The following is a 72089-nucleotide window of genomic DNA, read 5'->3' as shown; positions in this document are numbered from 1 at the left end:
GCATTCATTCAGAAAACAAGAAGCATTGTCACCACATCAATATAATTAAACTAAGCTCAAGGATAAATTCAAAACTCATGTACTTCTTGTTCTTTTGAATTAAAACAGTTTTCATTTAAGAGAGATGATGGATTCATAGGACATTCATAACTTTAAGACAAAGTTACTAACTACTAATGATCATGTAATGAAGACACAAACATAGATAAGCATTTAACTTAGAGAAAACGAAAAACAGAGAAAATAAGAACAAGGAATGAATCCACCTTAGTGATGGTGGCGTTTCCTTCTTGAGGAACCAATGATGTCCTTGAGCTCTTCTATGTCTCTTCCTTGTCTTTGTTGCTCCTCCCTCATTGCTTTTTGATCTTCTCTTATTTCATGAAGGATGATGGAGTGCTCTTGATGTTCCACCCTTAATTGTCCCATGTTGGAACTTAATTCTCCTAGGGAGGTATTGATTTGCTCCCAATAGTTTTGTGGAGGAAAATGCATTTGAGGCATCTCCGGGATCTCATGGTGATGAGATTCATGCGCCTCTTGAGCTCCATGAATGGGCTCTCTTGCTTGCTCTATCTTTTTCTTAGTGATGGGCTTGTCCTCTTTAATGAGGATATCTCCCTCTATGTCAATCCCAGCCGAATTGCATAGGTGGCAAATGAGGTGAGGAAAGGCTAACCTTGCCATAGTGGAGGACTTGTCAGCCACCTTGTAGAGTTCTTGAGGTATAATCTCATGAACTTCCACCTCTTCTCCAATCATGATGCTATGGATCATGATGGCTCGGTCTATAGTAACTTCAGACCGGTTGCTAGTGGGAATGATTGAGCATTGAATGAACTCCAACCATCCTCTAGCTGCAGGCTTAAGGTCCAGTCTTCTTAGTTGAACCGGTTTGCCTTTTGAGTCAATCTTCCATTGAGCTCCTTCTACACATATGTCCATGAGGACTTGGTCCAACCTTTGATCAAAGTTGACTCTCCTTGTGTAGGGGCGTGCGTTCTCTTCCATGTTTGGCAAGTTGAACGCCAACCTCACATTTTCCGAACTAAAATTTAAGTATTTCCCCCGAACCATGGTGAGATAATTCTTTGGGTTCGGGTTCTTACTTTGATCATGGTTCCTAGTGATCCATGCATTAGCATAGAACTCTTGAACCATTAGGATGCCGACTTGTTGGATGGGGTTTGTTAGAACTTCCTAACCTCTTCTTTGAATTTCATGTCGGATCTCCGGATACTCATTTCTTTTGAGTTTGAAAGGGACCTCGGGGATCACCTTCTTCTTGGCCACAACATCATAGAAGTGGTCTTGATGGGCTTTGGAGATGAACCTTTCCATCTCCCATGACTCGGAAGTGGAAGCTTTTGTCTTCCCTTTCCCTTTTCTAGAGGATTCTCCGGTCTTAGGTGCCATCAATGGTAATAGAAAAACAAAAAGCTTATGCTTTTACCACACCAAACTTAGAATTTTGCTCGCCCTCGAGCAATAGAAGAAAGAATAGATGAAGAAGAAGAAGAGATGGAGGAGAGGGAGAAGGGGTTGTGTTGTGTGAAAATGAGGAAAAATGGAAGGCTTTATATAGGGGAAGGAGGGGGGTTAAGTTTCGGCCATATAGGGTGGGAAATTGATTTTGAATTTTGAAGGTAGGTGGAGTTTATAAGGTAGGTTTATGGGAAAGAGTGGATGGATGTGAGTGGTGAAGAGGTGATGGGAAAGAGAGATTGAGGTGATTGGTGAAGGGTTTTGGGGAAGAGTGTTTATGGGATTGTATGAAAGAGGGATGAGAAGAAGTGAGTGGAGGTAGGTGGGGATCCTGTGGGGTCCACAGATCCTGAGGTGATCCTGTGGGGTCCACAGATCCTGAGGTGTTCAAGGATTTACAACCTTGCACCAAATTAGGCATGTAAAATGCCCTTGCACACAACTCTGGGCGTTCAGCGCCAGGTTGGTGCTTGTTCTGGGTGTTCAGCGCCAGCTCTCCTCCAGGGTGCATTTCTGGCGTTCAAACGCCCAGATGCTGCCCATTTCTGGCGTTCAGCACCAGAACCATGCTCTGTTCTAGCGTTGAACGCCCAAAACATGCTTCTTACTGGCGTTTAAACGCCAGTAAGGTCTTTCTCCAGGGTGTGATTTTTCTTCTGCTGTTTTTGATTCCGTTTTCAATTTTTATATTTATTTTGTGACTCCACATGATCATGAACCTAATAAAACATGAAAAACAATGAAAATTAGATAAATAAGCATTGGGTTGCCTCCCAACAAGCGCTTCTTTAATGTCAACAGCTTGATAGTGGGCTCTCATGGAGCCTCACAGATGTGCAGAGCTTTGTTGAAACCTCCCAACACCAAACTTAGAGTTTGGATATGGGGGTTTGACACCAAACTTAGAGTTTGGTTGTGGCCTCCCAACACCAAACTTAGAGTTTGACTGTGGGGGCTTTGGTTGACTCTGCTTTGAGAGAAGCTTTTTCTGCTTCCTCTCCATGGATGCAGAGAGAGATCCTTGAGTTGTAATCACAAGGTTGTCCTTATTTAATTGAAGGATCAATTCTCCTCTGTCCACATCAATCACAGCTCTTGCTGTGGCTAGGAAAGGTCTTCCTAGGATGATGGATTCATCCTCTTCCTTTTCAGTATCCAGGACTATGAAATCAGCAGGGATGTAAAGGCCTTCAACCTTTACTAACACGTCCTCTACTTGTCCATAAGCCTGTTTTCTTGAATTGTCTGCCATCTCTAATGAGATTTTTGCAGCTTGCACTCCATAGATTCCCAGTTTCTCTATTATAGAGAGGGGCATGAGGTTTATTCCTGAACCAAGATCACACAGAGCCTTAAAGATCATGGTGCCTATAGTACAAGGTATTATGAACTTTCCAGGATCCTGTCTCTTCTGAGGCAATGTCAATTGATCCAGATCACTCAGTTCATTGGTGAACAAGGGAGGTTTATCTTCCCAAGTATCAATGCCAAATAATTTGGCATTTAGCTTCATGATTGCACCAAGGAACTTGGCAGCTTGCTCTTCAGTAACATCCTCATTCTCTTCAGAAGAGGAATACTCATCAGAGCTCATGAATGGCATAAGGAGGTTCAATGGAATCTCTATGGTCTCTAGATGAGCCTCAGAATCCTTTGGTTCCTCAGAGGGAAGCTCCTTATTGATCACTGGACGTCCCAGGAGGTCTTCCTCCTTGGGATTCATGTCCTCTCCTTCCTTTATAGGTTCGGCCATGGTGCTTATGTCAATGGCCTTGCACTCTCCTTTTGGATTCTCTTCTGTATTGCTTGGGAGAGCACTAGGAGGGATTTCAGTGATCCTTTTACTCAGCTGGCCCACTTGTGCTTCCAAATTTCTAATGGAAGACCTTGTTTCATTCATGAAACTTACAGTGGCCTTGGATAGATCAGAGACTAAGTTTGCTAAATTAGAGGTATTTTGTTCAGAGTTCTCTGTCTGTTGCTGAGTGGATGATGGAAAAGGTTTATTATTGTTAAACCTGTTTCTTCCACCATTATTAAAGCCTTGTTGAGGCCTTTGATCCTTCCATGAGAGATTTGGATGATTTCTCCATGATGGATTATAGGTGTTTCCATATGGTTCACCCATGTAATTTACCTCTGCTATTGCAGGGTTCTCAGGATCATAAGCTTCTTCTTCATAAGAAGACTCTTGAGTACTGTTGGATGCAGCTTGCATTCCATTCAGACTCTGGGAAATCATATTGACTTGCTGAGTCAATATTTTGTTCTGAGCCAATATGGAATTCAGAGTATCAACTTCAAGAACTCCCTTCTTTTGAGGCGTCCCATTACTCACAGGATTCCTCTCAGAAGTGTACATGAACTGGTTATTAGCAACCATGTCAATGAGTTCTTGAGCTTCTACAGGTGTTTTCTTTAGGTGAATGGATCCACCTGCAGAAGTATCCAATGACATCTTTGATAGCTCAGATAGACCATCATAGAATATATCCAGGATGGTCCATTCTGAAAGCATGTCAGAAGGATACTTTTTGGTCAGCTGCTTCTATCTTTCCCAAGCTTCATAGAGGGATTCACCTTCTTTTTGTCTGAAGGTTTGAACATCAGCTCTAAGCTTGCTCAGCTTTTGAGGAGGAAAGAACTTGGCTAAGAAAGCCGTGACCAGCTTATCCCAAGAGTTCAGGCTGTCTTTGGGTTGAGAGTCCAACCACACTCTAGCTCTGTCTCTTACAGCAAAAGGGAAAAGCATGAGCCTGTAGACTTCAGGATCTACTCCATTAGTCTTAACAGTATCACAGATCTGCAAGAATTCAATTAAGAACTGAAAACGATCTTCAGATGGAAGTCCATGAAACTTGCAGTTCTGCTGCATCCGAGAAACTAGCTGAGGTTTCAGCTCAAAGTTGTTTGCTCCAATGGCAGGAATGGAGATGCTTCTTCCATGTAAATTGGAATTTGGTGCAGTAAAGTCACCAAGCATCCTCCTTGCATTATTGTTGTTGGGTTCGGCTGCCATCTCCTTTACTTGTTCGAAATTTTCAATAAGGTTATCTCTGGATTGTTGTAATTTAGCTTCTCTTAGTTTTCTCTTCAGAGTCCTTTTAGGTTCTGGATTAGCTTTAACAAAAATGCCTTTTTCTCTGTCCCTGCTCATAAGAAAGAGAAGAGAAAAAGAAAAGAAGAGGAATCCTCTTTGTCACAGTAAAGAGGTTCCTTTTTGTTAGTAGAAAAAGAAGAAGAAAAAATTCGAACACAGATAGAAGAGGGGGTTCGAATTTGGTGAGTGATGTGAGGAAGAGGTGTTAGTAGATGAATAAATAAATAGAATAGGATGAGAGAGGGAGAGGGTTTTCGAAAATAGTTTTTGAAAAAGAGTTAGTAATTTTCGAAAAGTAATTTTGAAAAAGGTTAGTAGTTTTTCGAAAATTCAAATAAAAAATAAAATAATTAATTTAATTAAAAAGAAATTTTGAAAAAGAGAGAAGATATTTTCGAAAATTAGAGAGAGAGAGAGAGTTAGTTAGTTAGTTGAAACAAATTTGAAAATCAATTTTGAAAAGATAAGAAGATAGGAAGTTAGAAAAGATATTTTGAAATCACATATTTTTTTTTTTGAAAAAGATAAGATGAGAAGATATTTTTGAAAAGATATGATTGAAATTAGTTTTTGAAAAAAAGATTTGATTTTTAAAATCACAATTAATGACTTGATTCACAAGAAATCACAAGATATGATTCTAGAACTTAAAGTTTGAATCTTTCTTAACAAGCAAGTAACAAACTTGAAATTTTTTAATCAAAAGATTAATTGATGATGTTATTTTCGAAAATATGATGTAAAATTAAGAAAAAAATTTTTGAAAAATATTTTTAAAATTTTCGAAAATAACTAAAAAAATTGAAAAAATATTTGATTTTTGAAAAAGATTTTGAAAAAGATAAGATTTTTAAATTGAAAATTTGATTTGACTCATAAAAACAACTAGATTTTAAAAATTTTTGAAAAAGTCAAATCTAATTTTCGAAATTTTAAGAGAGAAAAAGGGAAAGATATTTTTTTTATTTTTGAATTTTTAATGATGAGAGATAGAAACATGAAAATGATGCAATGCATGAGAATTTTAAATCAAAACATGTGATGCATGCAAGAATGCTATGAATGTCAAGATGAACACCAAGAACACTATGAAGATCATGATGAACATCAAGAACACATTTTTGAAAAAATTTTTTAATGCAAAGAAAACATGCAAGACACCAAACTTAGAATTCTTTAATGCTTAGACACTAAGAATTCAAGAATGCATATGAAAAACAAGAAAAGATACAAAACATGCAAATGCAAAGATCAAACAAGAAGACTTACCAAGAACAACTTGAAGATCATGAAGAACATTATGAATGCATGAAAATTTTCGAAAAATGCAAGATGCACATGCAATTGACACCTAACTTATAACATGACTCAAGACTCAAACAAGAAACATGAAAATATTTTTTATTTTTATGATTTTATGATTTTTTTGTAGTTTCTTTTATATTTTTTTTTTGAAAATTATTATGAAAAATAAGGATTCCAAAATTTTTTAATATGAATTCCAGGAATCTCATGCTTTTTAGTCTAAAGCTCCAATCAAAGGGTCAGGCATGGCTTAATAGCTAGCCAAGCTTTAGAATGGAATTACATCCATTGAGGTGATTAGTTGAAGACCAATCCCAAAGGAGTTTAGATATGGCTTTACAGCCAGCCAGGCTTCAACATTCTTCATGAAACTCTAGAATTCATTCTTAAAAATTCTGAAGAAAAATATATTTTTGAAAACATTTTTATTTTAAAAATTTTTTCGAAAACAAGGGAGAAATTTTTGAAAGATTTTTGAAAAAAATTTTTTGAAAACAAAATAAAAAGAAAATTACCTAATCTGAGCAACAAGATGAACCGTCAGTTGTCCAAACTGGAACAATCCCCGGCAACGGCGCCAAAAATTTGGTATGCAAAATTGTTACTCAGGTTGTGAATTATTGTACGAAATTGATTCCCTGGCGATGGCACCAAAAACGGATGCACAGAACCAAGGTCTAAACATATCTTCACAACTTCGCATAGCTGACCAGCAAGTGCACTGGGTCGTCCAAGTAATACCTTACGTGAGTAAGGGTCGAATCCCACGGAGATTGTTGGTATGAAGCAAGCTATGGTCACCTTGTAAATCTCAGTCAGGCGGATATAAAATAGTAATGGGGTTTTCGAAATTTAATAATAAAAGAAGGATAAAAATACTTATGTAAATCATTGGTGAGAATTTCGGATAAGCATATGGAGATGCATTCGTTCCTCTGAACCTCCACTTTCCTGCTGTCTTCATCCAATCAGTCTTACTCCTTTCTATGGCTGGCTTTATGCAAGGGCATCACCGTTGTCAGGGGCTACATCCCCTCCTCTTGTGAAAATGGTCCAAGATGCCCTGTCACGGCACAGCTAATCATCTGAGGTTCCCAATCATGTTGGAATAGGATTCACCCTCCTTTTGCGTCTGTCACTACGCCCAACACTCGCGAGTTTGAAGCTCGTCACAGTCATTCAATCATTGAATCCTACTCGGAATACCACAGACAAGGTTTAGACTTTTCGGATTCTCTTGAATGCCGCCATCATTCTAGCTTACACCACGAAGATTCTGATTAAGAGATCTAAGAGATACTCATTCAATCTAATGTAGAACGGAAGTGGTTGTCAAGCACGCGTTCATAGGGAATGATGATGATTGTCACGTTCATCACATTCAGGTTGAAGTGCGAATGAATATCTTAGAAGCGAAATAAGATGAATTGAATGGAAAACAGTAGTACTTTGCATTAATCTTTGAGGAACAGCAGAGCTCCACACCTTAATCTATGGAGTGTAGAAACTCTACCGTTAAAAATACATAAGTAAAAGGTTCAGGCATGGCCGAATGGCCAGCCCCCAAAACGTGATCACAGGATCAAAATACAATCCAGGATGTCTAATACAATAGTAAAAAGTTCTATTTATACTAAACTAGTTACTAGGGTTTACAGAAGTAAGTAATTGATGTATAAATCCACTTCCGGGGACCACTTGGTGTGTTCTTGGGCTGAGCTTGAATGTTACACGTGCAGAGGCTCTTTCTGGAGTTGAACGCCAGGTTGTAACGTGTTTCTGGCGTTCAACTCTGGTTTGTGACTTGTTTCTGGCGTTTAACTCCAGACAGCAGCGTAGAACTGGCATTCAACACCCTTTTACGTCGTCTAAACTCGGCCAAAGTATGGACTATTATACATTGCTGGAAAGCCCTGGATGTCTACTTTCCAAATCAATTGGAAGCGTGCCATTTTGAGTTCTGTAGCTCCAGAAAATCCTCTTTGAGTACAGGGAGGTCAGAATCCAACAGCATCAGCAGTCCTTCTTCAACCTTTGAATCTGATTTTTGCTCAAGTCCCTCAATTTCAGCCAGAAAATACCTGAAATCACAGAAAAACACACAAACTCATAGTAAAGTCCAGAAATATGAATTTAACATAAAAACTAATGAAAACATCCCTAAAAGTAACTAGATCCCACTAAAAACATACTAAAAACAATGCCAAAAAGCGTACAAATTATCCGCTCATCAAATACCTTTGCTAATGATGAGCTATTGGGCTGAGAGCTAGCTAAAAAGCTAAGTTTGGTGTGGCCACCAATGTACTTAATCTAGGCTTACCACCTTTGAATAAATCATATCTGAAGGTAAGCCCAGAGATTAAGTTTGGTGTGGCCACCAATTTACTTAATCTAGGCTTACTAACCTTGAACAAATTATGATTAAAGGTAAGCCCAGAGATTAAGTTTGGTGTGGCCACCACCACACTAAATACCATCATCTAGCAAGCCCAATACTACCAAATCTGAAAGCATTTAATATATTGGGGAGAGCATGAACGTGGTTTAAATGTGTTCAAAAGAGGATGAAAGTAAAAGTATATGAAAAGATTGGAACTATTCTACCTTTATGAACACATTAACAACCCAATGATGAACCCAATTTATTATGATGCAATGGGATTAAGTTTAGTGTCCCAAAGGACACCCATCAGTTGCAAATTCAGCCATCCATATCAAAGAGGAATGTGGAAGATTCTTTTGTCATTACTTTCAGTTTAATTTTCAGGAGAGATAATGGGACTCACATGATTGATAGCACATAAAGTAAAGAGGTCAAAGTATACTTCCACTTTGGAACTCAAAACATGCAGGAAGTAAAGTGGGATAAGGATTGGCGCCTCTTCCCATGCTAGGCGCCACTCCCCAAGTGGGAAAACATTGAATTACCTTACTTCCCACCATTCGAACCTCACTTTACACCCCTATAAAAACCCCTATTTTTTCCCACCTCTTCCCACACTTCAAACCTCAACCCACAGACGAAAAGACTCCACAAAGTCTTCCTTCTTTTCATCTTTCTTCTTTTCCCCTTACCTTTTTTTCACTACTTCCCTACCTTTTTCTTGATCGAGACGATCAAGCTCTAAGTTTGGTGTTGGAGAAAAATTTTGTTTTGCTTGCTCTCTTTTGCAACCTTCCCCAATACCTTCTTCAAACCTTTAAACACACTCCTTCAACCCAATGGCACCACCAAAAACCTCAGCTTCATCAAAGAAAAGGAAGACTAAGGAACCAACTTCTGGATCCTGAAGCTCAAGTTTCAACAAGTACAAGTTTCTCTCCTCATTCAACCAAAACCAATTTTATGGTTGGGTGAGTGAGAGGGGGATCATCCCAGAGGTCGATTTCCAACTGGGGAAGAATGAGCACCCTGAGATCAACAGGGAGATAAATAATAGAGGCTGGACACTCTTGTGTAACCCATCAATGAAGGTGATGGAAAGCTTGGTGAGAGAGTTCTATGCTAATGCCGTGCCTCAGCCAGGACAACCCTATGGCTATCTTAGCTATGCAAGGGGGAAGTCCATTGATTACAACCCTACTAACATAGGTAGGATGCTGATGGTGAAGCAGACAACCTCCACCCAAAGCTATGAGGAGAGAATGAAGCAACAAGACCCAGGATTTGATGAAATCCTAAATGAAATCTGTGTGTTGAATGTGCAGTAGATAAATGATAAGGATGGGAGGCCCAACCAAGTGAGAAGAAGAGACTTGAGCCCCCAAGCTAGAGGGTGGCTGGATTTTGTGAGGAAGTCTCTAATCCCTACATCCAACACTTCGGAGGTGACCAAAGAGAGAGCTGTGCTCATATACAACATCATGAAAGGTGAGAATGTCAATGTTGGGGAATTGATTACCAACAACATCAACAAAATTCTGAAAAGCACCAAAGATAGCTCAAGGTTGGCATTTTCCAACATCATCCAAAGGCTGTGTGATGAAGCAGGGATGGAGAGGATAATTGATGAAGTGCTAGTGGAGCAAGAAAAGCCTATAACTGCCAAGAAGATGGCCAAAGTAGTGGCTGTCAACCCACTTCAAAGGGCCAGGGAGCATATGGCTCATGCTCATGAGCCACAAGTGCAACAAGAAGAAGAAGAAGAAGAGGCAGAGGAGCAACCACATTTCCTAGCACTCCAACCACCACCATATCAGCAATACTAACCATTTCCAGAGGGATTCAATTGAGAACAATTGCAAGGAAATGTACACCAAATGAAGGGAGACCTACACCATCTGAAGGAGGATGTCAACCAATTCAAGGATAATCAACAACAACAATGGAACCTAGTGAATCAAAGCATACAACAACTCTAAGAGAGTTGAGAGCACATAAGGAAGGAGCAGCAGGAACAGTTTGATTGAGGAGAGGTGTAAAGTGCACTTGATAAAATTGTAGAGCAAGGCAAATGGCAACAGAGGAACCTCGCTGAGTTCAAACATCTTTATGATGCTAGAACCATTTCAAGGAGGCAATATGATATCAACACACAAGGAAACTGAATCACTTGTATAATGTTGTGGCTGCTCTAAACCCGGGATACCCAACATTCATGTAAGGAATGGAGGAGTTAAGTGCAAGACAAGAAGAAATTCTGGCCAAGCAGAAGGAGGATGAAAGAAACTACATGAGAAGGCTAGGATTTTGGAAGCCTAAGGACAAGAAAGCACAAGAAGGATCCTCCAACAAAGATGAAGATGACTCCTCCCCTTCCAAGAAAGACAAAGGCAAAGGGCCAATGAATTGAAATTGGAACTGCTCAAGGTTGTTAACTCCCATGGTTGACATTCTCTAATTTCTGAATTATGTTTAAATTTTTCTCTTTGTTTTAAATTCTGTTTTTGAATAATTGCAACATTAGGATAGTTTATTTTCACTGCCTAGTTTTTTTTTATATATCATGAAGTCTTTTGTGAGTCCTTTTTAAATTCAAGAAAGAAAATGCAAATGTTATTTCAAGTTTTTACAATATCAATAAAAGCATAGTTTGTCTTCATAAGAATTGTTGTGAGTTGTTATAAGAGCAAGAATAAAAGAGATTAAGATCAAGAGAGATCATTCAACAAAACTAAGAAACAAGGAACTAAGTGTAGAACCTTGAATGAATAAAAAGGGAAAGTAAGTCATAAAAGGCAACTAGTCTTAGAAGGTACGACAAGTAAAGGTTAAGGGGTGTTCCTTGAACATCTATAGAACCAAGAAGTAGTAAGTAATAAAGACCCAAGGCTCTGAGCATCAACTACTAGGATGGAAAGAAACATTAAAAAGCTCCAAAGAGTTAGAGGACCTAGTAGATGCTTGTGGTGAAGATGTGTCAAGAAGAGACCTGGGCAAGTAAATTCTTAGGGGTGTTTCAACACCTAGTACCCTAAAGCCAACTGGTTTGCGAGTGCTAATTGAAAGCCTAATTAAAGGGTTGTCTTGAGATAAAACACTTAGAGTCGTGGTCAATAAATAGAAAAGAAAGAACAACCAAAAAGAAAATGAAATAACTCTTGCTACTTCAAGGTGACAATCAATAAAAAGGACCCCTGAAGCTTATACTTGAAGGAACCCTCAAGGATCTAGGAACCTTTGTGACAATGAAACAAAATTATTCATGCATGTGTTAAGCACTTAGTCCTACTCTTAGTCATGTTGCATCTATTCAAGGTCAAAGTCTCAAGTCATAAAAAGGGCTACTCACACTAATTTGCTTGGGACAAGCAAAGCTTAAGTTTGGTGTTGTGATGACTTGCATAATCTACCCTTTCTTCTTGTATAAAAAGGACCATAAAAGGGCATAATCTCATTAGATCACTGCAATTCATGCATTATTTTATGAACAGTATAGTACATTGCTTTGAAATGAGTTTGTGCTGAATTTCAGGTGAAAAAGACATCAAAAAGGGGAAGAAAACAACAAAACAAGTTGGGCGTGCGAAAGGGGCGTGCCACTTAAAGTAAACGCCACAAAATTGCACTGGCGTGGCACGCCAGTACTAAAGTCCAAAGAGGATCCCCCAAGCATATACATGGGCGTGGCATGCCAGGAGCTGCGCGTGGCATGCCAGTACAACTTTCCAGAGAGCAACAATGAAGGCCACTAAAGGAGGTGTGGCACACCAGGCTGGGCGTGGCACGCCAAACCCATCACTTAAGCCATGGGCGTGCCACTTAGCATCGAAGGCGTGGCACGCCAGCTTTAAAAATCACTTGGGCGTGCCACTTAAGGAACCAGGCGTGGCACGCCAAGCTAAGAAGGACACAAATGAATGGGCGTGCCACTTGAGCAATATGGCGTGGCACGCTTGTACAAAATTCCAGAGAAGAAGTTGAAGGCTAAAAAGGCTGGGCGTGCCACTTGAGCAGTAAGGCGTGGCACGCCAAGCTTCCACCCTTACTTGGGCGTGCCACTTGAGCATCTGGGTGTGGCACGCCGAGGTACAAAGAAGGCCAAAGCAAAGGCTGGGCGTGCCACTTGGTGTCGAAGACGTGGCACGCCAGCTCAAGATTCTCACCTGGGCGTGCCACTTGAATGCTAGGCGTGGCACGCCAGCTACTGGAACCAAGGCAAATGATGGGCGTGGCACGCCAACACCTGAGCATGGCACGCTGGTTATATTTTCCAGAGAGGGAGAAACAAGGCCAACCATATGGGCGTGCCACTTGATATCGAAGGTGTGGCACGCCAGCTTTAAAAATCACTTGGGCGTGCCACTTGAGTCCTAGCCATAGCACGCCACCATCACCAATCACCCAAGAGAAAACCTGGGCGTGCCACTTAAGATCTGGGCGTGGCACGCCAAGCAGAGGAGCCAAGCACATGAAGGGCATGGCACGCCAAACCCTAGGCGAGCCACGTTAGTTCAACTTTCCAGAGAGATAGATTAAGCACATAGCATGGGCGTGGCACGCCAAACCCTGGGTGTGCCACGATAGTTCAAATTTCTAGAATCTAACAAGGAGAGGGAAAAGGCCTGGGCGTGCCACTTGGGCTCGAAGGCGTGGCACGCCAGGCTAACCAAGGCTTTAAAAAGGCATGGACGTGCCACTTGGGCTCGAAGGCGTGGCACGCCAGGCTGTCCAAGGCTTTAAAGAACCCTGGGCATGCCACTTGGGCTCAAAGGCGTGGCACACAAGGGTGGTCAGTGAAAGGAGGCGTGCCACTTGAGGATTGGGCGTGGCACGCCAAGGCAGAATCAGAGCAAGGCATGGCACGCCACTAAAGCGCCAATCACACGCCAGCTGTGAGATCACGTTTATTGAGTTTCTTTTTCCCTCCAAAATGTAATTTTACTTTCACTTTTGTATTTTTCTTTATTTGCTATTGTTAGGAGTGGTATATATACCCCTTGGAAGTACTGAAGAAGGGGTTAAGCAGTTGAGCTATTAGTTGAAGCATAGTTAGATTCATTTTTTCATCTTTTACTTTTTCTTGAGCTATGAGTAGCTAAATTCCCTCTCATTGAGAGAGGGAGCTATGTTGTACTTGATGGATTAATGATAGTGAATTTCTTCTTCTCTTCATCTTCTCTTTGATTTGCTAGAAGGAATTTCGTTCTTCATGCTAGTGTTCAATCACCTTAGAAAAGGGGTTGAATACAAAATGGGTTTCATGGGAACTTTGGAAAAGGAAACATGAAACCATGCTAGAAATCCCTTCTCACACTTGAGTAGGATCTGGATTTTGGTGTTTGGATATGGTGACATACTTCCTCTACTTGGACATATGATGATGTGTGGTATAATCAGGGACCAAGCATATCTCTCTTCATGAGCAATTAGACCAAGGAATTGGCTATTGATCAAGATCTGAGAGATTGAGTCACCAAGGGATTGGGGCTCAATCAATCATGATTGCCAAGAGGTCAATGAGTTGCATGATTGAAAAGGATATGAGCTAGATTTAATCCAAAGAGGCAACATCTCCTGATCTCAATGAATTTCCCTATTCTTATCTTCCACTTTCTTTATAGCTTTCTTTACATTCTGCAATTTCCCATTCCAATTTACAATTGAGTCATTTAAGCTTCTGCTTTTTATTTTCTTGTCATTTTCAATTTTGCTATTTACTGCTTTCCTTTACTTTTTGAGTCATTTATATTCCTGCACATTTACAATTCTGTACTCACAATTTATTTTGCTTAGCTTGACTAATTCACCAATTAATTGAAATTGCTCAAATCTATCAATCTCTGTGGATACAATCCCACTCTACTGTGGTTATTACTTGACGATAATTTTGATGCGCTTGCCAAAAGAACGGATTCACAAATTTTATAATGGGATGTGAATTCAGCTCATCAATATCAAAAACTTATTTAGTACAGTCTTATGCTTAAACTTTTAAGAATTATATTTTAACTTCGAGCTTTTAAATATTTTTACTTTTAACCCAGCCTATTTTACAAATTAATAAAATAACTTTACATATTTTATTAATACCAAAAATATGTTTAAACTTTTATAAAATATCTGTTTTATTCTTAACTTCTTTGTTAATACTCAAAATACTCCTAAACTTGTTTAATTACTAATTAAATCTCAATTTTTATTTAAATTACCATTTTATCCTTAAAATAATTTATGTGTTGGTGATAGTCTCTTCCTCAAGAAAACCGAATTCCTTCTTGATTTTCTTTCAAATTTTTTTGTTTGATTTTTAATCAATTTTTTTAATTTTTCGGTTATTGATTACTTTCAGCTTTCACTTTAATCTTTCAACCACTAAATCTCATTAATTTTTTCAATATTAAAGTTTAACAACAGCCATCAAATCAGGTCACAATAGATCATTTTTGGCAGCCTTATCAAAACCAAAATATAAAGCATTAAATCAATAATATTTCATTAAAATTCAAACACAAAATCATTCTATTTCAAGCCACAAACTTCCAATCAACAATCACACATTAAAAACACATTTAATTATTATAAAATTACCAAGTCCTATTTTCATACGAAAATCACAACAGCCAAAATTTCATAAAAGGTTTCAGACCGAATAATTGAAAAAGAAAACATTGAAAATCGGCTACTCCACATTCTCCTCACTTTGGCCAAACCATACAAACTAAAAAAAATTCTACCATTGGTTTTTTTCGAACAAAAATAACGTCAACTTGAAGAAAAAAAAAATACAAACACTTTAATCGAATTAAATTTTTTATTATAATTACAGTCTTACATAACTTAAAAAATTCGAGCTTGAAGGTTTACAGTTCCATGGCTTCTCACCCTTGATCTCTCTCCCTTTCTTAAGCTTCGGTGATCAAGAGAAGAAGGAAGATTAATGATTAATGAGGGTGATGAGGTGTTTAGCTAAGTGGGCACGCAAGTGTCACTTAATGTAATTGTGTTAAGGTTTTAAACTTCTGAGTTAGCAGTTCAAGTTATAAATATCTTAAACGAATAACTATAAAAGTTGGATATATTAAAACAGAAGTAATAATATATAGAGATGGATATATATAAATTACTAATATAAATGACATTAATAACATAATGATTATAAGAATAGAACATATATGATAAAACATTAGCAAAATTAAGTTCACCGAAAAATACCAATATTTACTCATACCGACAGATTTTGAATTCGATAATAATATAATTAAACAAATCTTTATTTTAATTAAAACAAATAAAAATAAGATATCAATATAATAATAATAATAATAATAATAATAATAATAATAATAATAATAATAATAATAATAATAATAATATTATTATTATTATTATTATTATTATTATTATTATTATTATTATTATCTTTTCTCGAAATATCTCATTATAATAAAAATTATATAAAATTTTAATTAATTTAAACTTTAGTTATCATAAAATTAATTTAATTATTTTTAATAAATTAGTTTTTAAAAATAAAAAATTTTAATTAATAAAATAAATTATAATTTTTTTATATTTAAATTTTTTAAAAAATGGATGTCGTTACATCACTACTGCTTGAAAGGAGAAGACGGATAAATGAAGCAAAAAAACATCAATTTTTTTTTTTAATTTCAAGAACTCGATGGTTAACGAGTTCATTAGATTTTTTCCGATTTTTTTCGATCTAATACTAGTTTATATTTTCAATAGTTCTAATAGATAATTGAATTTGATTGGACATTAATTTTTAATTTTGTTAATTAAATTGGTCGATCTGATTTAATTTTCAACCATGTTAATATAAGAATCGGAGACCAACACCATTATCATTTTTCAGCTAATAATTATGGTGTACCGTTTAACCGTTTAAGCATGCATTTAATTAGTGAAAAAACATGAAAAATCTACTCTCTTCAACCAACAAAGTAATCACCAATTGACTATTAACAAAAATTCTAAACTTAAAAACAACAAAAATATCTAAAACTCAACTAAGATATTTAAAAGTGAATAGAAGTAAAACCAATTTAGTTAAACCACTATAATTTTTGCAATTCAAATGATTTTGTAAATATAAAATAAAATAGAGGGTTCAAAAACAAAGTATTTTTTCAAAATATTTAACGAACCCACACCATAAATCGTCCTTTTATCCACCACAAACCATCATTTTACCCACCACTATCATAAAGCCCATCGCCAGCAACAACAATGAATGGGAGGAAAGAAGATCCTAATAGTGGCAGAGACAATTACAGCGATAGCAGAACTTGGAGTGTAGGAATACGCCAGCAACACCAAGACGAACAATTACAGCGATAGCGGTGATCACACTTAAAACAACAGAGACAAGATTTAGCAATAAGGCAAAACATGCAGCAAGGCCTCCTCCTCTCCTTCTCGGTGTTCATTTCTCCCTTCTCTATTGCTTCCTTGGTGACGGCTCAGGGTGGAAGAGCAGAGAAAAAAAAAAAGTAAACAAATAGTTTCAAATTTTTTATATTAATATTGTTCTTATTAATAGTTAAAAAAAATATAGTTATTGGATTGTTTGTATTAAATGGTCTTAAACAGCTTTTGAAAGTAAATGGTACAACCAGTGTTCTGAAAATCGAACCGAACCGGCCGATTCGACCGGGTTAACCGGAAATCGGTCCTTTAGCCAATTCAGTTGACATGAAAAATTGGCTAGCAAAAAATCGATAAAAAAACCGGTCAAATCGATGATAAACCGACGAATCGGTGAAATCGGACGATTTTTTAACGGGTTTTAAAATTTTAATTAAAAAAAACAAAGAAATTCATCATATAAAAGGCTGCCTCCTCAAATTCCCTCCCTCAGACAAACCCTAACGGCTTAACCCACAACCTCCCTCTTGCTCTCTCAGCCACCACAAGCAGCAGCCATCGCCTCTACCGCCACCGAACTCTTCTCGTCAGCTAAAAGGTGCTATCGCCGCGTGGCAGTGGCAGACAGAGTGTCAGATCGAAGCCCTTGTCCGTCGATCCTCTTCTCCTCCACGCCGTCGCCTCTGGACTTGCATGTCAAAGCTCGTGGCCGTCTTCTACTCTTCTCTACGTCGTCGTGGTGGTTGTGGACTTGCAGATCGAGGATCTGTCAGTTTGAATCCTATCTTCGTCTCTGTCTCGCCGTTCTACCCTCTTCGGCAGTTGAGTTTCATTCCTCCCTCGTCTTGGTCTCTGTCTCACCATTCCTCCACCGTCTCTGTCTCTGTCTCGCTGTTCCTCCTTCGCCGACAGTTGGGTTTTGTTACAACCTCATCTGTCTCTGTTTCGCCTGTCTCTGAGTTTTATGATTCTGAATTTCTGTTTTGTATGATTCTGGAACCGAAAATGTTTAGGATTATGAGTATGCACTGCTGAAATCTATGTTTGCTTCAGTTTATGTTTGTTCATTTTGTTTATTTTATTGATTCAGTTATTGTGATTATTGAGTTGCTATTTTCTGATGATTGGGTTGCAATTTTTTTCTGTTTTTTTTCTTAGTTAGGGTTATTGGTGGTGTGATTTGCTGAATTTGGATTCAGCATATGTGGATTGTGAGTGCATCTAAATTTCAATTTTTTGTGATTGAGTGGCTGAATTTTCTGATGCTTTGGAATTCTCTGGAATGTCTGTTTGGATTGTGAGGATTTATTTTGGGTATTTATGCTGATTATTTTATTAGAATTTGAAAGTTAATTAGAAATTTGTAATATTTAAAATTATTTATGCTGATTATTATTTATGTTATTAATTTATTTGAATATCTAAAATTATATATTAAATTTTTAATAATTTTATTATATATTTAACTAAATCGGTCTAACTACGGTTCGATCTCGGTTGGCTATTGAACCATTAAACTAGTTACTTGACCGATTTAATGACCGGTTTGGTTTTCGCAACCTTGGTACAACCTATTGAAAATTGATAAAAAAAAAAAAAATTCAAAGATACAACTATAAAATATAGGTGACTTTTAACTTTGTTTCGTTCTTATATTTTGGTTGCTCTGTGAATATATATATATATATAGTTGCCCAATATTTTAAGGATATAAAAAATCATATAAACTTTGAAAAATTAATTATTAATTAAAAAATTAATTTTCATAATTTAAAAGAATAAAAATAATTGAAATACGAATTTTAACATTAATTTTTAAAAATTTTGGTCTAAAATTTGACCAATAGACTGAATCGATTGAACCAAATCCAAACCAGGACTAAGACCCATCATTAAATGAGAGAGCTTAGCCTTTTTTTTCCTAAAATTAAAGGGAAGCACACCGAAGCTTGGGGGAAGAGAAGGGAAGAAGAACTCTAACCCCATCCAATATTCAATCCATCATATCTCTCAATTCGGAGCTCCGATTGTCGCACCATTTGCGGCCACGTGACCACTGTATCAAGTTCTTCAAAACCATCCGAATGAAGTGGTAAGGAATTAGCAATTTCTCATTCAGTCTCTCCTCCTCTCAATTTTGAAATTTTGGGTTATGGGTATTGAAGATTTTGATGTTTTGATGTTTTAGAATCAAGTTAGCTTGCGGAGATTGTTGTGTTTTATCCAAAGCAACTGTGGGTAAGGTGAGGAAACTATTAAACCTTTGTGAATTATTTAAATTGGTAACCTTATGTTGATTATGGTGAATGGTGCACGAAATTGTGATGTCCAGGCTCAAACAAATCCTGGTAATGGCTCCAAAGCTTGGTGCTCTGATCTTAATTCATAATTGTCACAACTTCGATACAACTAACCAGCAAGTGCACTGGGTCGTCCAAGTAATACCTTACGTGAGTAAGGGTCGAATCCCACGGAGATTGTTGGTATGAAGCAAGCTATGGTCACCTTGTAAATCTCAGTCAGGCAGATATAAAGTGATAACGGTGTTTTCGAATATTAATTAATAAAATAGGGATAGAGACACTTATGTAATTCATTGATAGGAATTTCAGATAAGTGAATGGAGATGCTTTCGTTCCTCTGAACCTCTGCTTTCCTGCTATCTTCATCCAGTCAGTCTTACTCCTTTCCATGGCTGGCTTTATGTGATACATCACCACTGTCAATGGCTACTTCCGGTCATCTCTCGGGAAAATGATCCAATGCCCTGTCACGGCATGGCTAATCGTCTGGAGGCATCACCCTTGTCAATGGCTTCATCTTATCCTCTCAGTGAATAATATGCTCACGCACCCTGTCACGGCACGGCTATTCATCTGTCGGTTCTCGATCATGCTGGAATAGGATTTACTATCCTTTTGCGTCTGTCACTAACGCCCTGCAATCGCGAGTTAGGAGCTCGTCACAGTCATTCAATCATTGAATCCTACTCGGAATACCACAGACAAGGTTTAGACTTTCCGGATTCTCTTGAATGCCGCCATCATTCTAGCTTACGCCACGAAGATTCTGGTTAGGAGATCTAAGAGATACTCATTCTAGCTTATTTCATGTAGAACGGAAGTGTTTGTCAGGCACGCGTTCATAAGGGAGAAGGATGATGAGCGTCACACATAATCATCACCTTCATCACGTTCTTGGGTGCGAATGGATATCTTAGAAGAGAAATAAGAAGAATTGAATAGAAAACAGTAGTACTTTGCATTAATCTTTGAGGAACAGCAGAGCTCCACACCTTAATCTGTGGAGTGTAGAAACTCTACCGTATGAAAATACATAAGTGAAGGTCCAGGCATGGCCGAGATGGCCAGCCCCCTAAAACGTGATCAAAGGATCATAAGGTAATCCAAAGATGGTCTAAAAGACTAGTAAAAGGTCCTATTTATAATAAACTAGTCACTAGGGTTTACATGAGTAAGTAATTGATGCATAAATCCACTTCCTGGGCCCACTTGGTGTGTGTTTGGACTGAGCCTGAGTGTTGCACGTGCAGAGGCCATTTGTGGAGTTGAACGCCAGTTTCTGTGCCAGTTTAGGCGTTCAACTCTGGTTTTGGATCCTTTTCTGGCGCTGGACGCCAGATTTGGGTAGAAAGCTGGCGTTGAACGCCAGTTTACGTCGTCTATTCTTGGCCAAAGTATAGACTATTATACATTGCTGGAAAGCCCTGGATGTCTACTTTCCAACGCAATTGGAAGCGCGCCATTTCGAGTTCTGTAGCTCCAGAAAATCAACTTTGAGTGCAGGAAGGTCAGAATCTAACAGCATCAGCAGTCCTTTTTCAACCTCTGAATCTGATTTCTGCTCAAGTCCCTCAATTTCAGCCACAAAATACCTGAAATCACAGAAAAACACACAAACTCATAGTAAAGTCCAGAAATGTGAATTTAACACAAAATCTATTAAAAACATCCCTAAAATTAACTAGATCCTACTAAAAACATACTAAAAACAATGTCAAAAAGCGTATAAATTATCCGCTCATCACAACACCAAACTTAAATTGTTGCTTGTCCCCAAGCAACTGAAAATCAAAATAGGATAAAAAGAATAGAATATACTATAAATTCCAAACTATCAATGAAACATAGCTTCAATCATATGAGCGGGACTTATAGCTTTTTGCCTCTTAAATAGTTTTGGCATCTCACTTTATCCATTGAGGTTCAGAATGATTGGCATCTATAGGAACTCAGAGTTCGAATAGTGTCATTGACTCTCCTAGTTCAGTATGATGATTCTTGAACACAGCTTCTTTATGAGTCTTGGCCGTGGCCCTAAGCACTTTGTTTTCCAGTATTACCACTGGATACATAAATGCCACAGATACATAATTGGGTGAACCTTTTCAGATTGTGACTCAGCTTTGCTAAAGTCCCCAATTAGAGGTGTCCAGGGTTCTTAAGCACACTCTTCTTTTGCTTTGGACCTTGACTTTAACCGCTCAGTCTCAAGTTTTCACTTGACACCTACACGCCACAAGCACATGGTTAGGGACAGCTTGGTTTAGCCGCTTAGACCGGAATTTTATTCCTTTAGGCCCTCCTATCCACTGATGCTCAAAGCCTTGGGATCCTTTTTATTGCCCTTGCCTTTTGGTTTTAAGGGTTATTGGCTTTTTGCTCTTGCCTCTTGGTTTTAAGAGCTTTTGGCTTTTTATGCTTGCTTTTTCTTTTTCTTTCTATTTTTTTTTCGCCTATTTTTTTTTTTTTTTTTGCAAGCTTTGTTCTTTGCTGCTTTTTCTTGCTTCAAGAATCATTTTTATGATTTTTCAGATTATCAAATAACATGTCTCCTAGTCATCATTCTTTCAAGAGCCAACATATTTAACATTCTTAAACAACAACTTCAAAAGACATATGCACTGTTCAAGCATACATTCAGAAAACAAGAAGCATTGTCACCACATCAATATAATTAAACTAAGTTCAAGGATAAATTCGAAACTCACGTACTTCTTGTTTTTTTGAATTAAAACAGTTTTTATTTAAGAGAGGTGATGGATTCATAGGACATTCATAACTTTAAGACAAAGTTACTAACTACTAATGATCATGTAATGAAGACACAAACATGGATAAGCACATAACATATAAAATGAAAAAAAAAACAGAGAAAGTAAGAACAAGGAATGAGTCCACCTTAGTGATGTCCTTGAGCTCTTCTATGTCTCTTCCTTGTCTTTGCTGCTCCTCCTTCATTGCTTTTAGATCTTCTCTGATTTCATGAAGGATGATGGAGTGCTCCTGATGTTCCACCCTTAGTTGCTTCCAATAATTGTGTGGAAGAAAATGAATCCCCTGAGGTATCTCAGGGATCTCTTGATTTGCAGTCAAATGTTCTACCACTGAGCTATAGACCCTTGATGGAAGCTTTTGTCTTCCCTTTCCTCTTTCTAGAGGTTTCTCTGGCCTTAGGTGCCATCAATGGTTATGGAAAAAACAAAAAAGCTATGCTTTTGCCACACCAAACTTAGAATGTTGCTCGCCCTCGAGCAAAAGAAGAAAAAATAGAAGAATAAGAAGAAGATATGGAGGAGATGGATGGGAGTGTGTATTCGGCCATATGGGTGGGATTGGGTGGGTGAGAGATGTTGAATTTTTGAAGGTAGTGGGTGTATGGATGTGAGTGGTAAATGGAAAAAAAAAAGGAAGGGATGATCATGAATGGAAAGAGAGATGATGAGGTAGGTGGGGATCCTGTGGGGTCCACAGATCCTGAGGTGTCAAGGCATTTACATCCCTGCACCAATTTAGGCATGTAAAATGCCCTTGCACACAACTCTGGGCGTTCAGCGCCAGGTTGGTGCCCATTTTGGGCGTTCAACACCTCTTTGCTGCCATTTCTGGCGTTGAACGCCAGAACCATGCTTGTTCGGGGCGTTCAGCGCCAGGATGCTCCCATTCTGGGCGCCAGAACTATGCTCTGTTCTGGCGTTTGAACGCCAGACAGATGCTCCTCCAGGGTGTGATTTTTCTTCTGCTGTTTTTGATTCCGTTTTCAATTTTTCTATTTATTTTGTGACTCCACATGATCATGAACCTAAGAAAACATGAAAAACAATGAAAATAAAAGTTAGATAAACATTGGGTTGCCTCCCAACAAGCGCTTCTTTAATGTCAATAGCTTGACAGTGGGCTCTCATGGAGCCTTACAGATGTGCAGAGCTTTGTTGAGACTCTCCAACACCAAACTTAGAGTTTGGATATGGGAGTTCAACACCAAACTTAGAGTTTGGTTGTGGCCTCCCAACACCAAACTTAGAGTTTGACTGTGGGGGCTCTGGTTGACTCTGCTTTGAGAGAAGCTTTTCAAGCTTCCTCTCCATGGTTGCAGAGGGAGATCCTTGAGTTTTGAATACAAGGGAGTTCTCATTCCATTGAAGAACTATTTCACCTCTGTCAACATCAATCACAGCTCTTGCTGTGGCCAGGAAAGGTCTTCCTAGGATGATGGATTCATCCTCTTCCTTTCCAGTATCCAGGACTATGAAATCAGTAGGTATGTAAAGGCCCTCAACCTTTACTAATACATCTTCTACTTGTCCATAAGCCTGTCTTCTTGAGCTGTTTGCCATCTCTAGTGAGATTTTAGCAGCTTGCACCCCATAGATTCCCAGTTTCTCTATTACAGAGAGGGGCATGAGGTTTATTCCTGAACCAAGGTCACACAGAGCCTTAAAGATCATGGTGCCTATGGTACAGGGTATTATGAACTTTCCAGGATCCTGTCTCTTCTGAGGCAATGTCAGTTGATCCAGATCACTTAGTTCATTGATGAACAAGGGAGGTTCAACTTCCCAAGTATCAATGCCAAATAATTTGGCATTTAGCTTCATGATTGCACCAAGAAACTTGGCAGTTTGCTCTTCAGTAACATCCTCATTCTCTTCAGAAGAGGAATACTCATCAGAGCTCATGAAGGGCATAAGAAGGTTCAATGGGATCTCTATGGTCTCTAGATGGGCCCCAGAGTCCTTTGGTTCCTCAGAGGGAAGCTCCTTATTGACCACTGGACGTCCCAGGAGGTCTTCCTCCTTGGGATTCACGTCCTCTCCTCTCCTCACAGGTTCGGCCATGGCGCTTATGTCAATGGCCTTGCACTCTCCTTTTGGATTCTCTTCTGTATTGCTTGGGAGAGTACTAGGAGGGATTTCAGTGATCCTTTTACTCAGCTGGCCCACTTGTGCTTCCAGATTTCTAATGAAAGACCTTGTTTCATTCATGAAACTTACAGTGGCTTTAGATAGATCAGAGACTAGATTTGCTAAATTAGAAGCATTTTGTTCAGAGTTCTCTGTCTGTTGCTGAGTTGATGATGGAAAAGACTTGCTATTGTTAAACCTGTTTCTTCCACCATTGTTAAAGCCTTGTTGAGGCTTTTGATCCTTCCATGAGAAATTTGGATGATTTCTCCATGATGAGTTATAGGTGTTTCCATAAGGTTCACCTAAGTAGTTCACCTCTGCTATTGCAGGGTTCTCAGGATCATAAGCTTCTTCTTCAGGAGAAGCCTCTTGAGTACTGTTGGATGCAGCTTGCATTCCATTCAGACTCTGAGAAATCATATTGACTTGCTGAGTCAATATTTTATTCTGAGCCAATATGGCATTCAGAGTATCAACTTCAAGAACTCCCTTCTTCATAGGCGTCCCATTACTCACAGGATTCCTTTCAGAAGTGTACATGAACTGGTTATTAGCAACCATGTCAATGAGTTCTTGAGCTTCTGCAGGCGTTTTCTTTAGGTGAATGGATCCACCTGCAGAAGTGTCCAGTGACATCTTTGATAGCTCAGATAAACCATCATAGAATATATCCAGGATGGTCCATTCTGAAAGCATGTCAGAAGGACACTTTTTGGTCAACTGTTTGTATCTTTCCCAAGCTTCATAGAGGGATTCACCTTCTTTCTGTCTGAAGGTTTGAACATCAGCTCTAAGCTTGCTCAGCTTTTGAGGAGGAAAGTACTTGGCTAAGAAAGCCGTGACCAGCTTATCCCAAGAGTTCAGGCTGTCTTTGAGTTGAGAATCCAACCATAATCTAGCTCTGTCTCTTACAGCAAAAGGGAAAAGCATGAGCCTGTAGACTTCAGGATCTACTCCATTAGTCTTAACAGTATCACATATCTGCAAGAATTCAGTTAAGAACTGAAAAGGATCTTCAGATGGAAGTCCATGAAACTTGCAGTTCTGCTGCATCAGAGAAACTAGTTGAGGTTTCAGCTCAAAGTTGTTTGCTCCAATGGCAGGAATGGAGATGCTTCTTCCATGCAAATTGGAATTAGGTGCAGTAAAGTCACCAAGCATCTTCCTTACATTATTATTATTTTCGGCTGCCATCTCCTCTTCCTGTTCGAAAATTTCTGAAAGGTTTTCTCTAGATTGTTGTAATTTAGCTTCTCTTAATTTTCTCTTCAGAGTCCTTTCAGGTTCTGGATCTGCTTCCACAAGAATGTTCTTATCCTTGCTCCTGCTCATATGACAAAGAAGAAGGCACAGAAAAATAATAATAATAATGGAGATCCTTTATACCACAGTATAGGGATCCCTGTGTGAGTGGAAGAAGAGGGAGAGACAAAGAATGTAATATAATGGAAGAAACACAACTGTGAGGATGGAAGAGAGGTGAGATGAGATGTTAGGATATGAATGAATAAATAGAATGAGATGGGGGAGGGATAATTTTCGAAAATTATTTTGAAAAAGAGTTAGTGATTTTCGAAAATGGTTTTTGAAAAATGTTAGTACTTTTTTTTTTTCGAAAAAATTTTTAAAATCAAAAATAAAAATAATTAGTTAATAAAAAAGAAATTTTTGAAAAAGATGGAAGATATTTTCGAAAATTAGAGAGAGAGAGTTATTTAGGTAGTTTTGAAAAAGTTAAGAAACAAACAAAAAGTTAGTTAGTTAGTTGAAACAAATTTTGAAAAGATAAGAGGTTAGGAAGTTAGAGAAGATATTTTTAAAAGATATTTTTGAAAAAGATAAGATAAGAAGATATTTTAGAAAGTAGTTTTGAAAAAGATTTGATTTTTAAAATCACAATTAATGACTTGATTCACAAGAAATCACAAGATATGATTTTAGAACTTAAAGTTTGAATCTTTCTTAACAAGCAAGTAACAAACTTCAAATTTTTGAATCAAAACATTAATTGATTATGTTATTTTCGAAAATTTGGTATAAAAATAAGAAAAAGATTTTTGAAAAATATTTTTGGAATTTTCGAAAATAACTAAGAATTTTGAAAAAGATTTGATTTTTGAAAAAGATTTTGAAAAAGATAAGATTTTCAAATTGAAAATTTGATTTGACTGATAAGAAACAATTTGATTTTAAAAATTTTTTGAAAAAGTCAATCCAAATTTAGAATTTGATGAGAGAAAAAGGGAAAGATAATTTTTTTGATTTTTGAAGTTTTTATGAAAAACATGAAAATTATGCAATGCATGAAATTTTTGGATCAAAACAATGAATGCATGCAAGAATGCTATGAATGTCAAGATGAACACCAAGAACACTATGAATGTCAAGATGAACATCATAGACACATATTTTGAAAAAAAAAAATTTTTATGCAAAGAAAACATGCAAGACACCAAACTTAGAATTCTTTAATGCTTAGACACTAAGAATTCAAGAATGCATATGATAAACATGAAAAGACACAAAACAAAAAATCATCAAGATCAAACAAGAAGACTTACCAAGAACAACTTGAAGATCATGAAGAACACTATGAATGCATGATATTTTCGAAAAATGCTAGATGCATATGCAAGTGACACCAAACTTATGATATGACTCAAGACTCAAACAAGAAACACAAAAATATTTTTGATTTTTATGATTTTCTAATTTTTTTTTCGAAAATTATATGAAAAAAGAAAAATAAGGATTCCAAAATTTTTAATATGAATTCCAAGAATCTTGCATTTTTAGTCTAAAGCTTCAGTCTAGGAATTAGACATGGCTCACTAGCCAGCCAAGCTTTCAATGAAAGCTCCAGTCCAAAACACTAGACATGGCCAATGGCCAGCCAAGCTTCAGCAAACATATGAATGTAATTCATTCAATTTTAATCCAAAACCTCAGTCCAAAAGAATTTAGACATGGCTTTACAGCCAGCCAGGCTTTAGCATGCTTCATGAAACTCTAGAATTCATTCTTAAAAATCTTGAATAAAATTTTTGAAAACATTTTTATTTTATTTTATTTTATTTTATTTTATTTTTTTTCGAAAACAGATGAGAAAATTTTAGAAAAATTTTGAAAAATTTTTGAAAAGAAAATAAAAAGAAAAGTACCTAATCTGAGCAACAAGATGAACCGTCAGATGTCCAAACTCAAACAATCCCCGGCAACGTGAGCAACTTGGTGCTCTGATCTCAATACATAATTGTCACAACTTCGATACAACTAACCAGCAAGTGCACTGGGTCGTCCAAGTAATACCTTACGTGAGTAAGGGTCGAATCCCACGGAGATTGTTGGTATGAAGCAAGCTATGGTCACCTTGTAAATCTCAGTCAGGCGGATATAAAATAATCATGGAGTTTTCGAATATTAATTAATAGAATAGGGATAGAGATACTTATGTAAATCATTGGTGAGAATTTCAGATAAGCGAATGGAGATGCTTGTCGTTCCTCTGAACCTCTGCTTTCCTGCTATCTTCATCCAATCAGTCTTACTCCTTTCCATGGCTAGCTTTATGCAAGGGCATCACCGTTGTCAGTGGCTACATCCCCTCCTCTCAGTGAATAATATGCTCACGCACCCTGTCACGGCACGACTATTCATCTGTCGGTTCCCGATCATGCTGGAATAGGATTCACCCTCCTATTGCGTCTGTCACTAATGCCCAGCACTCGCGAGTTTGAAGCTCGTCACAGTCATTCAATCATTGAATCCTACTCGAAATACCACAGACAAGGTTTAGACCTTCCGGATTCTCTTGAATGTCGCCATCATTCTAGCTTACGCCACGAAGATTCTGGTTAGGAGATCTAAGAGATACTCATTCTAGCTTATTTCATGTAGAACAGAAGTGTTTGTCAGGCACGCGTTCATAAGGGAGAAGGATGATGAGCGTCACACATAATCATCACCTTCATCACGTTCTTGGGTGCGAATGGATATCTTAGAAAAGAAATAAGAAGAATTGAATAGAAAACAGTAGTACTTTGCATTAATCTTTGAGGAACAGCAGAGCTCCACACCTTAATCTATGGAGTGTAGAAACTCTACCGTATGAAAATACATAAGTGAAGCTCCAGGCATGGCCGAGATGGCCAGCCCCCTTGATCTAAGAACAATGCGTTCAAAGATGATCCTAAGATCCTAAGATGGTCAAAAGATGGTCAAAAAGACTAGTAAAAGGTCCTATTTATAATAAACTAGTCACTAGGGTTTACATGAGTAAGTAATTGATGCATAAATCCACTTCCTGGGCCCACTTGGTGTGTGTTTGGGCTGAGCATGAGTGTTGCACGTGCAGAGGCCATTTGTGTAGTTGAACGCCAGTTTCTGTGCCAGTTTGGGCGTTCAACTCTGGTTTTGGATCCTTTTCTGGCGCTGGACGCCAGATTTGGGTAGAAAGCTGGCGTTGAACGCCAGTTTACGTCTTCTATTCTTGGCCAAAGTATGGACTATTATATATTGCTGGAAAGCCCTGGATGTCTACTTTCCAACGCAATTGGAAGCGCGCCATTTCGAGTTCTGTAGCTCCAGAAAATCCACTTTGAGTGCAGGGAGGTCAGAATCCAACAGCATCAGCAGTCCTTTTTCAACCTCTGAATCTGATTTCTGCTCAAGTCCCTCAATTTCAGCCAGAAAATACCTAAAATCACAAAAAAACACACAAACTCATAGTAAAGTCCAGAAATGTGAATTTAACACAAAATCTATTAAAAACATCCCTAAAAGTAACTAGATCCTACTAAAAACATACTAAAAACAATGTCAAAAAGCGTATAAATTATCTGCTCATCACACAATGCCCTGTCACGGCATGGCTAATCGTCTGGAGGCATCACCCTTGTCAATGGCTTCATCTTATCCTCTCAGTGAATAATATGCTCACGCACCCTGTCACGGCACGGCTATTCATCTGTCGGTTCTCGATCATGCTGGAATAGGATTTACTATCCTTTTGCGTTTGTCACTAACGCCCTGCAATCGCGAGTTAGGAGCTCGTCACAGTCATTCAATCATTGAATCCTACTCGGAATACCATAGACAAGGTTTAGACTTTCCGGATTCTCTTGAATGCCGCCATCATTCTAGCTTACGCCACGAAGATTCTGGTTAGGAGATCTAAGAGATATTCATTCTAGCTTATTTCATGTAGAACAGAAGTGTTTGTCAGGCACGCGTTCATAAGGGAGAAGGATGATGAGCGTCACACATAATCATCACCTTCATCACGTTCTTGGGTGCGAATGGATATCTTAGAAGCGAAATAAGAAGAATTGAATAGAAAACAGTAGTACTTTGCATTAATCTTTGAGGAACAGCAGAGCTCCACACCTTAATCTGTGGAGTGTAGAAACTCTACCGTTAAAAATACATAAGTGAAGGTCCAGGCATGGCCGAGATGGCCAGCCCCCTAAAACGTGATCAAAGGATCATAAGGTAATCCAAAGATGCCTAATACAATAGTAAGAGGTCCTATTTATAATAAACTAGCTACTAGGGTTTACATGAGTAAGTATTTGATGTATAAATCCACTTCCGGGGCCCACTTGGTGTGTGTTTGGGCTGAGCTTAAGTGTTGCACGTGCAGAGGCCATTTGTGGAGTTGAACGCCAGTTTTTGTGCCAGTTTGGGCGTTCAACTCTGGTTTTGGATCCTTTTCTGGCGCTAGACGCCAGATTTGGGTAGAAAGCAGGCGTTGAACGCCAGTTTACGTCGTCAATTCTTGGCCAAAGTATGGACTATTATATATTTCTGGAAAGCCCTGGATGTCTACTTTCCAACGCAATTGGAAACAACACCAAGTTAATACTAACACAATTTCCAAAAAGCTTCTCTCAAAGCAGAGTCAACCAGAGCCCCCACAGTCAAACTCTAAGTTTGGTGTTGGGAGGCAACCCAATGTTTATCTAACTTTTATTTTTATTGTTTTTCATGTTTTCTTAGGTTCATGATCATGTGGAGTCACAAAATAAAAATAAAATCCAAAAATGGAATCAAAAACAGCAGAAGAAAAATCACACCCTGGAGGAGCATCTGTCTGGCGTTCAAACGCCAGAACAGAGCATAGTTCTGGCGCTGAACGCCCAGAATGGGAGCATCCTGGCGCTGAACGCCCAGAACAGGCATGGTTCTGGCGTTGAACGCCAGAAATGGCAGCAAAGGGGCGTTGAACGCCCAAAAAGGGCACCAACCTGGCGCTGAACGCCCAGAGTTGTGTGCAAGGGCATTTTACATGCCTAAATTGGTGCAGGGATGTAAATGCCTTGACACCTCAGGATCTGTGGACCCCACAGAATCATCTCAGGATCTGTGAACCCCACAGGATCCCCACCTACCTCATCATCTCTCTTTCCATTCATGATCATCCCTTCTTTTTTTCCATTTACCACTCACATCCATACACCCACTACCTTCAAAAATTCAACATCTCTCTCCCACCCAATCCCACCCATATGGCCGAATACACACTCCCATCCATCTCCTCCATATCTTCTTCTTATTCTTCTATTCTTTCTTCTTTTGCTCGAGGGCGAGCAACATTCTAAGTTTGGTGTGGTAAAAGCAAAGCTTTTTTGTTTTTTTCCATAACCATTGATGGCACCTAAGGCCAGAGAAACCTCTAGAAAGAGGAAAGGGAAGACAAAAGCTTCCATCAAGGGTCTATAGCTCAGTGGTAGAACATTTGACTGCAATTCAAGAGATCCCTGAGATACCTCAGGGGATACATTTTCTTCCACACAATTATTGGAAGCAACTAAGGGTGGAACATCAAGAGCACTCCATCATCCTTCATGAAATCAGAGAAGATCTAAAAGCAATGAAGGAGGAGCAGCAAAGACAAGGAAGAGACATAGAAGAGCTCAAGGACATCACTAAGGTGGACTCATTCCTTGTTCTTACTTTCTCTGTTTTTCGTTTTCTATGTTATGTGCTTATCTAGGTTTGTGTCTTCATTACATGATCATTAGTAGTTAGTAACTTTGTCTTAAAGTTATGAATGTCCTATGAATCCATCACCTCTCTTAAATGAAAAATGTTTTAATTCAAAAGAACAAGAAGTACATGAGTTTCGAATTTATCCTTGAACTTAGTTTAATTATATTGATGTGGTGACAATGCTTCTTGTTTTCTGAATGTATGCTTGAACAGTGCATATATCTTTTGAAGTTGTTGTTTAAGAATGTTAAATATGTTGGCTCTTGAAAGAATGATGACTAGGAGACATGTTATTTGATAATCTGAAAAATCATAAAAATAATTCTTGAAGCAAGAAAAAGCAGCAAAGAACAAAGCTTGTAGAAAAAAAAAATAGGCGAAAAAAAAATAGAAAGAAAAAGAAAAAGCAAGCAGAAAAAGCCAAAAGCTCTTAAAACCAAGAGGCAAGAGCAAAAAGCCAATAACCCTTAAAACCAAAAGGCAAGGGCAATAAAAAGGATCCCAAGGCTTTGAGCATCAGTGGATAGGAGGGCCTAAAGGAATAAAATCCCGGTCTAAGCGGCTAAACCAAGCTGTCCCTAACCATGTGCTTGTGGCGTGTAGGTGTCAAGTGAAAACTTGAGACTGAGCGGTTAAAGTCAAGGTCCAAAGCAAAAGAAGAGTGTGCTTAAGAACCTTGGACACCTCTAATTGGGGACTTTAGCAAAGCTGAGTCACAATCTGAAAAGGTTCACCCAATTATGTGTCTGTGGCATTTATGTATCCGGTGGTAATACTGGAAAACAAAGTGCTTAGGGCCACGGCCAAGACTCATAAAGAAGCTGTGTTCAAGAATCATCATACTGAACTAGGAGAGTCAATAACACTATTCGAAATCTGAAGTTCCTATAGATGCCAATCATTCTGAACCTCAATGGATAAAGTGAGATGCCAAAACTATTCAAGAGGCAAAAAGCTATAAGTCCCGCTCATATGATTGGAGCTATGTTTCATTGATAGTTTGGAATTTATAGTATATTCTCTTCTTTTTATCCTATTTGATTTTCAGTTGCTTGGGGACAAGCAACAATTTAAGTTTGGTGTTGTGATGAGCGGATAATTTATACGCTTTTTGGCATTGTTTTTAGTATGTTTTTAGTAGGATCTAATCACTTTTAGGGATGTTTTCATTAGTTTTTATATTAAATTCACATTTCTGGACTTTACTATGAGTTTGTGTGTTTTTCTGTGATTTCAGGTATTTTCTGGCTGAAATTGAGGGACTTGAGCAGAAATCAGATTCAGAGGTTGAAAAAGGACTGCTGATGCTGTTGGATTCTGACCTCCCTGCACTCAAAGTGGATTTTCTGGAGCTACAGAACTCGAAATGGCGCGCTTTCAATTGCGTTGGAAAGTAGACTTCCAGGGCTTTCCAGAAATGTATAATAGTCCATACTTTGGCCAAGAATAGACGAGATAAACTGGCGTTCAACGCCAGCTTTCTACCCAAATCTGGCGTCCAGCGCCAGAAAAGGATCCAAAACCAGAGTTGAACGCCCAAACTGGCACAGAAACTGGCGTTCAACTCCACAAATGGCCTCTGCACGTGCAACACTCAGGCTCAGCCCAAACACACACCAAGTGGGCCCAGGAAGTGGATTTATGCATCAATTACTTACTCATGTAAACCCTAGTGACTAGTTTATTATAAATAGGACCTTTTACTAGTCTTTTTGACCATCTTTTGATCATCTTAGGATCTTAGGATCATCTTTGAACGCATTGTTCTTAGATCAAGGGGGCTGGCCATCTCGGCCATGCCTGGACCTTCACTTATGTATTTTCATACGGTAGAGTTTCTACACTCCATAGATTAAGGTGTGGAGCTCTGCTGTTCCTCAAAGATTAATGCAAAGTACTACTGTTTTCTATTCAATTCTTCTTATTTCTCTTCTAAGATATCCATTCGCACCCAAGAAGGTGATGATTATGTGTGACGCTCATCATCCTTCTCCCTTATGAACGCGTGCCTGACAAACACTTCTGTTCTACATGAAATAAGCTAGAATGAGTATCTCTTAGATCTCCTAACCAGAATCTTCGTGGCGTAAGCTAGAATGATGGCGGCATTCAAGAGAATCCGGAAGGTCTAAACCTTGTCTGTGGTATTCTGAGTAGGATTCAATGATTGAATGACTGTGACGAGCTTCAAACTCGCGAGTGCTGGGCGCCAGGTTGGTGTGCAAGGGCATTTTACATGCCTAAATTGGTGTAGGGATGTAAATGCCTTGACACCTCAGGATCTGTGGACCCCACAGGATCCCCACCTACCTCCACTCACTTCTTCTCACCACTCTCTTTCACACAACCCCATAAACACTCTTCCCTAGAAACCCCTCACCAATCACCTCAAGCTCTCTTCCCCACTAAACCTTCACCACTCACATCCACCCATAAACACTCCTCCCCATAAACCTACCTCATAAACTCCACCTACCTTCAAAAATTCAAAACCAATTTCCCACCCAAACCCACCCATATGGCCGAACCTTAACCCCCCTCCCTTTCCTATATAAAGCCCTCCATTCTTCTTCAAATTCACACAGCACACCCCTCTACACTCTTCTTGGCCGAAACCACATCTCCCTCTCCCTCTCCATATTTCTTCTTCTTCTTCTTCTATTATTTTGTTTATTGCTCGAGGGCGAGCAATATTCTAAGTTTGGTGTGGTAAAAGCATAGCTTTTTTGTTTTTCCATTACCATTGATGGCACCTAAGACCGGAGAATCCTCTAGAAAGGGGAAAGGGAAGACAAAAGCTTCCACATCCGAGTCATGGGAGATGGAAAGGTTCATCTCCAAAGCCCATCAAGACCACTTCTATGATGTTGTGGCCAAGAAGAAGGTGATCCCCGAGGTCCCTTTCAAACTCAAAAGAAATGAGTATCCGGAGATCCGACATGAAATACAAAGAAGAGGTTGGGAAGTTCTAACAAATCCCATCCAACAAGTCGGCATCCTAATGGTTCAAGAGTTCTATGCTAATGCATGGATCACCAAGAACCATGATCAAAGTAAGAACCTGGATCCAAAGAACTATATTACAATGGTTGGGGGGAAATACTTAGATTTTAGTCCGAAAAATGTGAGGTTGGCGTTCAACTTGCCAAACATGGAAGAGAACGCACGCCCCTACCCAAGGAGAGTCAACTTTGATCAAAGGTTGGACCAAGTCCTTATGGACATATGTGTAGAAGGAGCTCAATGGAAGATTGACTCCAAAGGCAAGCCGGTTCAACTAAGAAGATTGGACCTCAAGCCTATAGCTAGAGGATGGTTGGAGTTTATTCAATGCTCAATCATTCCCACTAGCAACCGGTCTGAAGTTACTATAGACCGGGCCATCATGATCCATAGCATCATGATTGGAGAAGAGGTAGAAGTTCATGAGATTATACCTCAAGAACTCTACAAGGTGGCTGACAAGACCTCCACCATGGCAAGGTTAGCCTTTCCTCACCTCATTTGCCACCTATGCAATTCGGCTGGGATTGACATAGAGGGAGATATCCTCATTAAAGAGGAAAAGCCCATCACTAAGAAAAAGATGGAGCAAGCAAGAGAGCCCACTCATGGAGCTCAAGAGGCGTATGAAGCTCATCACCATGAGATTCCGGAAATGCCTCAAATGCACTTTCCTCCATAAAACTATTGGGAGCAAATCAACACCTCCCTAGGAGAATTGAGTTCCAATATGGGACAACTAAGGGTGGAACATCAAGAGCACTCCATCATGCTCCATGAAATAAGAGAAGATCAAAAAGCAATGAGGGAGGAGTAACAAAGACAAGGAAGAGACATAGAAGAGCTCAAGGACATCATTGGTTCCTCAAGAAGGAAACGCCACCATCACTAAGGTGGATTCATTCCTTGTTCTTATTTCTTCTATTTTTTGTTTTCTATGTTATGTGCTTATCTGTGTTTGTGTCTTCATTACATGATCATTAGTAGTTAGTAACTATGTCTTAAAGTTATGAATGTCCTATGAATCCATCACCTCTCTTAAATGAAAAATGTTTTAATTCAAAAGAACAAGAAATACATGAGTTTCGAATTTATCCTTGAACTTAGCTTAATTACATTGATGTGGTGACAATGCTTCTTGTTTTCTGAATGTATGCTTGAACAGTGCATAAGTCTTTTGAAGTTGTTGTTTAAGAATGTTAAATATGTTGGCTCTTGAAAGAATGATGACTAGGAGACATGTTATTTGATAATCTGAAAAATCATAAAAATGATTCTTGAAGCAAGAAAAAGCAGCAAAGAACAAAGCTTGCAGAAAAAAAAATAGGCGAAAAAAAATAGAAAAAAAATAGAAAGAAAAAGAAAAAGCAAGCAGAAAAAGCCAATAACCCTTAAAACCAAAAGGCAAGGGCAAATAAAAAGGATCCCAAGACTTTGAGCATCAGTGGATAGGAGGGCCTAAAGGAATAAAATCCTGGTCTAAGCGGCTAAACCAAGCTGTCCCTAACCATGTGCTTGTGGCGTGTAGGTGTCAAGTGAAAACTTGAGACTGAGCGGTTAAAGTCAAGGTCCAAAGCAAAAACAAAGAGTGTGCTTAAGAACCCTGGACACCTCTAATTGGGGACTTTAGCAAAGCTGAGTCACAATCTGAAAAGGTTCACCCAATTATGTGTCTGTGGCATTTATGTATCCGGTGGTAATACTGGAAAACAAAGTGCTTAGGGCCACAGCCAAGACTCATAAAGAAGCTGTGTTCAAGAATCATCATACTGAACTAGGAGAGTCAATAACACTACTCGAAATCTGAAGTTCCTATAGATGCCAATCATTCTGAACCTCAATGGATAAAGTGAGATGCCAAAACTATTCAAGAGGCAAAAAGCTATAAGTCCCGCTCATATGATTGAAGCTATGTTTCATTGATAGTTTGGAATTTATAGTATATTCTCTTCTTTTTATCCTATTTGATTTTCAGTTGCTTGGGGACAAGCAACAATTTAAGTTTGGTGTTGTGATGAGCGGATAATTTATACGCTTTTTGGCATTGTTTTTAGTATGTTTTTAGTAGGATCTAATCACTTTTAGGGATGTTTTCATTAGTTTTTATGTTAAATTCACATTTCTAGACTTTACTATGAGTTTGTGTGTTTTTCTGTGATTTCAGGTATTTTCTGGCTGAAATTGAGGGACTTGAGCAGAAATCAGATTCAGAGGTTGAAAAAGGACTGCTGATGCTGTTGGATTCTGACCTCCCTGCACTCAAAGTGGATTTTCTGGAGCTACAGAACTCGAAATGGCGCGCTTCTAATTGCGTTGGAAAGTAGACATCCAGGGCTTTCCAGAAATGTATAATAGTCCATACTTTGGCCAAGAATAGACGATGTAAACTGGCGTTCAACGCCAGCTTTCTACCCAAATCTGGCGTCCAGCGCCAGAAAAGGATCCAAAACCAGAGTTGAACGCCTAAACTGGCACAGAAACTGGCGTTCAACTCCACAAATGGCCTCTGCACGTGCAACACTCAGGCTCAGTCTAAACACACACCAAGTGGGCCCAGGAAGTGGATTTATGCATCAATTACTTACTCATGTAAACCCTAGTGACTAGTTTATTATAAATAGGACCTTTTACTAGTCTTTTTGACCATCTTTTGATCATCTTAGGATCTTAGGATCATCTTTGAACGCATTGTTCTTAGATCAAGGGGGCTGGCCATCTCGGCCATGCCTGGACCTTCACTTATGTATTTTCATACGGTAGAGTTTCTACACTCCATAGATTAAGGTGTGGAGCTCTGCTGTTCCTCAAAGATTAATGCAAAGTACTACTGTTTTCTATTCAATTCTTCTTATTTCTCTTCTAAGATATCTATTCGCACCCAAGAACGTGATGAAGGTGATGATTATGTGTGACGCTCATCATCCTTCTCCCTTATGAACGCGTGCCTGACAAACACTTCTGTTCTACATGAAATAAGCTAGAATGAGTATCTCTTAGATCTCCTAACCAGAATCTTCGTGGCGTAAGCTAGAATGATGGCGGCATTCAAGAGAATCCGGAAGGTCTAAACCTTGTCTGTGGTATTCTGAGTAGGATTCAATGATTGAATGACTGTGACGAGCTTCAAACTCGCGAGTGCTGGGCGCCAGGTTGGTGTGCAAGGGCATTTTACATGCCTAAATTGGTGCAGGGATGTAAATGCCTTGACACCTCAGGATCTGTGGACCCCACAGGATCCCCACCTACCTCCACTCACTTCTTCTCACCACTCTCTTTCACACAACCCCATAAACACTCTTCCCTAGAAACCCCTCACCAATCACCTCAAGCTCTCTTCCCCACTAAACCTTCACCACTCACATCCACCCATAAACACTCCTCCCCATAAACCTACCTCATAAACTCCACCTACCTTCAAAAATTCAAAACCAATTTCCCACCCAAACCCACCCATATGGCCGAACCTTAACCCCCCCCTCCCTTTCCTATATAAAGCCCTCCATTGTTCTTCAAATTCACACAACACACCCCTCTACACTCTTCTTGGCCGAAACCACATCTCCCTCTCCCTCTCCATATTTCTTCTTCTTCTTCTTCTATTATTTTGTTTATTGCTCGAGGGCGAGCAATATTCTAAGTTTGGTGTGGTAAAAGCATAGCTTTTTTGTTTTTCCATTACCATTGATGGCACCTAAGACCGGAGAATCCTCTAGAAAGGGGAAAGGGAAGACAAAAGCTTCCACATCCGAGTCATGGGAGATGGAAAGGTTCATCTCCAAAGCCCATCAAGACCACTTCTATGATGTTGTGGCCAAGAAGAAGGTGATCCCCGAGGTCCCTTTCAAACTCAAAAGAAATGAGTATCCGGAGATCCGACATGAAATACAAAGAAGAGGTTGGGAAGTTCTAACAAATCCCATCCAACAAGTCGGCATCCTAATGGTTCAAGAGTTCTATGCTAATGCATGGATCACCAAGAACCATGATCAAAGTAAGAACCCGGATCCAAAGAACTATATTACAATGGTTCGGGGGAAATACTTAGATTTTAGTCCGGAAAATGTGAGGTTGGCGTTCAACTTGCCAAACATGGAAGAGAACGCACGCCCCTACACAAGGAGAGTCAACTTTGATCAAAGGTTGGACCAAGTCCTTATGGACATATGTGTAGAAGGAGCTCAATGGAAGATTGACTCCAAAGGCAAGCCGGTTCAACTAAGAAGATTGGACCTCAAGCCTATAGCTAGAGGATGGTTGGAGTTTATTCAATGCTCAATCATTCCCACTAGCAACCGGTCTGAAGTTACTATAGACCGGGCCATCATGATCCATAGCATCATGATTGGAGAAGAGGTGGAAGTTCATGAGATTATACCTCAAGAACTCTACAAGGTGGCTGACAAGTCCTCCACCATGGCAAGGTTAGCCTTTCCTCACCTCATTTGCCACCTATGCAATTCGGCTGGGATTGACATAGAGGGAGATATCCTCATTAAAGAGGAAAAGCCCATCACTAAGAAAAAGATGGAGCAAGCAAGAGAGCCCACTCATGGAGCTCAAGAGGCGTATGAAGCTCATCACCATGAGATTCCGGAAATGCCTCAAATGCACTTTCCTCCACAAAACTATTGGGAGCAAATCAACACCTCCCTAGGAGAATTGAGTTCCAATATGGGACAACTAAGGGTGGAACATCAAGAGCACTCCATCATGCTCCATGAAATAAGAGAAGATCAAAAAGCAATGAGGGAGGAGCAACAAAGACAAGGAAGAGACATAGAAGAGCTCAAGGACATCATTGGTTCCTCAAGAAGGAAACGCCACCATCACTAAGGTGGATTCATTCCTTGTTCTTATTTCTTCTATTTTTTGTTTTCTATGTTATGTGCTTATCTGTGTTTGTGTCTTCATTACATGATCATTAGTAGTTAGTAACTATGTCTTAAAGTTATGAATGTCCTATGAATCCATCACCTCTCTTAAATGAAAAATGTTTTAATTCAAAAGAACAAGAAATACATGAGTTTCGAATTTATCCTTGAACTTAGCTTAATTACATTGATGTGGTGACAATGCTTCTTGTTTTCTGAATGTATGCTTGAACAGTGCATAAGTCTTTTGAAGTTGTTGTTTAAGAATGTTAAATATGTTGGCTCTTGAAAGAATGATGACTAGGAGACATGTTATTTGATAATCTGAAAAATCATAAAAATGATTCTTGAAGCAAGAAAAAGCAGCAAAGAACAAAGCTTGCAGAAAAAAAAATAGAAAGAAAAAGAAAAAGCAAGCAGAAAAAGCCAATAACCCTTAAAACCAAAAGGCAAGGGCAAATAAAAAGGATCCCAAGACTTTGAGCATCAGTGGATAGGAGGGCCTAAAGGAATAAAATCCTGGTCTAAGCGGCTAAACCAAGCTGTCCCTAACCATGTGCTTGTGGCATGTAGGTGTCAAGTGAAAACTTGAGACTGAGCGGTTAAAGTCAAGGTCCAAAGCAAAAACAAAGAGTGTGCTTAAGAACCCTGGACACCTCTAATTGGGGACTTTAGCAAAGCTGAGTCACAATCTGAAAAGGTTCACCCAATTATGTGTCTGTGGCATTTATGTATCCGGTGGTAATACTGGAAAACAAAGTGCTTAGGGCCACAGCCAAGACTCATAAAGAAGCTGTGTTCAAGAATCATCATACTGAACTAGGAGAGTCAATAACACTACTCGAAATCTGAAGTTCCTATAGATGCCAATCATTCTGAACCTCAATGGATAAAGTGAGATGCCAAAACTATTCAAGAGGCAAAAAGCTATAAGTCCCGCTCATATGATTGAAGCTATGTTTCATTGATAGTTTGGAATTTATAATATATTCTCTTCTTTTTATCCTATTTGATTTTCAGTTGCTTGGGGACAAGCAACAATTTAAGTTTGGTGTTGTGATGAGCGGATAATTTATACGCTTTTTGGCATTGTTTTTAGTATGTTTTTAGTAGGATCTAATCACTTTTAGGGATGTTTTCATTAGTTTTTATGTTAAATTCACATTTCTGGACTTTACTATGAGTTTGTGTGTTTTTCTGTGATTTCAGGTATTTTCTGGCTGAAATTGAGGGACTTGAGCAGAAATCAGATTCAGAGGTTGAAAAAGGACTGCTGATGCTGTTGGATTCTGACCTCCCTGCACTCAAAGTGGATTTTCTGGAGCTACAGAACTCGAAATGGCGCGCTTCTAATTGCGTTGGAAAGTAGACATCCAGGGCTTTCTAGAAATGTATAATAGTCCATACTTTGGCCAATAATTGATGACGTAAACTGGTGTTCAACGCCAACCTTCTGCCCAAATCTGGCGTCCAGCGCCAGAAAAGGATCCAAAACCAGAGTTGAACGCCCAAACTGGCACAGAAACTGGCGTTCAACTCCACAATTGGCCTCTGCACGTGCAACACTCAGGCTCAGCCCAAACACACACCAAGTGGGCCCCGGAAGTAGATTTATGCATCAATTACTTACTCATGTAAACCCTAGTGACTAGTTTATTATAAATAGGACCTCTTACTATTGTATTAGGCGTCTTTTTGACCATCTTTTGATCATCTTAGGATCTTAGGATCATCTTTGAACGCATTGTTCTTAGATCAAGGGGGCTGGCCATCTCGGCCATGCCTGGACCTTCACTTATGTATTTTCATACGGTAGAGTTTCTACACTCCATAGATTAAGGTGTGGAGCTCTGCTGTTCCTCAAAGATTAATGCAAAGTACTACTGTTTTCTATTCAATTCTTCTTATTTCTCTTCTAAGATATCCATTCGCACCCAAGAACGTGATGAAGGTGATGATTATGTGTGACGCTCATCATCCTTCTCCCTTATGAACGCGTGCCTGACAAACACTTCTGTTCTACATGAAATAAGCTAGAATGAGTATCTCTTAGATCTCCTAACCAGAATCTTCGTGGCGTAAGCTAGAATGATGGCGGAATTCAAGAGAATCCAGAAGGTCTAAACCTTGTCTGTGGTATTCTGAGTAGGATTCAATGATTGAATGACTGTGACGAGCTTCAAACTCGCGAGTGCTGGGCGTTAGTGACAGACGCAAAAGGAGGGTGAATCCTATTCCAGCATGATCGGGAACCGACAGATGAATAGCCGTGCCGTGACAGGGTGCGTGAGCATATTATTCACTGAGAGGAGGGGATGTAGCCACTGACAACGGTGATGCCCTTGCATAAAGCCAGCCATGGAAAGGAGTAAGACTGATTGGATGAAGATAGCAGGAAAGCAGAGGTTCAGAGGAATGAAAAGCATCTCCATTCACTTATCTGAAATTCCTACCAATGATTTACATAAGTATCTCTATCCCTATTCTATTATTTATTATTCGAAAACTCCATGATTATTTTATATCCGCCTGACTGAGATTTGCAAGGTGACCATAGCTTGCTTCATACCAACAATCTCCGTGGGATTCGACCCTTACTCACGTAAGGTATTACTTGGACGACCCAGTGCACTTGCTGGTTAGTTGTATCGAAGTTGTGACAATTATGTATTGAGATCAGAGCACCAAGTTGCTCACGTTGCCGGGGATTGTTTGAGCCTGGACATCACAATTTCGTGCACCAAGTTTTTGTCAAAAACTTGGTGCACGAAATTGTGATCTCCAGGCTCGAACAAATCCTGGTAATGGCTCCAGAGCTTGGTGCTCTGATCTTAATTCATAATTGTCACAACTTCGATACAACTAACCAGCAAGTGCACTGGGTCGTCCAAGTAATACCTTACGTGAGTAAGGGTCGAATCCCACGGAGATTGTTGGTATGAAGCAAGCTATGGTCACCTTGTAGATCTCAGTCAGGCGGATATAAAATAATTATGGAGTTTTCGAATTTAATATAATAAATAGAATAGGGATAGAGATACTTATGTAATTCATTGGTAGGAATTTCAGATAAGCGAATGGAGATGCTTTTCATTCCTCTGAACCTCTGCTTTCCTGCTGTCTTCATCCAATCAGTCTTACTCCTTTCCATGGCTGGCTTTATGTGATACATCACCACTGTCAATGGCTACTTTCGGTCATCTCACGGGAAAATGATCCAATGCCCTGTCACGGCACGGCTAATCGTCTGGAGGCATCACCCTTGTCAATGGCTTCATCTTATTCTCTCAGTGAATAATATGCTCACGCACCCTGTCACGGCACGGCTATTCATCTGTCGGTTCTCGATCATGCTGGAATAGGATTTACTATCCTTTTGCGTCTGTCACTAACGCCCTGCAATCGCGAGTTAGGAGCTCGTCACAGTCATTCAATCATTGAATCCTACTCGGAATACCACAGACAAGGTTTAGACCTTCCGAATTCTCTTGAATGCCGCCATCATTCTAGCTTACGCCACGAAGATTCCGGTTAGGAGATCTAAGAGATATTCATTCTAGCTTAATTCATGTAGAACAGAAGTGTTTGTCAGGAACGCGTTCATAAGGGAGAAGGATGATGAGCGTCACACATAATCATCACCTTCATCACGTTCTTGGGTGCGAATGGATATCTTAGAAGAGAAATAAGAAGAATTGAATAGAAAACAGTAGTACTTTGCATTAATCTTTGAGGAACAGCAGAGCTCCACACCTTAATCTATGGAGTGTAGAAACTCTATCGTATGAAAATACATAAGTGAAGGTCCAGGCATGGCCGAGATGGCCAGCCACCAAAACATGATCAAAGGATCATAAGGTAATCCAAAGATGCCTAATACAATAGTAAGAGGTCCTATTTATAATAAACTAGCTACTAGGGTTTACATGAGTATGTATTTGATGTATAAATCCACTTCCGGGGCCCACTTGGTGTGTGTTTGGGCTGAGCTTAAGTGTTGCACGTGCAGAGGCCATTTGTGGAGTTGAACGCCAGCTTTTGTGCCAGTTTGGGCGTTCAACTCTGGTTTTGGATCCTTTTCTGGCGCTGGACGCCAGATTTGGGTAGAAAGCTGGCATTGAACGCCAGTTTATGTCCTCAATTCTTGGCTAAAGTATGGACTATTATATATTTCTGGAAAGCCCTGGATGTCTACTTTCCAAAACAATTGGAAGCGCGCCATTTCGAGTTCTGTAGCTCCAGAAAATCCACTTTGAGTGCAGGGAGGTCAGAATCCAACAGCATCAGCAGTCCTTTTTCAACCTCTGAATCTGATTTCTGCTCAAGTCCCTCAATTTCAGCCAGAAAATACCTGAAATCACAGAAAAACACACAAACTCATAGTAAAGCCCAGAAATGTGAATTTAACACAAAATCTATTAAAAACATCCCTAAAAGTAACTAGATCCTACTAAAAACATACTAAAAATAATGTCAAAAAGCGTATAAATTATCCGCTCATCACAACACCAAACTTAAATTGTTGCTTGTCCCCAAGCAACTGAAAATCAAAATAGGATAAAAAGAATATAATATACTATAAATTCCAAACTATCAATGAAACATAGCTTCAATCATATGAGCGGGACTTATAGCTTTTTGCCTCTTGAATAGTTTTGGCATCTCACTTTATCCATTGAGGTTTAGAATGATTGGCATCTATAGGAACTCAGAGTTCGAATAGTGTCATTGACTCTCCTAGTTCAGTATGATAATTCTTGAACACAGCTTCTTTATGAGTCTTGGCCGTGGCCCTAAGCACTTTGTTTTCCAGTATTACCACCGGATACATAAATGCCACAGATACATAATTGGGTGAACCTTTTCAGATTGTGACTCAGCTTTGCTAAAGTCCCCAATTAGAGGTGTCCAGGGTTCTTAAGCACACTCTTCTTTTGCTTTGGACCTTGACTTTAACCGCTCAGTCTCAAGTTTTCACTTGACACCTACACGCCACAAGCACATGGTTAGGGACAACTTGGTTTAGCCGCTTAGACCTGGATTTTATTCCTTTAGGCCCTCCTATCCACTGATGCCCAAAGCCTTGGGATCCTTTTTATTGCCCTTGCCTTTTGGTTTTAAGGGTTATTGGCTTTTTGCTCTTGCCTCTTGGTTTTAAGAGCTTTTGGCTTTTTCTGCTTGCTTTTTCTTTTTCTTTCTATTTTTTTTTCGCCTATTTTTTTTTTCTGCAAGCTTTGTTCTTTGCTGCTTTTTCTTGCTTCAAGAATCATTTTTATGATTTTTCAGATTATCATATAACATGTCTCCTAGTCATCATTCTTTCAAGAGCCAACATATTTAACATTCTTAAACATCAACTTCAAAAGACATATGCACTGTTCAAGCATACATTCAGAAAACAAGAAGCATTGTCACCACATCAATATAATTAAACTAAGTTCAAGGATAAATTCGAAACTCATGTACTTCTTGTTCTTTTGAATTAAAACAGTTTTTTTTTTAAGAGAGGTGATGGATTCATAGGACATTCATAACTTTAAGACAAAGTTACTAACTACTAATGATCATGTAATGAAGACACAAACATGGATAAGCACATAACATATAAAACGAAAAAAAACAGAGAAAGTAAGAACAAGGAATGAGTCCACCTTAGTGATGTCCTTGAGCTCTTCTATGTCTCTTCCTTGTCTTTGCTGCTCCTCCTTCATTGCTTTTAGATCTTCTCTGATTTCATGAAGGATGATGGAGTGCTCCTGATGTTCCACCCTTAGTTGCTTCCAATAATTGTGTGGAAGAAAATGAATCCCCTGAGGTATCTCAGGGATCTCTTGATTTGCAGTCAAATGTTCTACCACTGAGCTATAGACCCTTGATGGAAGCTTTTGTCTTCCCTTTCCTCTTTCTAGAGGTTTCTCTGGCCTTAGGTGCCATCAATGGTTATGGAAAAAACAAAAAAGCTATGCTTTTGCCACACCAAACTTAGAATGTTGCTCGCCCTCGAGCAAAAGAAGAAAGAATAGAAGAATAAGAAGAAGATATGGAGGAGATGGATGGGAGTGTGTATTCGGCCATATGGGTGGGATTGGGTGGGTGAGAGATGTTGAATTTTTGAAGGTAGTGGGTGTATGGATGTGAGTGGTAAATGGAAAAAAAAAAGGAAGGGATGATCATGAATGGAAAGAGAGATGATGAGGTAGGTGGGGATCCTGTGGGGTCCACAGATCCTGAGGTGTCAAGGCATTTACATCCCTGCACCAATTTAGGCATGTAAAATGCCCTTGCACACAACTCTGGGCGTTCAGCGCCAGGTTGGTGCCCATTTTGGGCGTTCAACGCCTCTTTGCTGCCATTTCTGGCGTTGAACGCCAGAACCATGCTTGTTCTGGGCGTTAAGCGCCAGGATGCTCCTATTCTGGGCGTTCAGCGCCAGAACTATGCTCTGTTCTGGCGTTTGAACGCCAGACAGATGCTCCTCCAGGGTGTGATTTTTCTTCTGCTGTTTTTGATTCCGTTTTCAATTTTTGTATTTATTTTGTGACTCCACATGATCATGAACCTAAGAAAACATGAAAAACAATGAAAATAAAAGTTAGATAAACATTGGGTTGCCTCCCAACAAGTGCTTCTTTAATGTCAATAGCTTGACAGTGGGCTCTCATGGAGCCTTACAGATGTGCAGAGCTTTGTTGAGACTCTCCAACACCAAACTTAGAGTTTGGATATGGGAGTTCAACACCAAACTTAGAGTTTGGTTGTGGCCTCCCAACACCAAACTTAGAGTTTGACTGTGGGGGCTCTGGTTGACTCTGCTTTGAGAGAAGCTTTTCAAGCTTCCTCTCCATGGTTGCAGAGGGAGATCGTTGAGTTTTGAATACAAGGGAGTTCTCATTCCATTGAAGGACTATTTCACCTCTGTCAACATCAATCACAGCTCTTGCTGTGGCCAGGAAAGGTCTTCCTAGGATGATGGATTCATCCTCTTCCTTTCCAGTATCCAGGACTATGAAATCAGTAGGTATGTAAAGGCCCTCAACCTTTACTAATACATCTTCTACTTGTCCATAAGCCTGTCTTCTTGAGCTGTCTGCCATCTCTAGTGAGATTTTAGCAGCTTGCACCCCATAGATTCCCAGTTTCTCTATTACAGAGAGGGGCATGAGGTTTATTCCTGAACCAAGGTCACACAGAGCCTTAAAAATCATGGTGCCTATGGTACAGGGTATTATGAACTTTCCAGGATCCTGTCTCTTCTGAGGCAATGTCAGTTGATCCAGATCACTTAGTTCATTGATGAACAAGGGAGGTTCAACTTCCCAAGTATCAATGCCAAATAATTTGGCATTTAGCTTTATGATTGCACCAAGAAACTTGGCAGTTTGCTCTTCAGTAACATCCTCATTCTCTTCAGAAGAGGAATACTCATCAGAGCTCATGAAGGGCATAAGGAGGTTCAATGGGATCTCTATGGTCTCTAGATGGGCCCCAGAGTCCTTTGGTTTCTCAGAGGGAAGCTCCTTATTGACCACTGGACGTCCCAGGAGGTCTTCCTCCTTGGGATTCACGTCCTCTCCTCTCCTCACAGGTTCGGCCATGGCGCTTATGTCAATGGCCTTGCACTCTCCTTTTGGATTCTCTTCTGTATTGCTTGGGAGAGTACTAGGAGGGATTTCAGTGATCCTTTTACTCAGCTGGCCCACTTGTGCTTCCAGATTTCTAATGGAAGACCTTGTTTCATTCATGAAACTTACAGTGGCTTTAGATAGATCAGAGACTAGATTTGCTAAATTAGAAGCATTTTGTTCAGAGTTCTCTGTCTGTTGCTGAGTTGATGATGGAAAAGGCTTGCTATTGTTAAACCTGTTTCTTCCACCATTGTTAAAGCCTTGTTGAGGCTTTTGATCCTTCCATGAGAAATTTGGATGATTTCTCCATGATGAGTTATAGGTGTTTCCATAAGGTTCACCTAAGTAGTTCACCTCTGCTATTGCAGGGTTCTCAGGATCATAAGCTTCTTCTTCAGGAGAAGCCTCTTGAGTACTGTTGGATGCAGCTTGCATTCCATTCAGACTCTGAGAAATCATATTGACTTGCTGAGTCAATATTTTATTCTGAGCCAATATGGCATTCAGAGTATCAACTTCAAGAACTCCCTTCTTCATAGGCGTCCCATTACTCACAGGATTCCTTTCAGAAGTGTACATGAACTGGTTATTAGCAACCATGTCAATGAGTTCTTGAGCTTCTGCAGGCGTTTTCTTTAGGTGAATGGATCCACCTGCAGAAGTGTCCAGTGACATCTTTGATAGCTCAGATAAACCATCATAGAATATATCCAGGATGGTCCATTCTGAAAGCATGTCAGAAGGACACTTTTTGGTCAACTATTTGTATCTTTCCCAAGCTTCATAGAGGGATTCACCTTCTTTCTGTCTGAAGGTTTGAACATCAGCTCTAAGCTTGCTCAGCTTTTGAGGAGGAAAGTACTTGGCTAAGAAAGCCGTGACCAGCTTATCCCAAGAGTTCAGGCTGTCTTTGGGTTGAGAATCCAACCATAATCTAGCTCTGTCTCTTACAGCAAAAGGGAAAAGCATGAGCCTGTAGACTTCAGGATCTACTCCATTAGTCTTAACAGTATCACATGGTTTATTTGAAAATTGTGATAAGATATCCCCGGCAACGGCGCCAAAAACTTGGTGCACGAATTGTGAATCACACTTTTCACAACGCGTACCACTAACCAGCAAGTGCACTGGGTCGTCCAAGTAATACCTCACGTGAGTAAGGGTCGAATCCCACGGAGATTGTTGGTTTGAAGCAATCTATGGTTATCTTGTAAATCTTAGTCAGGAAGTCAATTATGTTTATCAGTTGAATTGCGAATAAACAATAGAGCATGGATTAAAGGTTACTTGTTATGCAGTAATGGAGAATATGTTGGAGTTTTTGGAGATGCTTTGTCTTCTGAATCTCTGCTTTCCTCTGTCTTCTTGTTCACACACGCACGTCCTCCTATGGCAAGCTATGTGTTGGTGGATCACCGTTGTCAATGGCTACCTTCCATCCTTCCAGTGAAAACTACGCTCACGCGCTCTGTCACAGCACGGCTAATCACCGGTTGGTTCTCGATCCGGTTGGAATAGGATTTACTATCCTTTTGCGTCTATCACTAACGCCCAGCCTTCAGGAGTTTGAAGCTCGTCACAGTCATTCAATCCTTGAATCCTACTCGGAATACCACAGACAAGGTTTAGACTTTCCGGATTCTCATGAATGCCGCCATCAGTTCTAACTTATACCACGGAGATTCTGATTAAGGAATCTAAGAGATACTCATTCAATCATATATAGAACGGAGGTGATTGTCAGGCACACGTTCATGATTTGAGGAAGGTGATGAATGTCACTGATCATCACCTTCATCACAGTTAAGCGCGAATGAACATCTTAGATAGGAACAAGCGTGTTTGAATAGAAAACAGAAATACTTGCATTAATTCATCGAGACACAGCAGAGCTCCTCACCCCCAACAATGGGGTTTAGAGACTCATGCCGTCAGAGAATACAAAGTTTAGACCTAAAATGTCATGAGATACAAAATAATTCTCTAAAAGTTGTTTAAATACTAAACTAGTAGCCTAGGTTTACAAAAATTGGATAAACTATGATGGATGATGCAGAGATCCACTTCTGGGGCCCACTTGGTGTGTGCTGGGGCCCACTTGGTGTGTGCTGGGGCTGAGACTTAAGCAATTCACGTGCAGAAGCCATTTGTGGAGTTGAACGCCAGTTTTTATGCCAGTTTGGGCGTTCAACTCCAGCTTTTGATCCTTTTCTGGCGCTGGACGCCAGAATTGGACAGAGGACTGGCGTTGAACGCCAGTTTACGTCGTCTATCCTTGTGCAAAGTATAGACTATTATATATTGCTGGAAAGCCCTGGATGTCTACTTTCCAACGCAATTGGAAGCACGCCATTTCGAGTTCTGTAGCTCCAGAAAATCCACTTTGAGTGCAAGGAGGTCAGAATCCAACAGCATCAGCAGTCCTTTTTCAACCTCTGAATCTGATTTCTGCTCAAGTCCCTCAATTTCAGCCAGAAAATACCTGAAATCACAGAAAAACACACAAACTCATAGTAAAGCCCAGAAATGTGAATTTAACACAAAATCTATTAAAAACATCCCTAAAAGTAACTAGATCCTACTAAAAACATACTAAAAATAATGTCAAAAAGCGTATAAATTATCCGCTCATCACAACACCAAACTTAAATTGTTGCTTGTCCCCAAGCAACTGAAAATCAAAATAGGATAAAAAGAATAGAATATACTATAAATTCCAAACTATCAATGAAACATAGCTTCAATCATATGAGCGGGACTTATAGCTTTTTGCCTCTTGAATAGTTTTGGCATCTCACTTTATCCATTGAGGTTTAGAATGATTGGCATCTATAGGAACTCAGAGTTCGAATAGTGTCATTGACTCTCCTAGTTCAGTATGATGATTCTTGAACACATCTTCTTTATGAGTCTTGGCCGTGGCCCTAAGCACTTTGTTTTCCAGTATTACCACCGGATACATAAATGCCACAGATACATAATTGGGTGAACCTTTTCAGATTGTGACTCAGCTTTGCTAAAGTCCCCAATTAGAGGTGTCCAGGGTTCTTAAGCACACTCTTCTTTTGCTTTGGACCTTGACTTTAACCGCTCAGTCTCAAGTTTTCACTTGACACCTACACGCCACAAGCACATGGTTAGGGACAGCTTGGTTTAGCCGCTTAGACCGGAATTTTATTCCTTTAGGCCCTCCTATCCACTGATGCTCAAAGCCTTGGGATCCTTTTTATTGCCCTTGCCTTTTGGTTTTAAGGGTTATTGGCTTTTTGCTCTTGCCTCTTGGTTTTAAGAGCTTTTGGCTTTTTCTGCTTGCTTTTTCTTTTTCTTTCTATTTTTTTTTTCGCCTATTTTTTTTTTTCTGCAAGCTTTGTTCTTTGCTGCTTTTTCTTGCTTCAAGAATCATTTTTATGATTTTTCAGATTATCATATAACATGTCTCCTAGTCATCATTCTTTCAAGAGCCAACATATTTAACATTCTTAAACAACAACTTCAAAAGACATATGCACTGTTCAAGCATACATTCAGAAAACAAGAAGCATTGTCACCACATCAATATAATTAAACTAAGTTCAAGGATAAATTCGAAACTCATGTACTTCTTGTTCTTTTGAATTAAAACAGTTTTTTTTTAAGAGAGGTGATGGATTCATAGGACATTCATAACTTTAAGACAAAGTTACTAACTACTAATGATCATGTAATGAAGACACAAACATGGATAAGCACATAACATATAAAACGAAAAAAAAACAGAGAAAGTAAGAACAAGGAATGAGTCCACCTTAGTGATGTCCTTGAGCTCTTCTATGTCTCTTCCTTGTCTTTGCTGCTCCTCCTTCATTGCTTTTAGATCTTCTCTGATTTCATGAAGGATGATGGAGTGCTCCTGATGTTCCACCCTTAGTTGCTTCCAATAATTGTGTGGAAGAAAATGAATCCCCTGAGGTATCTCAGGGATCTCTTGATTTGCAGTCAAATGTTCTACCACTGAGCTATAGACCCTTGATGGAAGCTTTTGTCTTCCCTTTCCTCTTTCTAGAGGTTTCTCTGGCCTTAGGTGCCATCAATGGTTATGGAAAAAACAAAAAAGCTATGCTTTTGCCACACCAAACTTAGAATGTTGCTCGCCCTCGAGCAAAAGAAGAAAGAATAGAAGAATAAGAAGAAGATATGGAGGAGATGGATGGGAGTGTGTATTCGGCCATATGGGTGGGATTGGGTGGGTGAGAGATGTTGAATTTTTGAAGGTAGTGGGTGTATGGATGTGAGTGGTAAATGGAAAAAAAAAAGGAAGGGATGATCATGAATGGAAAGAGAGATGATGAGGTAGGTGGGGATCCTGTGGGGTCCACAGATCCTGAGGTGTCAAGGCATTTACATCCCTGCACCAATTTAGGCATGTAAAATGCCCTTGCACACAACTCTGGGCGTTCAGCGCCAGGTTGGTGCCCATTTTGGGCGTTCAACGCCTCTTTGCTGCCATTTCTGGCGTTGAACGCCAGAACCATGCTTGTTCTGGGCGTTAAGCGCCAGGATGCTCCCATTCTGGGCGTTCAGCGCCAGAACTATGCTCTGTTCTGGCGTTTGAACGCCAGACAGATGCTCCTCCAGGGTGTGATTTTTCTTCTGCTGTTTTTGATTCCGTTTTCAATTTTTGTATTTATTTTGTGACTCCACATGATCATGAACCTAAGAAAACATGAAAAACAATGAAAATAAAAGTTAGATAAACATTGGGTTGCCTCCCAACAAGTGCTTCTTTAATGTCAATAGCTTGACAGTGGGCTCTCATGGAGCCTTACAGATGTGCAGAGCTTTGTTGAGACTCTCCAACACCAAACTTAGAGTTTGGATATGGGAGTTCAACACCAAACTTAGAGTTTGGTTGTGGCCTCCCAACACCAAACTTAGAGTTTGACTGTGGGGGCTCTGGTTGACTCTGCTTTGAGAGAAGCTTTTCAAGCTTCCTCTCCATGGTTGCAGAGGGAGATCGTTGAGTTTTGAATACAAGGGAGTTCTCATTCCATTGAAGGACTATTTCACCTCTGTCAACATCAATCACAGCTCTTGCTGTGGCCAGGAAAGGTCTTCCTAGGATGATGGATTCATCCTCTTCCTTTCCAGTATCCAGGACTATGAAATCAGTAGGTATGTAAAGGCCCTCAACCTTTACTAATACATCTTCTACTTGTCCATAAGCCTGTCTTCTTGAGCTGTCTGCCATCTCTAGTGAGATTTTAGCAGCTTGCACCCCATAGATTCCCAGTTTCTCTATTACAGAGAGGGGCATGAGGTTTATTCCTGAACCAAGGTCACACAGAGCCTTAAAGATCATGGTGCCTATGGTACAGGGTATTATGAACTTTCCAGGATCCTGTCTCTTCTGAGGCAATGTCAGTTGATCCAGATCACTTAGTTCATTGATGAACAAGGGAGGTTCAACTTCCCAAGTATCAATGCCAAATAATTTGGCATTTAGCTTTATGATTGCACCAAGAAACTTGGCAGTTTGCTCTTCAGTAACATCCTCATTCTCTTCAGAAGAGGAATACTCATCAGAGCTCATGAAGGGCATAAGGAGGTTCAATGGGATCTCTATGGTCTCTAGATGGGCCCCAGAGTCCTTTGGTTCCTCAGAGGGAAGCTCCTTATTGACCACTGGACGTCCCAGGAGGTCTTCCTCCTTGGGATTCACGTCCTCTCCTCTCCTCACAGGTTCGGCCATGGCGCTTATGTCAATGGCCTTGCACTCTCCTTTTGGATTCTCTTCTGTATTGCTCGGGAGAGTACTAGGAGGGATTTCAGTGATCCTTTTACTCAGCTGGCCCACTTATGCTTCCAGATTTCTAATGGAAGACCTTGTTTCATTCATGAAACTTACAGTGGCTTTAGATAGATCAGAGACTAGATTTGCTAAATTAGAAGCATTTTGTTCAGAGTTCTCTGTCTGTTGCTGAGTTGATGATGGAAAAGGCTTGCTATTGTTAAACCTGTTTCTTCCACCATTGTTAAAGCCTTGTTGAGGCTTTTGATCCTTCCATGAGAAATTTGGATGATTTCTCCATGATGAGTTATAGGTGTTTCCATAAGGTTCACCTAAGTAGTTCACCTCTACTATTGCAGGGTTCTCAGGATCATAAGCTTCTTCTTCAGGAGAAGCCTCTTGAGTACTGTTGGATGCAGCTTGCATTCCATTCAGACTCTGAGAAATCATATTGACTTGCTGAGTCAATATTTTATTCTGAGCCAATATGGCATTCAGAGTATCAACTTCAAGAACTCCCTTCTTCATAGGCGTCCCATTACTCACAGGATTCCTTTCAGAAGTGTACATGAACTGGTTATTAGCAACCATGTCAATGAGTTCTTGAGCTTCTGCAGGCGTTTTCTTTAGGTGAATGGATCCACCTGCAGAAGTGTCCAGTGACATCTTTGATAGCTCAGATAAACCATCATAGAATATATCCAGGATGGTCCATTCTGAAAGCATGTCAGAAGGACACTTTTTGGTCAACTGTTTGTATCTTTCCCAAGCTTCATAGAGGGATTCACCTTCTTTCTGTCTGAAGGTTTGAACATCAGCTCTAAGCTTGCTCAGCTTTTGAGGAGGAAAGTACTTGGCTATGAAAGCCGTGACCAGCTTATCCCAAGAGTTCAGGCTGTCTTTGGGTTGAGAATCCAACCATAATCTAGCTCTGTCTCTTACAGCAAAAGGGAAAAGCATGAGCCTGTAGACTTTAGGATCTACTCCATTAGTCTTAACAGTATCACATGGTTTATTTGAAAATTGTGATAAGATATCCCCGCCAACGGCGCCAAAAACTTGGTGCACGAATTGTGAATCACACTTTTCACAACGCGTACCACTAACCAGCAAGTGCACTGGGTCGTCCAAGTAATACCTCACGTGAGTAAGGGTCGAATCCCACGGAGATTGTTGGTTTGAAGCAATCTATGGTTATCTTGTAAATCTTAGTCAGGAAGTCAATTATGTTTATCAGTTGAATTGCGAATAAACAATAGAGCATGGATTAAAGGTTACTTGTTATGCAGTAATGGAGAATATGTTGGAGTTTTTGGAGATGCTTTGTCTTCTGAATCTCTGCTTTCCTCTGTCTTCTTGTTCACGCACGCACGTCCTCCTATGGCAAGCTATGTGTTGGTGGATCACCGTTGTCAATGGCTACCTTCCATCCTTCTAGTGAAAACTACGCTCACGCGCTCTGTCACAGCACGGCTAATCACCGGTTGGTTCTCGATCCGGTTGGAATAGGATTTACTATCCTTTTGCGTCTGTCACTAACGCCCAGCCTTCAGGAGTTTGAAGCTCGTCACAGTCATTCAATCCTTGAATCCTACTCGGAATACCACAGACAAGGTTTAGACTTTCCGGATTCTCATGAATGCCGCCATCAGTTCTAACTTATACCACGGAGATTCTGATTAAGGAATCTAAGAGATACTCATTCAATCATATATAGAACGGAGGTGATTGTCAGGCACACATTCATGATTTGAGGAAGGTGATGAATGTCACTGATCATCACCTTCATCACAGTTAAGCGCGAATGAACATCTTAGATAGGAACAAGCGTGTTTGAATAGAAAACAGAAATACTTGCATTAATTCATCGAGACACAGCAGAGCTCCTCACCCCCAACAATGGGGTTTAGAGACTCATGCCGTCAGAGAATACAAAGTTTAGATCTAAAATGTCATGAGATACAAAATAATTCTCTAAAAGTTGTTTAAATACTAAACTAGTAGCCTAGGTTTACAAAAATTGGATAAACTATGATGGATGATGCAGAGATCCACTTCTGGGGCCCACTTGGTGTGTGCTGGGGCCCACTTGGTGTGTGCTGGGGCTGAGACTTAAGCAATTCACGTGCAGAAGCCATTTGTGGAGTTGAACGCCAGTTTTTATGCCAGTTTGGGCGTTCAACTCCAGCTTTTGATCCTTTTCTGGCGCTGGACGCCAGAATTGGGCAGAGGACTGGCGTTGAACGCCAGTTTACGTCGTCTATCCTTGTGCAAAGTATGGACTATTATATATTGCTGGAAAGCCCTGGATGTCTACTTTCCAACGCAATTGAAAGCACGCCATTTCGAGTTCTGTAGCTCCAGAAAATCCACTTTGAGTGCAGGGAGGTCAGAATCCAACAGCATCAGCAGTCCTTTTTCAGCCTGAATCAGATTTTTGCTCAGCTCCTTCAATTTCAGCCAGAAAAATACCTGAAATTACAGAAAAACACAAAACTCATAGTAAAGTCCAGAAATATGAATTTTTCCTAAAAACTAATAAAAATAGACTAAAAACTAACTAAAACATACTCAAAACTATATGAAATTAACCCCAAAAAGCGTATAAAATATCCGCTCATCACAACACCAAACTTAAACTGTTGCTTGTTCTCAAGCAACTAGACAAATAAAATAGAAGACTAATAGGTTGAGAAGCAATAATATCTCAGAGTTTTTTGATTGAAGCTCAGATCCTAATTAGATGAGCGGGACTAGTAGCTTTTTGCTTCTGAACAGTTTTGGCATCTCACTTTATCCATTGAAGCTCGGAGTGATTGGCATCTTATAGGAACTCAGAATTCAGATAGTGTTATCGATTCTCTTAGTTCAGTGTCATGATTCTTGAACACAGCTTCTTTATGAGTCTTGGCCGTGGCCCTAAGCACTTTGTTTTCCAGTATTACTACCGGATACATAAATGCCACAGACACATAACTGGGTGAACCTTTTCAGATTGTGACTCAGCTTTGCTAAAGTCCCCAATTATAGGTGTCCAGAGTTCTTAAGCACACTCTTCTTTTTGCTTTGGACCTTGACTTTAACCGCTCAGTCTCAAGTTTTCACTTGACACCTGCACGCCACAAGCACATGGTTAGGGACAGCTTGGTTTAGCCGCTTAGACCAGGATTTTAGTCCTTTAGGTCCTCCTATCCACTGATGCTCAAAGCCTTGGGATCCTTTTTATTTGCCCTTGCCTTTTGGTTTTAAGAGCTTTTGGCTTTTTCTGCTTGCTTCTTTTTTTTTTTTTTGCAAGCTTTGTTCTTTGCTGCTTTTTCTTGCTTCAAGAATCATTTTTATGATTTTTCAGATTATCAATAACATGTCTCATGTTCATCATTCTTTCAAGAGCCAACATATTTAACAGTCTTAAACAACAAATTCAAAAGACATATGCACTGTTCAAGCATTCATTCAGAAGACAGAAAGCATTGCCACCACATTTAACCAATTAGAATTTCTTTTATTAAACTCGAAATTTTATTGCTTCTTATTCAAAAGATCTACTATTTTATTCATGTTTAATGATGATGAGAAAAATAAACTATAGCTTAATTGGAGATAAAATCAAATAGATACTAATTACTATTATATGACTTCTAAGGTAAACTTTTTATAAGGACACTGTCACAGAGTTAAGGCAGAAATTGGAAATTAACAACCTTTATTCTGGGGGTATGGGGGTTCCTCTGATCCTTGGGATGCTTGGTATTACAGAAGACTTTTGGTGCTTCAGTTCCCTTAAGTCATGTCCCTGCTCCTCTTGTTCTTTAAACATATGGGTCAGCATTTGACTGTGTTCCTTCTGTTGTTTTATTATTTGCTCCATAGCTTCCTGTATCTTGGTGACAGACGTCTCGAGATATTCCCAATATTCCGCTTGAGGAATCTCTGGGAGGAATTCCTGTACTCTCTTCTTGATAAGATCCTCCTATGCTTGTTGTCTCTCCATTGATGCTTTGGTGATTGACTTTTCAATTAGGATATATTCAGTTATTCCCATCTTGACTCCAGCGTCCTTGCAGAGCAGAGAAATCACGCTTGGATAAGCCAACCTGCCCTCTTTTGAATTTTTGCTAGCAATCTTATAGAGTTCAGTGGAAATCAGCTGATGAACCTCCACTTCCTTCCCCGTCATGATGCAATGAATCATCACTGCTCTTTTAACTGTGACTTCAGAACGGTTGCTAGTGGGCAACAAAAAACGCCCAATGAAGTCCAGCCATCCTCTGGCAACTGGTTTGAGATCCTCTCTCTTGAGTTGATTTGGGACGCCCTTTGTGTTGGTGGTCCACTGGCTCCAGGGATACATATGTCCTCTAGAATCTTATCCAGGCCAATGTCTGCTCTCATCATCCTCCTGTTGAAGGAGTCTGGATCATCCTTTAGCTGAGGTAGCTTTAATATCTCTCTGATCTTGTCAGGGGTGGTATGAACAATCTTTCCCCTGACCATGGTCCGAAACTCGTAGCAGGCAGTTCCAGATAGTCTTTGCTTGTCAGTCTGCCACATATTAGCATAGAACTCCTAGACCATGTTCCTTCCTACTTTCGTTTCAGGATTAGCTAGGACTTCCCAGTTCCTGATTCGAATTTGCTCCTGGATCTCCGGATATTCATCTTCTTTCAGATCGAATCTAACTTCCGGGATCACTGACCTCAGACCCATTACTTTAAGATGATGGTCTAAATGTTCTTTAGATAAGAACTTCCCTTGATTCCAAAGTGGTTTTGGAACGCTCTCTTTCTTGCCTCTTGGAGTGGATTGTTTTCCTTTGGGAGCCATGATCTTAGTGATTTCGGATAAACACACCAAACTTAGAGGTTTGCTTGTCCTCAAGCAAAAGAAAAGAAAGGAGACGGATAGAAGGAGATCGAGGTGCACTTGGTGATGGAGGAGGGGGGAGGCCGAACCCAATTTTAAAGGGGTGGGGGGGTGGGTTTTCGAAAGATTGGAAAAGATAAGATAAAAAGATTGAGTTGAAAAAGATAGGATAGAAGATATAGTTTAATTTTGAAAAGATATGATATATTTTTGAAAAAGATAACTCTGAATTTTGAAAAAGATTATATGGATATTTGAAAAGGATATGGATTAGTTGAAAAGATTTTTGAGTGAAAAAGATAGATTTGTTTTCAGAAAAGATTTTGAAAAGAGTTGGATTGAATTTGGAAAGATGGATTTTTAGAAATTAAGGATTTTAGAAATCAGGGTTCTTGAAATGTTCATGTAAAAATCATGCATTGAAGCATAAAATTTGAAATTAAAATGGAAATACGTGTGGGATAAATGGATTTGGCTCCTCCCTGTCTTCCTGGCGTTTGAACGCCCAAACACTGCTTGTTTTGGGCGTTCAACACCCAAATGCTGATCTCCTGGGCGTTCAGCGCCCAGTTGCTGCTATTACTGGTGTTCAACGCCCATTGGGTGCCTGTTTCTGGCGTTGAACGCCCAGTTGCTGTCATTACTGGCGTTCAGCGCCCAGTGGATGCCCATTTTGGGCGCTGAACGCCCAAAATGCCCCTTTACTGGCGTTTTCTTGCCATTGAGCTCCCTATCTCTGTTTTGTGTGCGGATTCCTTCTGTAACCCTGTAAACTTATACAAATGATTCTGTACCTTAGTGTCAGTGAACTTTATATAAACAAATAAAAATAAAAATAGGGCAAAAATGCTTAGAGGATTGATGCCCCATGGCTGGGTTGCCTCCCAGCAAGCGCTTCTTTATTGTCTTTAGCTGGACCTTGCTGAGCTTTTAATCTAGCTTTAGCCTTGAGCATTCTTGCTCAATGTTGCCTTCAAGATAATGCTTGATTCTCTGTCCATTGACAATGAACTTCTTATCAGAATCAGTATCTTGAAGCTCCACATAACCATATGGTGACACACTTGTAATCACGTATGGTCCCCTCCACTGGGATTTCAGTTTCCCGGGGAATAGCCTGAGTCTAGAGTTAAACAACAGGACCTTCTGTCCTGGTTCAAAGATTCTAGATGACAGCTTTCTGTCATGCCATTTTTTTTATTTTTCTTTATAAAGCTTGGCATTTTCGAAAGCTGTGAGTCTGAATTCCTCTACCTCATTTAGCTGGAGTAATCATTTTTCTCCTGCTAATTTGGCATCAAAGTTTAGGAATCTGGTTGCCCAGTAGGCCTTATGTTCCAGTTCCACGGGCAAGTGGCATGCCTTACCATACACGAGTTGGTATGGAGAGGTCCCTATAGGGGTCTTGAATGCTGTTCTGTAAGCCCACAGAGCATCATCCAAGCTCCTTGCCCAATCCTTTCTACGGGTATTTACTGTCCGTTCCAGGATTCTCTTTAATTCTCTGTTAGAGACTTCAGCTTGCCCATTGGTTTGTGGATGATATGGAGTGGCTATCTTGTGGCGAATTCCATACCGAACCATGGCAGAGTAAAGCTGTTTATTGCAGAAGTGAGTGCCCCCATCACTGATTAGTACTCTAGGGACACCAAACCTGCTAAAGATATGTTTCTGGAGGAACTTCAGCACTGTTTTAATATTATTGTTGGGTGTGGCAATAGCCTCAACCCATTTTGATACATAGTCAACTGCCACCAGAATATAAGTGTTTGAGTATGATGGTGGGAAAGGTCCCATGAAGTCAATTCCCCATACGTCAAACAACTCAATTTCCAAGATTCCTTGTTGAGGCATGGCGTAACCATGAGGCAGATTACCAGCTCTTTGGCAACTGTCACAATTACGTACAAACTCTCGGGAATCTTTATAGAGTATGGGCCAATAGAAGCCACATTGGAGGACCTTGGTGGCTGTTCGCTCACCTCCGAAATGGCCTCCATATTGAGATCCGCGGCAATGCCATAGGATTCTCTGTGCTTCCTCTCTGGGGACACACCTACGGATAATTTCGTCTGCACATCTCTTAAAGAGATAGGGTTCATCCCACAAGTAGTACTTTGCATCAGTAACTAATTTCTTCTTTTGTATTCTATTGTACTCCTTGGGTATGAACCTTGCAGCTTTATAGTTTCCAATATCGGCAAACCATGGTGCTTCCTGAATGGCAAATAGATGCTCATCAGGGAACGTCTCAGAGATTTCAAGAAAGGGGAGGGACGTCCCTTCCACTGGCTCTATCCGGGACAGATGATCAGCCACTTGGTTCTCTGTCCCTTTTCTGTCTCTTATTTCTATATCAAACTCTTGCAGAAGCAATACCCATCTGATGAGCCTAGGTTTTGAATCCTGCTTTGTGAGTAGATACTTAAGAGCAGCATGGTCAGTGTACACAATCACCTTTGATCCTACTAAGTAGGATCTGAACTTGTCAATGGCGTAAACCACTGCAAGTAATTCCTTTTCTGTGGTTGTGTAATTTTTCTGGGCATCATTTAAAACGCGACTGGCATAATAAATGACATGCAGAAGCTTGTCATGCCTCTGTCCCAATACTGCACCAATGGCATGATCACTGGCATCACACATTAGCTCAAATGGTAATGTCCAGTCTGGTGCAGAAATAACTGGTGCTGTGACCAGCTTAGCTTTCAGCGTTTCAAACGCCTGTAGGCATGCTGTGTCAAACACAAATGGCATGTCAGCAGCTAGCAGATTGCTTAGAGGTTTTGCGATTTTTGAAAAATCCTTTATAAACCTCCTATAGAATCCTGCATGTCCTAGAAAGCTTCTGATTGCCTTAACATTGGCAGGTGGTGGTAATTTCTCAATTACCTCTACCTTTGCTTGATCCACCTCTATTCCCTTGTTTGAGATTTTATGCCCAAGAACAATTCCTTCAGTCACCATGAAGTGACACTTTTCCCAGTTTAAAACTAGGTTGGTTTCTTGGCATCTTTTCAGAACAAGTTTCAGGTGATCAAGACAGGAGCTGAATGAGTCTCCATATACTGAGAAGTCATCCATGAAGACTTCCAGAAATTTTTCCACCATGTCAGAGAAAATAGAGAGCATGCATCTCTGGAAGGTTGCAGGCGCATTACATAGCCCAAAGGGCATCCTTCTATAAGCAAACACTCCAGATGGACATGTGAATGCTGTTTTCTCTTGATCCTGGGGATCCACTGCAATCTGGTTGTAGCCTGAATAGCCATCCAAAAAGCAGTAATAATCATGACCTGCTAGTCTCTCTAGCATCTGGTCTATGAATGGTAAAGGAAAATGATCCTTTCTGGTGGCTGTATTGAGCCTTCTGTAGTCAATACACATACGCCACCCTGTAACTGTTCTTGTAGGAACCAGTTCATTTTTTTCATTATGAATCACTGTCATGCCTCCCTTTTTTGGGACGACTTGAACAGGGCTCACCCAGGGGCTATCAGAAATGGGATAAATAATCCCAGCCTCTAGTAATTTGGTGACCTCTTTCTGCACCACTTCCTTCATGGCTGGATTTAGCCGCCTCTGTGGTTGAACCACTGGTTTGGCATTATCCTCCAATAGGATTTTGTGCATGCATCTAACTGGGCTTATGCCCTTAAGGTCACCTATGGACCACCCAAGAGCTGTCTTGTGTGTCCTTAGCACTTGAATAAGTGCTTCCTCTTCCTGTGAATTTAAAGCAGAGCTTATGATCACTGGAAAAGTGTCACCTTCTCCCAGAAATGCATATTTCAAGGATGGTGGTAGTGGCTTGAGCTCGGGTTTAGGGGGTTTTTCCTCTTTCAGAAGAAAGTTCAGAGGCTCTTTCATGTCCCCTGAATCCTCCAAATCAGGCTGAACATCTTTAAAGATGTCTTCCAACTCTGATTCGAGACTCTCAGCCATGTTGATCTCTTCTACCAAAGAGTCAATGAGATCAACTTTCATGCAGTCTGTTGATGTGTCTGGATGCTGCATGGCTTTGACAGCGTTCAACTTGAACTCATCATCATTGACTCTCAGGGTTATTTCCCCCTGTTGGACATCAATGAGGGATCGTCCAGTTGCTAGGAAGGGTCTTCCTAGAATGAGAGTAGCACTCTTGTGCTCCTCCATTTCCAGCACAACAAAGTCAGTAGGAAAGGCGAATGGCCCAACTCTGACAATCATGTCCTCAATCACGCCTGATGGATATTTAGTGGAACCATCAGCAAGTTGGAGACATATCCGGGTTGGTTTAACTTCTTCAATTAAGCCAAGCTTCCTGATAGTGGATGCAGGTATCAGGTTGATGCTTGCCCCAAGATCGCATAAAGCTGTCTTGGTGCAATCACCTTCTAATATGCATGGTATCAGAAAACTCCCAAGGTCTTTAAGCTTTTCAGGAAAGCTTTTCAGAATGACTGCACTGCATTCTTCAGTGAGGAGAACTCTTTCTGTTTCTCTCCACTCCTTTTTATGACTCAAGATCTCTTTCATGAACTTGGCATAAGAAGGTATTTGCTCAAGTGCCTCTGCAAATGGAATCTTTATTTCAAGAGTCCTTAGATAATCTGCAAAGCGAGCAAATTGCTTATCCTACTCCTCTTTCCGGAGTTTTTGAGGATAAGGTATCTTGGCTTTATATTCCTCAACCTTAGTGGTTAAAGAAGCCTTTTTAGAGGGGTTGCTATCAGCACTTGTGTGTGTCTGATCCCTCACTGGCGATTGAGTGCCAGAGTCAGAAGCTGGAGTGACGTTAGACGCCAGCTCACTGTCTGTTCCTGGCGCCTGAACGCCAGAAATGTGCCCATGTTGGGCGTTCAACGCTGGATTCTGCCCCATTTGGGCGTTCAACGCCAGAATCTTGCCCATTTTTGGCGTTGAACGCCAATCCTGCCTTGTTTCTGGCGCTGAACGCCAGTTTTGGGCATGGTCTGGGCGTTCAGCACCAGCCTTCCACCCATTTTCTGGCGTTTTAGTGCCAGAATTATTTTTCCCTGGGCTCTTACTGTCCTCAGGTGAATCTTTGGTGGGTCGCTCATTTCTTGAATTTTTGATGCCTTGAGGTGGGGTATTTAATGTTTTCCCGCTTCTTAATTGAACTGCTTGGCATTCTTCTGCTATTTGCCTTGATAGCTGCTGCTTTGTTTGCTTAAACTGTTCGTCCATATGTATATTAGCTATCCTTGTCTCCTGTAGCCTGTCTTTGAATTCAGCTAGCTGCTTTGTTAGAAAATCCAATTGCTTATTGAATTCAGCAGCTTGTTTTACAGTACTGAATTCAGCAGTTACTGTTTTAACCTCTTCATTCATGGAAGGGTTGCTGCTTAGATACAGATGCTGATTCCTGGCAACTGTATCAATGAGCTCTTGAGCCTCTTCAATTGTCTTTCTCATATGGATAGATCCACCAGCTGAGTAATCTAGAGACATTTGAGCTCCTTCTGCAAGCCCATAGTAGAAGATGTCTAACTGAACCCATTCTGAAAACATTTCAGAGGGGCATTTTCGTAGCATCTCTCTGTATCTCTCCCAGGCATCATAAAGAGATTCATTATCTCCTTGTTTAAAGCCTTGGATGTCCAGCCTTAGCTGTGTCATCCTTTTTGGAGGAAAATACTGATTCAGAAATTTTTCTGTCATCTGTTTCCATGTTCTTATGCTGGCCTTAGGTTGGTTATTTAACCACCTCTTAGCTTGATCTTTTACAGCAAATGGAAACAGTAATAGTCTGTAGACATCCTGATCTATTTCCTTATCATGTACTGTGTCAGCAATTTGTAAAAATTGTGCCAGAAACTCTGTAGGTTCTTCCTGTGGAAGACCGGAATACTGGCAACTTTGCTGCACCATGATAATGAGCTGAGGATTCAACTCAAAGCTACTGACTCCAATGGAGGGTATGCAGATACTACTCCCATATGAAGCAGTAGAGGGGTTAGAATATGACCCCAGAGTCCTCCTGGACTGTTCATCTCCATTTATGTCCATGATGGATATATGGATATAACTTGGACTGATTTACCTTTTTAATTATTTTATTTTATGGAAAGAGGACAACTTAACCAAAAATAAAAATAACAAAAATTATGATTTTCGAAAAAGTGAGGAGAGAAAAAGTGGTTAGAAGGTTTTGAAAAAGATATGATTTGGAAAAGATTTTAAAATAATACTTGTTATACGGAATAAAATCCCGGTCTAAGCGGCTAAACCAAGCTATCCCTAACCATGTGCTTGTGGCGTGTAGGTGTCAAGTGAAAACTTGAGACTGAGCGGTTAAAGTCAAGGTCCAAAGCAAAAGAAGAGTGTGCTTAAGAACCCTGGACACCTCTAATTGGGGACTTTAGCAAAGCTGAGTCACAATCTGAAAAGGTTCACCCAATTATGTGTCTGTGGCATTTATGTATCCGGTGGTAATACTGGAAAACAAAGTGCTTAGGGCCACGGCCAAGACTCATAAAGAAGCTGTGTTCAAGAATCATCATACTGAACTAGGAGAGTCAATAACACTATTCAAAATCTGAAGTTCCTATAGATGCCAATCATTCTGAACCTCAATGGATAAAGTGAGATGCCAAAACTATTCAAGAGGCAAAAAGCTATAAGTCCCGCTCATATGATTGGAGCTATGTTTCATTGATAGTTTGGAATTTATAGTATATTCTCTTCTTTTTATCCTATTTGATTTTCAGTTGCTTGGGGACAAGCAACAATTTAAGTTTGGTGTTGTGATGAGCGGATAATTTATACGCTTTTTGGCATTGTTTTTAGTATGTTTTTAGTAGGATCTAATCACTTTTAGGGATGTTTTCATTAGTTTTTATGTTAAATTCACATTTCTGGACTTTACTATGAGTTTGTGTGTTTTTCTGTGATTTCAGGTATTTTCTGGCTGAAATTGAGGGACTTGAGCAGAAATCAGATTCAGAGGTTGAAAAAGGACTGCTGATGTTGTTGGATTCTGACCTCCCTGCACTCAAAGTGGATTTTCTGGAGCTACAGAACTCGAAATGGCGCGCTTCCAATTGCGTTGGAAAGTAGACATCCAGAAAATCAAATAGGATAAAAAGAAGAGAATATACTATAAATTCCGAGTTCTGTAGCTCCAGAAAATCCACTTTGAGTGCAGGGAGGTCAGAATCCAACAGCATCAGCAGTCCTTTTTCAACCTCTGAATCTGATTTCTGCTCAAGTCCCTCAATTTCAGCCAGAAAATACCTGAAATCACAGAAAAACACACAAACTCATAGTAAAGTCCAGAAATGTGAATTTAACACAAAATCTATTAAAAACATCCCTAAAAGTGATTAGATCCTACTAAAAACATACTAAAAACAATGTCAAAAAGCGTATAAATTATCCGCTCATCACAACACCAAACTTAAATTGTTGCTTGTCCCCAAGCAACTGAAAATCAAAATAGGATAAAAAGAATAGAATATACTATAAATTTCAAACTATCAATGAAACATAGCTTCAATCATATGAGCGGGACTTATAGCTTTTTGCCTCTTGAATAGTTTTGGCATCTCACTTTATCCATTGAGGTTCAGAATGATTGGCATCTATAGGAACTCAGAGTTCGAATAGTGTCATTGACTCTCCTAGTTCAGTATGATGATTCTTGAACACAGCTTCTTTATGAGTCTTGGCCGTGGCCCTAAGCACTTTGTTTTCCAGTATTACCACCGGATACATAAATGCCACAGATACATAATTGGGTGAACCTTTTCAGATTGTGACTCAGCTTTGCTAAAGTCCCCAATTAGAGGTGTCCAGGGTTCTTAAGCACACTCTTCTTTTGCTTTGGACCTTGACTTTAACCGCTCAGTCTCAAGTTTTCACTTGACACCTACACGCCACAAGCACATGGTTAGGGACAGCTTGGTTTAGCCGCTTAGACCGGGATTTTATTCCTTTAGGCCCTCCTATCCACTGATGCTCAAAGCCTTGGGATCCTTTTTATTGCCCTTGCGTTTTGGTTTTGAGGGTTATTGGCTTTTTGCTCTTGCCTCTTGGTTTTAAGAGCTTTTGGCTTTTTCTGCTTGCTTTTTCTTTTTCTTTCTATTTTTTTTTTCGCCTATTTTTTTTTTTTCTGCAAGCTTTGTTCTTTGCTGCTTTTTCTTGCTTCAAGAATTATTTTTATGATTTTTCAGATTATCAAATAACATGTCTCCTAGTCATCATTCTTTCAAGAGCCAACATATTTAACATTCTTAAACAACAACTTCAAAAGATATATGCACTGTTCAAGCATACATTCAGAAAACAAGAAGCATTGTCACCACATCAATATAATTAAACTAAGTTCAAGGATAAATTCGAAACTCATGTACTTCTTGTTCTTTTGAATTAAAACATTTTTCATTTAAGAGAGGTGATGGATTCATAGGACATTCATAACTTTAAGACAAAGTTACTAACTACTAATGATCATGTAATGAAGACACAAACCTAGATAAGCACATAACATAGAAAACGAAAAACAGAGAAAGTAAGAACAAGGAATGAGTCCACCTTAGTGATGTCCTTGAGCTCTTCTATGTCTCTTCCTTGTCTTTGCTGCTCCTCCTTCATTGCTTTTAGATCTTCTCTGATTTCATGAAGGATGATGGAGTGCTCTTGATGTTCCACCCTTAGTTGCTTCCAATAATTGTGTGGAAGAAAATGTATCCCCTGAGGTATCTCAGGGATCTCTTGAATTGCAGTCAAATGTTCTACCACTGAGCTATAGACCCTTGATGGAAGCTTTTGTCTTCCCTTTCCTCTTTCTAGAGGTTTCTTTGGCCTTAGGTGCCATCAATGGTTATGGAAAAAAACAAAAAAGCTATGCTTTTACCACACCAAACTTAGAATGTTGCTCGCCCTCGAGCAAAAGAAGAAAGAATAGAAGAATAAGAAGAAGATATGGAGGAGATGGATGGGAGTGTGTATTCGGCCATATGGGTGGGATTGGGTGGGAGAGAGATGTTGAATTTTTGAAGGTAGTGGGTGTATGGATGTGAGTGGTAAATGGAAAAAAAGAAGGGATGATCATGAATGGAAAGAGAGATGATGAGGTTGGTGGGGATCCTGTGGGGTCCACAGATCCTAAGATGATCCTGTGGGGTCCACAGATCCTGAGGTGTCAAGGAATTTACATCCCTGCACCAATTTAGGCATGTAAAATGCCCTTGCACACAACTCTGGGCGTTCAGCGCCAGGTTGGTGCCCTTTTTGGGCGTTCAACGCCCCTTTGCTGCCATTTCTGGCGTTGAACGCCAGAACCATGCTTGTTCTGGGCGTTCAGCGCCAGGATGCTCCTATTCTGGGCGTTCAGCGCCAGAACTATGCTCTGTTCTGGCGTTTGAACGCCAGACAGATGCTCCTCCAGGGTGTGATTTTTCTTCTGCTGTTTTTGATTCCGTTTTCAATTTTTGTATTTATTTTGTGACTCCACATGATCATGAACCTAAGAAAACATGAAAAACAATGAAAATAAAAGTTAGATAAACATTGGGTTGCCTCCCAACAAGTGCTTCTTTAATGTCAATAGCTTGACAGTGGGCTCTCATGGAGCCTTACAGATGTGCAGAGCTTTGTTGAGACTCTCCAACACCAAACTTAGAGTTTGGATATGGGAGTTCAACACCAAACTTAGAGTTTGGTTGTGGCCTCCCAACACCAAACTTAGAGTTTGACTGTGGGGGCTCTGGTTGACTCTGCTTTGAGAGAAGCTTTTCAAGCTTCCTCTCCATGGTTGCAGAGGGAGATCGTTGAGTTTTGAATACAAGGGAGTTCTCATTCCATTGAAGGACTATTTCACCTCTGTCAACATCAATCACAGCTCTTGCTGTGGCCAGGAAAGGTCTTCCTAGGATGATGGATTCATCCTCTTCCTTTCCAGTATCCAGGACTATGAAATCAGTAGGTATGTAAAGGCCCTCAACCTTTACTAATACATCTTCTACTTGTCCATAAGCCTGTCTTCTTGAGCTGTCTGCCATCTCTAGTGAGATTTTAGCAGCTTGCACCCCATAGATTCCCAGTTTCTCTATTACAGAGAGGGGCATGAGGTTTATTCCTGAACCAAGGTCACACAGAGCCTTAAAGATCATGGTGCCTATGGTACAGGGTATTATGAACTTTCCAGGATCCTGTCTCTTCTGAGGCAATGTCAGTTGATCCAGATCACTTAGTTCATTGATGAACAAGGGAGGTTCAACTTCCCAAGCATCAATGCCAAACAATTTGGCATTCAGCTTCATGATTGCACCAAGAAACTTGGCAGTTTGCTCTTTAATAACATCCTCATTCTCTTCAGAAGAGGAATACTCATCAGAGCTCATGAAGGGCATAAGGAGAGTTAATGGAATCTCTATGGTCTCTAGATGAGTCTCAGATTCCTTTGGTTCCTCAGAGGGAAGCTCCTTATTGATCACTGCACGTCCCAGGAGGTCTTCCTCCTTGGGATTCACGTCCTCTCCTCTCCTCACAGGTTCGGCCATGGCGCTTATGTCAATGGCCTTGCACTCTCCTTTTGGATTCTCTTCTGTATTGCTTGGGAGAGTACTAGGAGGGATTTCAGTGATCCTTTTACTCAGCTGGCCCACTTGTGCTTCCAGATTTCTAATGGAAGACCTTGTTTCATTCATGAAACTTACAGTGGCCTTAGATAGATCAGAGACTAGATTTGCTAAATTAGAAGCATTTTGTTCAGAGTTCTCTGTCTGTTGCTGAGTTGATGATGGAAAAGGTTTGCCATTGCTAAACCTGTTTCTTCCGCCATTATTAAAGCCTTGTTGAGGCTTTTGATCCTTCCATGAGAAATTTGGATGATTTCTCCATGTTGAGTTATAGGTGTTTCCATAAGGTTCACCTAAGTAATTTACCTCTGCTATTGCAGGGTTCTCAGGATCATAGGCTTCTTCTTCAGGAGAAGCCTCTTGAGTACTGTTGGATGCAGCTTGCATTCCATGCAGACTCTGAGAGATCATATTGACTTGCTGAGTCAATATTTTATTCTGAGCCAATATGGCATTCAGAGTATCAACCTCAAGAACTCCCTTCTTCATAGGCGTCCCATTGCTCACAGGATTCCTTTCAGAAGTGTACATGAACTGGTTATTAGCAACCATGTCAATGAGTTCTTGGGCTTCTGCAGGCGTTTTCTTTAGGTGAATGGATCCACCTGCAGAAGTGTCCAGTGACATCTTTGATAGCTCAGATAAACCATCATAGAATATATCCAGGATGGTCCATTCTGAAAGCATGTCAGAAGGACACTTTTTGGTCAACTGTTTGTATCTTTCCCAAGCTTCATAGAGGGATTCACCTTCTTTCTGTCTGAAGGTTTGAACATCAGCTCTAAGCTTGCTCAGCTTTTGAGGAGGAAAGTACTTGGCTAAGAAAGCCGTGACCAGCTTATCCCAAGAGTTCAGGCTGTCTTTGGGTTGAGAATCCAACCATAATCTAGCTCTGTCTCTTACAGCAAAAGGGAAAAGCATGAGCCTGTAGACTTCAGGATCTACTCCATTAGTCTTAACAGTATCACATATCTGCAAGAATTCAGTTAAGAACTGAAAAGGATCTTCAGATGGAAGTCCATGAAACTTGCAGTTCTGCTGCATCAGAGAAACTAATTGAGGTTTCAGCTCAAAATTGTTTGCTCCAATGGCAGGAATGGAGATGCTTCTTCCATGTAAATTGGAATTAGGTGCAGTAAAGTCACCAAGCATCTTCCTTACATTATTATTATTTTCGGCTGCCATCTCCTTTTCCTGTTCGAAAATTTCTGAAAGGTTATCTCTGGATTGTTGTAATTTAGCTTCTCTTAATTTTCTCTTCAGAGTCCTTTCAGGTTCTGGATCTGCTTCCACAAGAATGTTCTTATCCTTGCTCCTGCTCATATGACAAAGAAGAGGGCACAGAAAAATAATAATAATAATAGAGATTCTCTTTACCACAGTATAGAGGTTCCCTTATGTAAGTGGAAGAAGAGGGGGAGACAAAGAATGTAATATAATGGAAGAAACACAACTGTGAGGATGGAAGAGAGGTGAGATGAGATGTTAGGATATGAATGAATAAATAGAATGAGATGGGGGAGGGATAATTTTCGAAAATTATTTTGAAAAAGAGTTAGTGATTTTCGAAAATGGTTTTTTTTTTTTGAAAAATGTTAGTAATTTTCGAAAATTTTTTGAAATCAAAAATAAAAATAAAAATAATTATTTAATTAAAAAGAAATTTTTGAAAAAGGGGTAGATATTTTCGAAAATTAGAGAGAGAGAGTTAGTTAGGTAGTTTTGAAAAAGTTAAGAAACAAACAAAAAGTTAGTTAGTTAGTTGAAACAAATTTTGAAAAGATAGGAAGTTAGGAGGTTAGGAGAGATATTTTGAAAAGATATTTTTGAAAAAGATAAGATAAGAAGATATTTTAGAAACTAATTTTGAAAAGATTTGATTTTTAAAATCACAATTAATGACTTGATTCATAAGAAATCACAAGATATGATTCTAGAACTTAAAGATTGAATCTTTCTTAACAAGCAAGTAACAAACTTCAAATTTTTGAATCAAAACATTAATTGATTATGTTATTTTCGAAAATTTGGTATAAAAATAAGAAAAAGATTTTTGAAAAATATTTTTGGAATTTTCGAAAATAACTAAGAATTTTGAAAAAGATTTGATTTTTGAAAAGATTTTGAAAAAGATAAGATTTTCAAATTGAAAATTTGATTTGACTCATAAGAAACAATTTGATTTTAAAATTTTTTGAAAAAGTCAACCCAAATTTTCGAATTTGATGAGAGAAGAAGGGAAAGATATTTTTTTTTTATTTTTGAATTTTTTATAATGAGAGAGAAAAACACAAACAAAATGCAATGCATGAAATTTTTAGATCAAAACATGTGATGCATGCAAGAATGCTATAAATGTCAAGATGAACACCAAGAACACTTTGAATGTCATGATGAACATCAAGAACATATTTTTGAAAAATTTTTAATACAAAGAAAACATGCAAGACACCAAACTTAGAATTCTTTAATGCTTAGACAATAAGAATTCAAGAATGCATATGATAAACATGAAAAGACACAAAACAAAAAATCATCAAGATCAAACAAGAAGACTTACCAAGAACAACTTGAAGATCATGAAGAACACTATGAATGCATGATATTTTCGAAAAAATGCAAGATGCATATGCAAGTGACACCAAACTTATAATGTGACTCAAGACTCAAACAAGAAACAGAGAAATATTTTTGATTTTTATGATTTTCTAATTTTTTTTGGATTTTTTTTTTCGAAAATTATTTGAAAAAGGAAAATAAGGATTCCAAAATTTTTAATATGAATTCCAGGAATCTTGCCATATTAGTCTAAAGCTTCAGTCCAGGAATTAGACATGGCTCACTAGCCAGCTAAGCTTTCAATGAAAGCTCCGGTCCAGAACACTAGACATGGCCAATGGCCAGCCAAGCTTCAGCAGGTGATCATGGATCAGCAGCAGGTGGATGAGCAACAACTAAATTGCTCTTGATAACAAATTGCAAGCCTCAGTCCAAATGAATTTAGACATGGCTTTACAGCCAGCCAGGCTTCAACATGCTTCATGAAACACTAGAATTCATTCTTAAAAATTTTGAATAAATTTTTGAAAACATTTTTATTATTTATTTATTTATTTATTTATTTTTTTTCGAAAACAAAAGAGAAATTTTGAAAGATTTTTTTTTTGAAAGATTTTTGAAAAGAAAACGAAAAGAAAGTTACCCAATCTGAGCAACAAGATGAACCGTCAGTTGTCCAAACTCAAACAATCCCCGGCAACGGCGCCAAAAACTTGGTGCACGAAATTGTGATGTCCAGGCTCAAACAAATCCTGGTAATGGCTCCAAAGCTTGGTGCTCTGATCTTAATTCATAATTGTCACAACTTCGATACAACTAACCAGCAAGTGCACTGGGTCGTCCAAGTAATACCTTACGTGAGTAAGGGTCGAATCCCACGGAGATTGTTGGTATGAAGCAAGCTATGGTCACCTTGTAAATCTCAGTCAGGCAGATATAAAGTGATAACGGTGTTTTCGAATATTAATTAATAAAATAGGGATAGAGACACTTATGTAATTCATTGATAGGAATTTCAGATAAGTGAATGGAGATGCTTTCGTTCCTCTGAACCTCTGCTTTCCTGCTATCTTCATCCAGTCAGTCTTACTCCTTTCCATGGCTGGCTTTATGTGATACATCACCACTGTCAATGGCTACTTTCGGTCATCTCTCGGGAAAATGATTCAATGCCCTGTCACGGCATGGCTAATCGTCTGGAGGCATCACCCTTGTCAATGGCTTCATCTTATCCTCTCAGTGAATAATATGCTCACGCACCCTGTCACGGCACGGCTAATCATCTGTCGGTTCTCGATCATGCTGCAATAGGATTTACTATCCTTTTGCGTCTGTCACTAACGCCCTGCAATCGCGAGTTAGGAGCTCGTCACAGTCATTCAATCATTGAATCCTACTCGGAATACCACAGACAAGGTTTAGACTTTCCTGATTCTCTTAAATGCCGCCATCATTCTAGCTTACGCCACGAAGATTCTGGTTAGGAGATCTAAGAGATACTCATTCTAGCTTATTTCATGTAGAACAGAAGTGTTTGTCAGGCACGCGTTCATAAGGGAGTGTAGAAACTCTACCGTATGAAAATACATAAGTGAAGGTCCAGGCATGGCCGAGATGGCCAGCCCCCTTGATCTAAGAACAATGCGTTCAAAGATGATCCTAAGATCCTAAGATGATCAAAAGATGGTCAAAAAGACTAGTAAAAGGTCCTATTTATAATAAACTAGTCACTAGGGTTTACATGAGTAAGTAATTGATGCATAAATCCACTTCCTGGGCGCACTTGGTGTGTGTTTGGGCTGAGCCTGAGTGTTGCACGTGCAGAGGCCATTTGTGGAGTTGAACGCCAGTTTCTGTGCCAGTTTGGGCGTTCAACTCTGGTTTTGGATCCTTTTCTGGCGCTGGACGCCAGATTTGGGTAGAAAGCTGGCGTTGAACGCCAGTTTACGTCGTC

The 72089-nt window shown here is 39.7% G+C and overlaps 4 non-coding genes across 4 annotated transcripts; all 4 read left to right on the top strand.

Annotated features, from left to right (window-relative positions):
- Positions 1 to 24561: 24561 nt before the first annotated feature.
- On the top strand, positions 24562 to 24669 carry LOC148576197 (small nucleolar RNA R71). The gene has a single exon (XR_015903201.1). It is a non-coding gene; the product is annotated as a small nucleolar RNA R71 (small nucleolar RNA).
- A 22420-nt stretch (positions 24670 to 47089) lies between these two features.
- Positions 47090 to 47197, top strand: LOC148576196 (small nucleolar RNA R71). Its single transcript, XR_015902974.1, has one exon. It is a non-coding gene; the product is annotated as a small nucleolar RNA R71 (small nucleolar RNA).
- A 5650-nt stretch (positions 47198 to 52847) lies between these two features.
- On the top strand, positions 52848 to 52955 carry LOC148576195 (small nucleolar RNA R71). Its single transcript, XR_015903200.1, has one exon. It is a non-coding gene; the product is annotated as a small nucleolar RNA R71 (small nucleolar RNA).
- Positions 52956 to 68257: 15302 nt separating this feature from the next.
- On the top strand, positions 68258 to 68365 carry LOC148576194 (small nucleolar RNA R71). Its single transcript, XR_015903199.1, has one exon. It is a non-coding gene; the product is annotated as a small nucleolar RNA R71 (small nucleolar RNA).
- The last annotated feature ends 3724 nt before the right edge of the window (positions 68366 to 72089 follow it).

This window comes from Arachis ipaensis, chromosome B1 (assembly GCF_059453495.1).
Source record: "Arachis ipaensis isolate K30076 ecotype BB chromosome B1, ASM5945349v1, whole genome shotgun sequence".
NCBI lineage: Eukaryota > Viridiplantae > Streptophyta > Magnoliopsida > Fabales > Fabaceae > Arachis > Arachis ipaensis.
The sequence above is the reverse complement of the archived record's forward strand: the minus strand, read 5'-3'. Positions and strand labels throughout refer to the sequence as shown.